The sequence below is a fragment of the Magnolia sinica genome, chromosome 5 (genome assembly GCF_029962835.1).
Source record: "Magnolia sinica isolate HGM2019 chromosome 5, MsV1, whole genome shotgun sequence".
Classification (NCBI taxonomy): Eukaryota; Viridiplantae; Streptophyta; class Magnoliopsida; order Magnoliales; family Magnoliaceae; genus Magnolia; species Magnolia sinica.
In genome coordinates, this window is record NC_080577.1 from 24,045,226 (window position 1) to 24,109,398 (window position 64,173).

Here is a 64,173-nt window from a genome sequence, read left to right on the forward strand (position 1 = left end):
AGTTGAAGACAAATGTAAGGAAGAACTACAGCTATACATGTAAAGACAAAGGCTGTGAATTAGAGTGGGAATCTTGTAAGAGTACCACTCTTATCATGAATTGGTCTTTACTGCACTGAGAGAGCCAGAATGGAAGATTTTCTATGATTGAAGTATTGAGTCCCTTGCAAGAGTTGGTAAGTTGCAGCTTAAGGTAGAGAAGCACCTGAAACCATACCAGATTGAGTGGTTGATGTTGAGGATGAGGAGAGGGAGGGAGGGATTTCAGATTGAAGAACATCCTCAAAAGATCTACTGGTTATATATTCCTTGTAGTTTGTTCAATTACACTTCATATAGGATAGAAATAGAAGCTAACTTAACTACCCTAAATTAACTGGAACTGAAATGAATTACTGCAACAACTTTCGTAAATAAAATCAGCTTCAGTAAGACCTACTATAGCCATTAATTCCAATCCCTTGGTCTCCAAAAAAAAAAACTCCCCATTCAGAATTAGAGTGACTTTTTAGGTGGACCAAGGCAAGATAGTTATCCCCCTACAATGCATTATTTCCTAAGCTGATTCTAATCCCTTTGGGCTTGAAGAAACTACCTACTCAGACTTGACTTTTCTTGGGGACCAGGACAACCAAACCCCCCTCCCCCAGTATTGGTGTGATGCATCATCAGTGGGTAAATGACACTTATATTCTAGTGGATAATCACTGCTTAGTTAACTAATCGATGGGCTGCCAATACATTGAATCTGTTTGGTGTGAGCATTCCAATAAAAGTCGGACATCCTGCTGGGATGCTCTTGGTTGTGTAATCAGAAAGTTGATCACAAGTTCACAATAGATTTAAAACATGTAACATTTATGCACGATGGGATGAAGATCATTCTCATGCCTATAAAGATTATATGCCACAGGAGAAAAATGGGTTAAGAGTTCTTGCCATTGGTCAAATTCAAAGAGAAATGTCAACCAAAAATCACAAAGACAGAGATCTAAAAGAAACTTTCTGCATGCTTCCATTACCATGGCCATTCCAGGAGTGCTATTTTCTAGGCTAATGGATTCTCTTGTTCTTTGGAAGCGTTTCTTTTGTGTAAATGAAAGTAAGGAGCTGATTGCTACTTTTTCTATTTCTTTTAGTCCCTAGAGAGACTATTGTGGCTGATGATCTGGCCAAGAGTGGTGTGGCTAGGCAGTCCGTGCTCGTTGTTGGTTCTTATCCATTATTGGTGGAATCTTTTTTCTTCCCCTTGTTTAATAAACTATTGTTGCATAAAAATAAATAATGAGTTCTTTTTCATAGTTGTCACATGACACGGTTTGCTTGTCGTAGGTGCAAACAGGTACTACTATTTATGTTTGAACGACTTACTGGCACTTGGTGGGGGCGACAGCTTTGCATTATGCTTGGATGGGGATTTGTAAGTTCTTCTCTTTTCTTTCAAAATTGGAAATTTCTACTCTTTCGAAAATGTCTAAAATGCCAAAAATCTGTGGAAATTTAATTCCAGAAGATGTTAAAGGTAGATGATTGGTTTGCCTTCTAATCTAAGTGCTCTCTTTGACAAGGTTGCATGGAACAAGTGGGCCTTGTGAGACTTTTGGGAACTTGTGCTTGGCTCATAATCCGGAGTTCGAGTTGAAGAATGTTGAGGTAACGCTTGGTTAATTACTTGATGTTCAATCACCTTTCAGGTCTTCTAATTCTTTAACGAAGTTTTTGCCTGTTTAATTTTCAAGAGTCACATTTCCTCTTCTTTTGTTGTTTCTTCTAGAAATATTCTGTTTCTCAAGAAAACGTTGATAATGTAGGGCATTGGTAAACTTCTTTGTAAAATTTATAATTATGATGGGATTGTGTTAGTTATCCTTTCTAGCTTGGTATAGCGTACATATTTAAGAAATATGGTTCCTGAGATGGAACCATTACAGGTAGCCTTCTGATCTTTCAATCCATCACAAGACCAATGTTGATTATTGCTTCACTTGGTTCAGATAAACTGTGTCCATCATCATTATAAACCTAATCCCAACCATTTCGAGATGGCTTCATGAATCATGTTTCGCCAATCCTCAATCTCAACTAATGTCTTATGTGCAACCACAGTGACTACGGTTTTTTTTTTTTTTTTTTTTTGAAGGATGACAACTTTATCCAAAAAGCAGTGAAGCCGAAATAATACAAGAAAAGAAAAGCACAAAAGGAACTAAGGAACAAAAACCAGAAACAAAACAGCCCTTATGAGGGCACAGTGACAGCCCACTCAACAACAGAGAATGGCGCTCTCAGGAAGACGCCCCTAGGTGTGCCACACCTGTCTCGAAAACATCAGTTGTTTCTTTCAGCCCACACTGCCCAAAGACCAACCAAAAGGAACAATCTCCATCTCCCTCTACGAGAAGAATCCGGCCCTTCACCATGCCATTGGACGAAGAAATCAGCAATCGAATGCGGCAGCACCCAACACACACTGAAGAGACCAAAAACACTACCACAGCTCCCTAGTAAAAGGGCAGTAAATAAAGAGATGATCCATTAATTCTTCATAGCACCAACATAAGGAACAAGCATTAACTAAAATAAGATCCCTCTTTCTGCAAATTAACGATAGTAAGCACTCTGTTCCAACCCATAAGCCAAGCAAAAGCACCACCTTAGGAGCACCATAGAACCAAATTGGAAAGGTATGGGACCTTGCCACCACCATAAGACCCACCTGAGATCCTATAGAATTAATGCACATATCAAACTTTCTCATGAAATCTGACAGAAAACGACTTTGTGGTGAAGGCTGGGGAAAATGCGCTGCTATCCAGATGGTGAGGAATTATTTTCCTTTTCAGGCAAAGGGAGGTTACAACTAGGGATGGCAATGGGTGGGCCTTGGGTTGGTTTAGGTATGGATTTTGAACTGGTTGGGCCAGGGCTACTAGGCTAGGCCTATTCAAAATATTGATTTTGCCAGGGCCAAGCCCTCCCCATTGCCAGCCCTAGTTACAATGCTATGACTCCTTCCACGGGAAGTTCGAACACCCAAGTGCATGGTTTGAACTTTGAAGTATAGTGAACATTACGTAGCAAATGGTGACAGACCACTTGGTATCAGAGGCCATCTGATGCTAGATTATTAGCTACTGCTATTCATGCTTTTGAGCCGTCTCCTACATCTGGGATTGCTTCCCACTTCAGTCTTCAAAATCTCATATTGGCCTGGACCCAGATCACATCACTGGATGCATTTATTGGTCCAAGCACAAGGGCATATTCCCAAGCACGTCTTTATTCCCTAGGTTCCTATGCAGGGAAAGCTTGCCGCATCAGTCTGACTCAGCGTGGATATAATCCTGTTTGCTCCATACCTAGCTAGCCCAGAATCTCATGGCCATCTATTCATGGGATGCAGGCCTCAACAGATGGATTTGAGGCCATATTCCTTGTAAGTGCAATATTAAGTGGAGATCCAAACACTCCCGATGTGCTTCAAGCTTTTGTTGCTTGATCGTATAGTTGGATTAATCAAACTCCATCTCTGTCGGAAAGTGATTTTGGGAGTTGCCACCCGATTTTTGGCCGTTGGATCTGGAATGCGATAGGCATTGGATGCGCCAGTCTGTCAAATGATGTTTCTTCTTCCTGAATGTCACATGAAAGAAAAGAAAAAAGAAATACAACTTATGATGTGAGAAAGGGTATTATGGGGCCCTTGAATATGGTTCTGGTAGAAGTTGGAAATGGAACTGTGCTCTGTTACACCTACATATGGTGAATTTTGAGAGACTTTGCATGGCGGAAAACGTTTGTACTAAATATAACCTTTCCTGAATGTGCGTTCAATAACCTCCTACTATCACGATGGACGAGTTTGCTCCTCATCCGTGTTAACTTCTCCTCATTAAGCTGCATCAGTACACAAAAACATGACCTAGTTGCTTGCACCGTTTGACTCTTAGTTGTACAAATCTTCCACCAATGTGTGACTACCTCTTGGAACTTATGCCTCACTCACGCACTCCCAGTCACTATTCGTAGACTTTTACGCTTGCTAGCATTTTGACAAAGTTGCTTCCTCCCCATGCCTTCACCTGAATCCCCGCTCACTTCCCATCATGCTCTGTGCAATTAACGTCTGACTACTCTTTGTTCCAGATGGTGTCAATGTACCTCGTGCTTGGGTACGAGTGACCATCATTGGAACAGCTCCCAAGGTCTATAAACTGTCTAACAAGGGCCAGTTGCCTTGACTATCAGCTGTATGGAATCTTTTGGATTAATGGTGTATGCCCATTGTGCTTTGCAAAGCAAGGAAGCCCATGAGATTCTCTTGAGCAGTAGTTAGTGTCATATTTGTGTCATTCAACCTCATTTATATCCAAGGAATTGACCGTCTCACTTGCCTCAGCTTTGTGGTGTAGATGGATGGATGGATGACCTTTCTTTCAAAGAACCAAGTAGAATTTCACTGGCCACAGGTAGTCCTCATTGAGGTCTGTATCAGTAAGCACCGGACTTGGAAACTAAGCAAATAAATAAATAGTAATATTCAGCAAGGTGAAGGAATACCAGTTATCTCAGGAAAATTTATTGTTGCCTTGTGTACTGTTGTTCTGCATTTTGCTATCGACGCCGTCTCTATGGTTCTTCATAACATTACCAATGAGTGGAACAAGATCCAAACCACCCACCACTCAAACTCCTCATCACCAAACTGAAGTCGACCCACCTCTTGTTGCTGTTGATGCTCAAGGAACAAAAACCGGGAAATGGTTGCAAACGCTTCGCTCTGGACAACACGTCTCTAAATTGCATTATTCTAAGTTGTGTTCATTTGTGGTGGAATCTTTCTTGTTTAAAACCTATCACTGTGATGAAGCAGTAACTATTTTGTTTCTTTTACTGAGTTCCTTGCTGCCTTCCTTTCTGCAGTTGTGGGGGTTCACGCACTCAACACGTTACCTTATGTGACCATTGGTGGAGCCGCATTCTGTCTCCTGTTTGTTTACAATAGCATTCTTTGTTGCGATATCATTCTGTTTTTGGTTAATGTCATTATTTATTTATTATTCTTGGCCTTATGCCTGTTATCTGTAACCTTTAACTTTTCTGGTTTTCAAAAGACCAGAGCTAGGAAACAATAGAATCAATAGAATCCTGTATCAACAGTTTTGTTAATGTAATGTTATGCATTATTCATAACCCCTTTTTCTCATCCTTTGGAAATGCGGTGTAATATTCCATGTGGATTATTTGGACAACATTCACGTTTAATAATAACAATAAAACATGCAGATTCTTTCTGTTATGTGATTTCCCGACCTAAGAAATCAGCCTAGGTGAAGCATCAGTCTACAAGTGACATCTATCTGCACATATGAACACCCCCAACACCCAACATGAAAAACCACCATTTTATATAGGGTCGTGCTGCTACAGCCGGTGCTGGCCGAGATATTTTTCCAATCCACTCAACTACACTTCCAGATCCATTTGTTGACACAAGTACACTTTCAGCCATACATCTTGGCCACCTGATATTGATGAGCGGGGCCCAAGACTGTTCTAATATCTTGGCTTTCCATTACACTTCCAAGTTATTTTAAAAAAAGAGAGAAAGAAGAAAGAAAGCTTGTAGTGACCACTGCTTGGATACTTTGTACAATGGTTTTACATATCTGTGCAATGTATAGGGCGGGCTATTTGAATTGAATCAAGTTATTAGAATTATATATGGTTACATTTGAGTTCAGAAAAAAAAGTTCTATAGCTTGACGGGGGGAGATATTGTCAATTACAGCTTTGGACTGCCTACATCAAGGGACTGTTATTGCTTGCATCTTCTCTGGCTTATGCGTTTTAGGAATCCATGATCCGTGCATTGGAGATCAGTGGAAGGAATGCAATGCCTTTTGGATTAGAATTTCAGCTCATTATGCCTTATGGATTGGAATCCATAATCCATGCATTGCAATCTTTTGGTGCCAGAAGGTTTTTTTTTTTTTTCCTTACTTTCAAGTGTTACTTGAGGGTGCCAGTAAGTCCAAATAGACCAATCCTCTCTGTTTTGAATTACATCAATCGCTTGATATGTTTGCATGATTTAATCATCCACATAGACCCAAAGTCGAGTCGGGTGTGTTGAAATATGTTCACATTGGTAACTATATGTACCTGTTCCGATTTCATGGCTCAGTGGTGGACCAGACCGGGTGTGTTTCAACACTGAGATCCATATAGTGTGGGTGTGGGTACAAGAGGGCTCTAACCTTGTCTTAATTTTTAATTATTTTTCAGGGGTAGTCTTGAAATTGATCCTAGTATATATTCAGAATGCAAGTGTGCTGCATGATTTGGCCGTTGATCAGTTATGTGAGATTTGGGCCTCCATACCTGTCTCATGCATGGCTTGGCTGCAAGAGAGCTTTAGAAAAATAAAACTTTTCAACTTAGATAAAAAAAATCCGAATATGATTGGATAGACCCATTTTTGGGGGGCATCCAATCATCATGGTGGGGGGTGGGGGATGCACGAATAGATGGCCTACATTTAAGAAAACAGTGGGATTGAACGCCTACCATTAAAAACTTTTAGGGGATCCCTCAAACTTTGGATCTGACTTATTCTTTGCCTAACGCCCTAAAATGATCTTTCAAAATGGATGAACGGTGTGGATACAGTAAATATATCATGGTGGGGCCCATAGAACTTGATGACATCACTTCAGTAGCCAGGCTTGCTGCTCAACCTGCCAGTAGCTAATCCGCGTCCGGCAAAGACATACAACACATACATTGAGGTGAGCACCATCAAGGTCCCACCAATATCACTGGATCCTGATCACAGCTAAGACGCATCCTTGAATAAGGTGCTGGAAGTAAGCCCAGGGTCAACAACATAACTGGATCCTAGGTCGTGGCTAAGAAGCGTCCTTAGGATAACTGGATCCTAGGTCGTGGCTAAGATGCGTCCTTAGGATAAAGTGCTCGACGGTTTGTGAGAAATCCATCCAGTGCGCTTGGATGCTAGGTGGGGCCCACCGTGATATTCTATATTCAACCGTCACATTTCGAAATCGGGTTGCGTACTGAGTTATTTAGTACGCTCTTATCGTAGTGAGTAAACTCAGTTGGGCCCACCTTGAACGTATGTGGTATATCCACGCCGTACATCCGTTTTTCTATCTAATTTAAGGGGTTGAGCCCAAAATCGAAGCATATCCAAAGATCAATTGGATCACACCACAGGAAACAGTGGGGATAATGATTTTCACGGTTGAAAGCTTGCTAGGACCCACAGTGATGTTTATTTGTCATCCAACCTGTTCATAAGGTCATACAGACATGGATGAACGGAAAATAGACATATAAGCTTGATCCAAAACTTATGTGGCTCCCAAGAAATTTTCAACGGTAGAAGTTAAAGTCAACTGTTTCCTGTGGTGTGGTCCATTTGAACATTTTATATGCTTCGTTCCTTTGTTCAAGACCTAAAATTATTTGGGAAAATGGATGGACGGATCAGATAAAATACATAGATCATGATGGACCATTTCACAGAGTCTACGCAGTATGCTAAGTATACGCAATCCGCTTCCTCACGCCTTCCTATCAACCATCACATTTCCCGCCAGCACTGCGATCGTTTTCTCTCCGCTCTCTCATTCTCTCTTGCCAGAGTTCTCTCTCTCTCTCTCTCTCTCTCTCGTGATCTACACTCCCCGCCCGGCAGTGGGAGGGCAGTGGCGGACGTCCATCGGCTTCAAATTTTCAAACGTAAGTCTCCTCTTCCTCTTATCTGCCTTCTTCTTCTTATTATTATTAGGAATTGACAATTAGGGTTTAATTGATGGAATTGAATTAGAATAACCACCGAACTATTCCGATCTCCCTTTTGTTTCCTCCATTGGATATAAGCTTCGCATGCTTTGGAAAATGACGGTGAGAAGAAACCCTCCAAATCCGTCTGGGATTCTGCCTTCATCCATGTCCTGTTTTTTTACAAATCCAGCTAATGTGGGTGTTTGGACGCTGGCAAGATTTATGGGTCCCACCATGATGTATGGACTATATCCACACCATCCATTCATTTTTCAAGATCATTTTAAAACATCGGCACAAAAATCAGGTAGATCCAAGTCTCAAATGCACCACACCACGAAACGAAGTGGGATTGAATGCCTACTATTGAAAACTTCCTGGAGGCTAGGGAAGTTCCGGATCAAGTTGATATTTGTGTTTTCCCTTCATCCGGGTCTGTCTGACTTTTTGAACAGGTTTGATGGAAAATAAACATTACGGTGGGCCCTAGGAAGGTTTCAACGGTGGGCGTCACTATACCCGTTGATTTCTGTGGTGTGGACCATGTAAACTATGGATCAATCTCATTTTTGGTCCCATCCCATAAAATGATGTCACAAAACTAATGGATGGTGTGGATATAACACATACATCATAATGGGGTCCGCATAACTGGATGACGTCAACGCAACGGGTGGTGGTGTTTTGTCGCAATTCCAAACCGACGCGGTTTGGCTTGTGACGCTGCCATCAACCACGTGGCTAGTGGTCGGTGCTATGTGGCCTCCACCATGATGTATGTGTTTTATCCATGCCGTCCATCCATTTTGAAATATAATTTTATGGCTTGACCCCAAAAATGAAGTATATATAAATCTCCGTAGGACCACAACATGGGAAAACAGTAGTGATTGAATGTCCACCATTAAAAACCTCCTAGGGCCAACTGTAATGGTTATTTGACATCTAACCTGTTGATTAGGTCCTAAAGACTTGGATGAAAGAAAAAAATATATCAGCTATGATCATGTAATCGTGCCTTAACGGTGATCTTAACCTTTGACCATTGGATTTGAATATGAGCCATTCCTAACTTTAGTTTTCAGTGGTTCAAAATATGGACACAAATTCCCAAGTCTAAAAAAATTACAGGGCCCACTATCCACTCTGTCTATCATTTGTGCCCGCTCATTTAAGTGAGCCCCAAAATGAGGCCAGTCCAAAACTCGAGTAGGTTACATCACAGTGAAAAGGATGGATGGTGGACGCCTACCATTGAAAACTTTGTGGGGCCCACTAAAGTCTCGGATCAGGCTCATATATATATATATATATATATATAGAGTACTATCCCATATGTGTCTCCCTTTAGAGTAAAACCGATGTCGTTCTCTAGTTAGAGAGTGAGTATGCTAGAGGAATACTAAGGTACATCATTTAGACTCGGTAGGCACATTAAGAAATACCAAAAAGGATAGAGACCGAACGTCAAAGGACAAAGCTCTATTCAAATGTCGTTTCTCCTGCTGTATGTATTTGGATTCGTGTTACCGAGAACCTCTCATAGCAGGTATTATAGTCTAAATGAGAAATTAATACCTGCTGTATGTATTTGGATTCGTGTTACCGAGAACCTCTCATAGCAGGTATTATAGTCTAAATGAGAAATTAATAGGTCCAGGGTAGAGACATCTAAAACATTCTCATCGCACGGAAATTTAGGCTTAAAGAAATGGCTTTCTGTCGTACCGAGCGGAATGTCTATCTTAACGAAAGGAATGGCAGCCTTAACGAACGGAATGAAAGAAAGAAATGAATTTAAGCATACTGTCCTAGCAATAAGCAGGGAAATCCCAAGTTTTACTCTAATATATATATATATATATTTGGTTCATCCTGTCTGAGTTCACATTATGAATGGATTGGATGGAATGTAAAAAAAAATCACAGTGGACCCCAGATTTTTTTGGCAAAAGTAATCTCGAGCAATTTTAACTTATACATTATTTTGTGTTATTTTCAGCAAAAATGTGTGGGAAAGTAGCGACGAAGTTCATCAAAGACCCGAAATCACGCAACGCCACCTTCAACAAGAGAGAACAAGGGCTGAAGAAGAAGGCATATGAATTGTCGACGCTTTGTGGGATCGATACATGCATGATCTGCTTCAAGGAGGACGACGGCGATGGACCGTCCAAGCCCCTGACATGGCCTGACGAAGCGTCTGAGGTTGAACGTATTATCAAGCGGTACAAAAGAGTCAGTGATGTGAAAGAGAAGCGGAAGGTCGATCTCTCTAGCTTCTTGGAGAAGAAGAAGAAGAAGATGGAAGAAGAGCTTGTTCGCCTATGCCAAGTGAATGAGAAAATGCCAATGAACCCTTGTTGGGAAGATCGGCTAGACGACTGCCCTGAAGATTCGCTGCTGGAGCTTGCAAATCAGCTTGATGCGAAAATGGAGGATGTGAGAAAGAGAATTGCATTGCTTAAGGATAACCAACGCATTCTACAACTCACTGAAGAGGTTGAAGTTTCAAAGCTCGGTGTTCAACTCCAACCGCTCCCTATATCCTCTATAAAACTTCCTGATCAATATTATACGGTGCCAGAATTTCTTCATAATCCAGCAGCTTTTGAGTCCAGTTTCATTCCAAACATGTTGAGTGGTGGACAATTCAACTACAATGCAGACGATTTTCTTCATAATCCAGCAGCTTTTGAGTCCAATTTCATGCCGAACACATCAAGTGGGACAGAATTCAACTACGATGCCGACGAATTTCTTCATAATCCAGCAGCTATTGATGGGATAGAATTCAACTACGATGCCGACGAATTTCTTCATAATCCAGCAGCTATTGATGGGACAGAATTCCACTACGATGCCGACGAATTTCTTCATCATCCAACAGCTATTGATGGGACAGAATTCAACTACACCGACGAATTTCTTCATAATCTAGCAACTATTGAGTCCAATTCCATGCCAAACACATGGACTGGGACAGAATTCAACGATGAATTTCTTCATAATCCATCAGTTTTTAATTCCAATTTCATGCCAAACATGTCTAGTGGTGGAGAATTCGACTGCGGCGCCAACAGCCTACCTTCACTACTATTTTCCAATCTGGATGTTGAGATGCTTATAAATCCAGGATTTGGTCTGCTGCAAAATAACAGTGAGGGTGTTGCATACAATGCATTTCATCAGGAAGGGTGTTTTTATGGGTCCCAGCATTTCAGACCGTCTGATTTCTGGCCATCAAATCAGCTGCCTTATCAGACACCGTTGATGCATCCCTAGACAGATCATGTGTATCATGAATTCGATATTCGGCTCAGGAATGATTGCCTGTGAAAGATGGTGGTTTCAGATGAATGGAGAAACAAACATTGCTATTAGAATAGGATTTATACAGGCCTCTGTTTGGCTCGCATCATTGCAAAATGTGGATAGCATTTGCTGTAAATGGTTAATTTATGATGATTATTATTTTTCTAATGACTATAGATTTATGATGTTTGACAGTTACACTAGGTATTTGTATAAACCCTTGTATATATCGATATCTACTGTTTGGATGTCACAAAATAATATAGATTTTATTTTTTATTTTTATATTATGACGTCATACATTAATCATGCCACATACTTCAACATTGTGTAGCTCCATTCTCTGTTTGTCCAGTGATTTGGATGGTCTGGATTGCCGTGCAACTGTCATGTGTATGGTTGAAACCAACAAGTTACTGTTGGGTTAGTGATTTTTGATTGGAGGGTCTGGATTATCTTGCTATTATGCCATTTCAATTGTTAAAATCAAGTCGCTGGCCATCCTAAGTTGAGTCCATGATTTGGATGGACTGGATTGTTGTACAACTATTTCATGTGTATGGTTGGAACTTACTGGCCCACCATCGATTTAGAGGTTCTGGATTGTGGTATAGAACTATATATGCCAAGTGTAGCCTACCATCGAGAGTTGAGACAGTGATTTGGACGGTCTGGATGAGAAATCAAGGTCTGGTATGCATCATTGACAGTTTTAAAAAAAAAACAAAAAGGATTGTGGGGCCTTACATGATGGACGGTCTAGAAATGTTTAAAACTTTTCTAGCATTCTTCTAGTCTAATCAATACAGACCCAGTCATTTTTGGTAACCACATTAATCAATGGTAAAGATAATCTGATCAAAGTGATTTTTGAGAGAGATGGGCCATTAAAGAGGGACTTGCACATGATTGGTGATCCAAATCAATGATAGGAGTTTTATTAGTGTAATCAATGAGTTTTTTATCGGCGTTATTCTGAGGCTCACTTAAAATAAGCTGTCATGAACGATGGACGGAGTGGATGCACCCATACATTTCTATTGGGAATGATCTGGAGATCTATCTTTTGGGGGCGTCCATCTAGTTGGATCAAACAAATTTAGTTTTTCCTTTATTTATTATTATTAAGGGTCTGGGTTCAACGGTAAAAAAATTAAAAAAATAAAAAAAATAAAAAAAAAAAAGCAAGAAATTGATTGCCAAGATACTTTCATTATCTTCGCGCGCGAATCGTATCGTATGATATCTATGTAATTATTAGACAACATCGCACCTTTACACCGGACGCGGATTTCCTGCGAAGCCTTTCGCGCAGGAAGTTCCTTCGCTGGGAACCATGTGAGACCGACTGTGATGTTTGTAAGAAATCCACCCCATCCAACCGTTTTGTGAATTCATTTTAGAAAATGACACCAAAAATTATCCGGATCCAATACTCAAGTGGGCCGAAAACGTGAGAATTGAACGTACACAGTTTAAATATTCGTTGGGCCACAAAAGTTTTGAATCATGCTAATATTTGTGTTTTCAGTTCATCCCAGTAGGAATGACGTTATAAACGGTATGGATGGCATGTAGACATCACTTTCAAGCCCAGGGAAGTTTCAACTGTAGGAATTTCCATAAACACCTTTTCTTTTAGCACGGCCCACTTGAGTCTCAGATCCTTCTCAATTTTGGTCTCGTATTCTAAAATGAGCTCACAAAAAGGATGGACGGTGTGGATTTATCACAAACATCACAGTAGACCCCACCTAGGTTTACAGCGCAGGAACTTCCTGCGTCCCGCTCCATCGAAGCAGCGACCAAATGTCCCCAAAGTCTACTTGACAGGTCCCCATCGTGTAAGCTGTTGCTCGGAGGTGGTTTTGTTAACATACACTCCGTACAAGTGGGGCCCAATTCTTGAAAAGGACAGTTGGAATTTTGATCGGGTCATCTTCATGGTTTCAACGATATCGACGGTGTGGATGCTGTGCACGTGGTTCGAATGAGGGCATATAGAGAGAGCCACGTGCGGGATTAGCGAATTTCAGTATAGATATACGTAGTTTAGCTGAGTGTGGTAGATCATATGAACGCGCCTCATTGCGACACGTGGCATGCATATACAGTAGTATAGAGTGTGTACCAAACTTTAAGCATTAGATGATCTTATCCATTCAATTGGTTTCTAATAAATGTATGATTACAGATGTCGTTAATATATTTCAATAGGCTAGTGATTAGGATGATCTCTAGCAAATCTCAATCAGGCCTATAATTTTGACGGTGTAGATCTACGCAGAAGAGTAGCACTTGTACAGCGTATGGGAGCATGTAATGTATCATACTCGGCTAGATTACGGTATTTTCTGGAAGCAGATTGGCTGGTGTACCACACGTACCTATACCAGCTATATACCTGGTGTATGGTACATCAGCCAATCCGCTTCCATTTTCTCTTTCTATTTCCGATTTTTTTCAGCTGGCAGAGGATCCGACGTCGAAATTGCCAAAAAAATAAAAAAGATTTTTTTTTTTTTTTTTTAAACCTCAACGGTTAAAAAGTTTCCAATGTGAGAGATATATTGATAGGGTAGGGTGGATTTTCACTTAGGATTGCATCCATATGATGATCCGAACCGTTCAAGATCTCATCATAGCCTTACATAAGCTATGATCATGTAATCGTGCCTTATTGGTGATCTTAACATTTGACTCTTGGATTTGAATATGAGCCATTCCGAACTTTAGTTTTCAACGGCTCAAACTATGGACACCATAGTGTTTGGGCGACATCCACTCTGTCTATCATTTGCGCCCGCTCATTTAAGTGAGCCCAAAAATGAGGCCGGTCCAAAACTCGAGTGGGTTACACCACAGTGAAAAGGAGGGATGGTGGACGCCTACCATTGAAAACCTTCGTGGGGCCCACTAAAGTCTTGAATCAGGCTGATATTGTGTTTTCACCTTCATCCTGTCCAAGCTGACCTTATGAACGGGTTGGATGGAATATAAAAATCACAGTGGACCCCAGGAGGGTTTCAATGGTAGGCATCTCATACTCATTGTTCCCTCTCTTATGGCCCACTAGGATGTTGGATCTGACTGATTTTTGGGACCACATCCGAACATGAGCTGGCGAAAATGATGGGCGGGGTGGATTTCACACAAATATCATAGTGGGCCCACAGAGGCTTTTGTTACACGACCTCCTTATAAGGGGGATTTGAGTACATAAAATAAGGGATACTTGAGTTGTCTATATAAGAGGAATTCGGAAAGAAAAATGGTATGTGATATATACCTCATAATTTTAGAAAAACATTATATGAAATATCTCGAACAAGAAAGCTAGGGCAATTTCTTTCATTGTAAGGTATGTTTCCTAATCCTCTCTCTCTCTCTCTCTCTCTCTCTCTCTCTCTCTCTCTCTCATTCACCTCAGTGCAATGTATATATATATGGAGATCACCATCTTTTCATCTAATGGGCCCTACTAAGAATGACCCATATATGGAAGCCATGCTGGTTGTTCCATCATAGCCGTTGATTCAATTTTTGTTTTTTCCTCTAGAATATAGACCATTGAGCACCATGTTGTTTTTATTTTTGTTTTCCTATCATTTAATGAGTTTCTTCACTTAACATCTTCTATTATGGAGAGTCTAGGGGTTGAAATGCTTGTCCCATGAGGCCCATCAAAGCGGTGGTTGGATCATTAGAACAATTTGGATGTGCCATGGATCATGACACAATCTTGATCGTTGGTTTGTGGAGTTGAATGTGAACCATTGAGAAGTTCTTTCCAGTGGTCCACCTTCAACTTACAACCATCAACCATCCAACAGTTAGTACACAGATCATCTCTCGATGTGGGCCCCAATGTTCATACATGTTTAAATTTTAATTATTTTAATCGAAATTTTCAGCAAAAATGTGTCACCGGAAAGCCGCAACAAAGTTCATCCAAGACCCGAAATCACGCAACGTGATGTTCAACAAAAGAAAACAAGGGCTGAAGAAGAAGGCATACGAATTCTCGACACTTTGTGGGGTCGATACATGTATGATCTGCTTCAAGAAAAACGACGGGGATGGACCGTCCAAGCCGCTGCAATGGCCTGACAAAGAGTCTGAAGTTGAACGTATCATCAAGCGGTATAAAAGAGTCAGTGATGAAGAGAAAGGGAAGCGGAAGGTTGATCTCTCGAGCTACTTGGAGAACAAGAAGAAAAAGATGGAAGAAGAGCTTGTTCGCCTGCACCGGGGGAATGGGAAAATGACAATGTACCCTTGGTGGGACGATCAGCTGGACAACTGGCCTGAAGAGTCACTGAGGGAGCTTGCAAACCAGCTCGATGCGAAAATGGAGGATGTGAGAAAGAGAATTGCATTGCTTAAGGATAACCAACGCTTTCTACAACTAACTGAAGAGGTTGAAGTTTCAAAGCGCAGTGTTCAACTCCAACCACTTCCTATATCCTCTATAAAACTTCCTGATCACGATTATTCGGCGCCGGAATTTCTTCAGAATCAAGCAGTTTTTGAGTCCAGTTTCATTCCAAACATGTTGAGTGGTGGAAAATTCAACTACAATGCACACGATTTTCTTCATAATCCAGCAGCTTTTGAGTCCAATTTCATGCTGAACAAATCGAGTGATAGGGAATTAAACTATGATGCCGACAAATTTCTTCATAATCCAACAGTTCTTAATTCCAGTTTCATGCCAAACGCGTCCAGTGGTGGAAAATTCAACTGTGGCGCCGACAGCCTACCTTCACTACCATTTACCAATCTGGGTGTTAGGATGCTACCATTTATAAATCCAGGATTTGGGATGCTGCAAAATAACAATGAGGTTGTTGCATACAATGCATTTCATCAGGAAGGGTGTTTTCATGGGCCCCAGCATTTCGGACCAACGAATCCGCTGCTTTATCAGACAATGTTGATGCATCCCCAGACAGATCGTCTGTATCATGGGTTCTCTGATTTCCATGAACTTGATGTTCGGCCCACGAATGATTAGCTGTGAAACATGGTGGTTTTGGATTATTCAAGAAAACATTGTTATTAGAGTAGGATATATACAGGCGTCTGTTTGGCGCGTTTCATAGCAAAATGTTATGGATAGCATTTCCTGGATATGGTTATTTTATGATCATTATTATTTTTCTAATGACCATAGATTTATGATGTTTGGCAGTAACACTGTATTCGTATAAGCCCTTGTGGATATCGTTATCAATTGTTTGGGTGACACATTAACATGTCATAGATTTCTTCTTCTTCTTTTTTAGGGGGAGGGGGGGTGTCATAGACTAATCATGCCACATACTCCAACATTGTATGCTTATATAAGATCTGATTTATGTGTCAACTGTAGCTTCATTCTCTGTTGGTACAGTGATTTGGACGGTCTGGATAGCTGTGCAACTGTCATGTGTACGGTTGAAATCTTGTTGCTGGCCATCCTAAGTTGAGTCCATGATTTGGATGGGCTGGATTGTCGTACAACTATGCCATGTGTATGGTTGGAACTAACTGGCCCACCATTGATTTGGACGGTCTGGATTGCCACTATGCCATGTGAGTAGTTGAAATAAAGTGGCCCACCCCACAGTCCAGTGAACAATTTGGATGGCTTGAAAAGGCAGACAATGTAGAATTGAAACCAAGTGGCCTACCATTCCACAGTTGAGTAATTGATTGGTCTGCACTGATATACAACTATGCCATCTGTAAGGTTGGAAGCAAGTGGGCCAATAGGATGCAAAAACATTAATAACAAATGTTCAGTCGTAACAATTTTTTAATTCCTTAATACTAGCGATTCATTTCAGTGCCTTTTCTTCCCCCTTTAGTTTAAGTGGTTTGGGATAAGGATTAGATGATAATGATGACTGTTCATTCATTTTCAGTCCACAAACAAGGCCTCTTTTGGGATAAGGATTAGATGATAATGATGACTGTTCATTCATTTTCAGTCCACAAACAAGGCCTCTTTTCCTAAGTAAAATGACATTTTTAGTTCTTTAGAAAGTAGTTTTTGAGTGGTAATTTGTTGATTTTATTGAAAAATGTTTTTATTTTCAAAGGAGACTTAAATTCTTTTGTCGATTTCTTTTCTCCACTCCATTCTCTCCTTTTTCCATGTGATGTTCATTTGTGGAAGGGATGGGCCATCATATGTTAGCCGCACATGATTGAGCGGACCTTGTTTAGCATTATCAATATGGACCGTCCATTCTCTAAAGTATTAGATGAATACTTGGGATCAACAAATCAGAGTAGGTTTAGGGAGGAATGGGCCATCAAAGGTGGGTCAATGATGAAAATTTACTGGTGCAATCAATATGCTGACCAACAAGTGATTCTTAAGAAAGCTGGGCAATCAAAGGAGGGCCGCATATGATGACTATCCAAATGAATGCTCCAACCTTTCTAGGCGTTTTGCGCAGTGTATTAGAAGGGATTAGGTGGGATAGAATTGCATTTGGTCCCCTGCAATTCCATCCAACATTTGGAGAGGATGGGAAAGGATTAGGCGGGATGGAATTGCATTTAGGGCCCATTTGGACGGGAGTATTAGAGTGTATTCGGTCGTAGTAGGTTGGATATGAGCGTCATATCCAACAGAGTACGGGCGTCTGCCTGTTTGGACAGGAGAGAGATGAGCAGGGCGGCGTCGCCTGCTAGATTGACTGCTGGATTGCATTTCAGCACCGGATACAAACCTCTCTCTCTCTCTCTCTCACTAGATTTCCCTCGGATACACTCCTCCCTCTCTGGATTTGCCTCGAGCCCATCCCAGTCCTTCGTACAAACTGAGGGATGGGATTGAAGGTCACTGGATATGGCGGGAGCGGTGGCGGGAAGGATCATTTCCCCAAAATAATCGTCTTATAAATCTCAAGTATTTTCGTCGACGGTGGCCATCACAGCCATCACCATTGCTACGCGCAGGTACGTCTTCTTCCTCCTATGGCCTGATACGGTGGCATACAGTTGGGAATCTGTCATGCATGTCATCCCACCAATCTGTGAGAAGGTCATTGGTTTCTATGCAATCTGATGTTTTTATGGATTGTGCAATCCAGAAATCGGGGGTTTCGGGTTTTTAGAGTGTGATGGCTTAATCTGAGATGGAATAGAGAATCCAAGAGGATTGTTTGTTCTTCAATCCTTCCGTATTCAATTGATTACTTCTGTAAGACCCGTATCCTAAATCGTACTGTTCCGTCGAATCCCGCGATCCTTCCCGTTGAATCCAACAACCTGCGACCGATAATCGACATTTACGTACGACCCTAAGTCGTATCCTGTAGAATTGAGTCGGCTTAATCCAAGACTTGTACTATTGCGACCGCACCGTCGTCGCAGTTCTGACGCTACTTCTTGCGCACCGATCCGATACCTTGGCCGAGAGATGTGGGACGTCGTTTATTTCGAAGAAAACACCGCGCGTTTGCAATCCCAAGAGAATCTCTATAACATGTCCCATCAATCAATCAATCAATCACTTTATGTCAAGTACAAGAGCAACCCATGCTTTCTTTCTACATAAGTCAAGCAAACCCCAAAGTCAACCAATCTCTCACCTCACCCATCACTCACCTCACATCCATCACCCATCACTCTCTCTCCTTACATCCCATTCTCTCTCTTTCTCTACACCATTTTCCAAGCAACAAATGAGAGAGTGTGTGGACGTCCATGGTTTTTAAAGTGAGTTTGTGTGGCCCACTTCCTCTTCCAAAATCTTTCATCCTAGCCATTCATTTCTCATCTTCCACCATCAAAGTGAGACATAAGGAGACTAGCGTTCCAACGGACCAAGAAGATCGAACGGTGGGTGCTTATTAGGCTAGATTTTTCATATTTTGATGATGGGCCAAGTGAGGCCTACCGATTGATGGTATGGATCTCACTTTGGACCCTTGATGTGGCCGATGGACCACCTTGATCCTCATGTTCATTCCATGATGGGGCCATTTTTCATGGACCCCATCATGATATTTATTTTCCTTACATAAAAAGAGGTCATCTAGACCGTCCATTTTGGGTGGAGAAGGAATCTCCACCGTTAATCTTTGATTTGGTGGGCCCACATGTATTGGGACCCACTTGATGTATGATTGAATGCAAGGGAGGGCTCATAGTAGCGGAGCCCTCCATCAAACGTGTCCCCCTTCTCTCTTTCTCTCTCTCCCTTTTTTATTTTTATTTTTATATATTGTTATTGTGTGTGATGGAGTGGCTGTGTGACCCACTCGGATGGACCCCACCTCGATGTATGCATTACCCACACCATCCAACCATTGGTGGCCCACCTAGGCAGCATGCCTGTAGGTGGGACCCACCTGAAATATGTGTTATATCCAGACCGTCCAGCGTCCAGGGACGCTGGACGTTGCTACAAGGTGAAGGGTGAAGTGTGCACTGACTGTCCAATGCACTGACGGTAAAAACAAAAAGAAAATGTTTATACATTTTCAAGGTTTTGGGGTGGACCCTTATGCAGATCCCACCTTGATGTATAAATTCAATCTACGCCATCTATCCTTTTTCCCAGACCATTTTAGGCGTTGAGCCGAAAAATAGGGTCAATCCAATTTTCTGGCGGGCCATGCCTTTGAAAACAGTGATTTTCACCATTTAAATTCACCTTAATTTTTCTACACGCCGAAAGACGCCCAATATTGGGCTTGATGGATGAGTTATGGACTGCAGATTCCATTGGTCGGGGTGGATTCACCTGATGCGGGCCCCACGTATGAAATACCGCAAAAAAAAAGAGATTTCAAAGTAAAATAATAATAAAATACATGCAGCAGTTGACGCTGCTGCTGTCAGAGGCGCAGGCAGCCCCTGCTGTGCTGGTGGGCGGATGAGCAGGGACCCACGGTCCCAGCCGTGGGCCCCACCATGATGTGTGTTTATGATCCACACCGTCCATTTTGTGGGCCCCTTAGGGCCGAGGGCCATCCGCAAAAATCAGCCATATACATGTCTCAGGTGGCCCACATCATAGGAAACAACGGTGAATGAATGTTTGCCATTGAAACACTTTTTGGGTTCACAGAAGCTTTGGATCAAGATGAATTCCTTTTCATCCAGGTTCGTGTGACCTTACCAACGGGTTGGATTGCAAATAAGCATTATGGTGGGCCACACGTGGGACCCACAGTGATGTATGTGTTTCATTCACACCATCCATTGACCGTGGACGGTGGAACCCACCATGATTTATGTGTTCTATCCGCACCGTCCACACTGAACGGTGGGACCCACCCCACGTGTGGGACTGCAGTGTGTGTGTGCGTGCGTGCGTGTGTGTGTGTGTGTGTTTATATTATATTATATTATATTATATTGTATATATTATATATATTATATTATATATAATATATACATGATGGTGGGCCTTCATGTGGACCCCCACCATGATGCATGTGTTGCATCCAATCTGTTCAACCATTTTGAAAGCTTGTTTTAGGGCTTGAGGCTAAAAAATAAGACAGATCTATAGTTCAAGTGGACCCCACCTTGGTATATGTATGAGGCCCATTTTGATTTATTTGTGGCCATCCATTGAGGCCCACCTTGGTATATATATAAGGCCCAAGTGATTAGGCCCATCTTGTCATATTTATGGCCCTTTGTTGAGGCCCACCGTGATGTGTATGAGGCCCGTTGTTGAGGCCCACCTTGACATATATGATGACAATATGATGAGGCCCATTTGATGTATTCGAGGCCCAAATGTGTGGCTCATTTGATGCATATAAAGGCCCATGTGTAGGGCCCACTTATTGCGTATTTATGGCCCATTTAGGAGGCCCATTGTGATGTATTCAAGGCCCATGGGTTATGGCCCATTGCAATGTACACAAGGCCCATTGGTGCAGCCCACTTGATCAATATAAGGCCCATGATATGAGGCCCATTTGATGTATCTAAGGCCCATGGGTCGAGGCCCAACGGGATGTCCTTAGGGTCCATTGCAATGTGTAATTTCTCCATGGTTTATGTAATGATGTTTTATGGCGGGCCATGCCTTGGGAGCAATGTTGGTTTGACGTCCACATTGTAAGAATAATGTTGGTTAAATGTCCGCATTATAACTCTCCCTAGGGCCCATCGATAGGCTCATACTTGTTGTGTGTGGGCCATCAAGGCCCATCTTCGTTGTGAGGATAGTTCGTTACTTTATAACATGCTTAGTATAACTCCATGATTCATGCCCATACGCATCATCTGTATGTCTGATATGAGGAATGTTTGATCATAGCATACGCCATTGGGCAGACTATTTACGGGGCTCCTTATGAGACGGAGTGCCCACATTATCGCGCCGTATGCGCAGGATTGCTGCATGACTGGATAGTGTGACTCATGCATCTCGCATATATGTGACTTGATCATTGTATGCCCTAGCGACATCAGAGTCGTGGCCTCCACAGGCACATCGTGGATGGCTAAATGGGACACCGAAAATACTTGGTTCTATTACTGTGGGCACTTAGGATGTCCTTGGGTAAAAGTCTCAGAATCTCCAAGGCCAGGAGGTGCCCCAACGTCGAGACAGAGTAGAACATGAGCGCCGGAGTGCCGAATACCAGTAGGCCGCGTCTCCCACTGTGTCATGATCGGTTGGGAGGGGGTGTGGCCTTATCCACCCGAGTGAGGGGGCTATAAGCTAGGCTGAGTATGATCAGCTCGTAAATGGGTCCGCTATCGACGAGCCGGGTAGGTATTGACAGACTACTGGTCAGGCGGATGTGAGGTCTATTCTGCTCGCTGGGCTGTGCAGCTAGAGAGGAGGCAGTCGGTGTTGAGTGTAATAGACCTCGGTGATTTTCCCAGAGAGCAACCGTACTGATATGTGGACTTATTGAGCAGGAATTGCATATCCATTCATTTATTCATTCACTATCCACTCGGGCTGGTGGTGCGTAACTATTTATTACATGTACCATCGCATGATCAGGATTTCGGTTGGGCGCACGACTAACCTGAGATCGGGAGTTTACCACATTGAGTCTGACTATCCAAATTTAAGTATGGGACTGGTTTGGATAGAAGTCCCCTGTGGTGGACCCCATAGCTTGCGATACTACGTACTATCATCCCGACTTCACATTCCAGCATGGTCATTGCATTCGCACTGCATATTACATTGCATCCACAATACTTAGCATTTTGGGTTATTATGTTTTTACACTTACGTGGCCTAAACGGACTTAGCAGGATTTGCATATTGCATTGCATCATCGACATCTGATATTTGGCTTCTACATTTGCATAGCCGATCCGCATTGCGTATTCTGTTATTGTATGATTCATGGACCTACCAGTATATTTTCGCTTACTCTGATATCGTATGATTCCTGATCTTGTCAGTATTTCTGTTTATCCCGATGATGTATGACTTATGGGCTTTATTGTATACTTAGCACTTACCTTACACACACTTTTACCACCCTCTAAGCTTTCCATAAAGCTTATGCATGATAGATGCGTGCAGGTAACGTTAGGTTGCAGCAGCGTTGAGCTTGGAGCGTGCAGCTGTCTTATGGAGCTTTGATATATGTATTTTCCTTTCAGCATTATATTCAATTGATTATATTAGTGGATATGTGATGATGATGTTGCCTTTATGAATTGGGTATACTCGTGGTTTTGCTCCATTACAAAAAAAATAAAAAATTCTTTCTGAAAATCCTCCTTGTAGGATCCAAGGATTGGAATCTAGTGCGTGCTGCGCTGAGAGCCGAGAATGGGGTACTACGGAGGCTGTCGGCACCGGATTCGGCGATCGAAAATTTTGTGAGCCCGGTTTCCAAGTTTGGGGCGTGACAGCTTCCATTTTCAAAAACCTTTTTGCTTATGTTTTCTGGATATTGGGGGTTTTATGAAATCAGATTTTTTTTCGATGTTGTCTCCTCCAGATAACCCCCATGCAAGCAAATTGTGGCCATTGTGGCTTATTCTGATTTGGATTTTCTTAAATTGGATAACTGATTCTTCTTCAAACAGTCTGTATTCAGTCCTATTGTTGATTTTCGGAAACCATTTTGATCATAGTATCTGGAAATTGGGGGTTTGGTGAAATCTTACTACTCTTCAATCTCACTCCAGATAACCCCCAATTTTTAGATTTTGGGCATTTTCGCGAAATCTGACATGGATTTCCGCATCCAAAAAGACTGATTCTGCTTGAAACAATCTGTATTAAACTGATGGATTTCAATTTTCGAAACATGTTTGCTCATGGTTTCTGGATATTGGGGGTTTTGTGAAATCTTAATTCTACTGTTGAGAGGGTTCTCCAGAAAATTGAGGTTTCAGGATTTTCGGTTTTCAATTAATCTAAAATCTAACAGTCTTCATATCCAACTGCTGATTTACTTCCATTTCCAACTCAGTGTTCTTTGATCTCCGCCATTGGCTTAGATAAAGATCTCTGGTATGCTCCATATTATTTTTCTTACTTTTCTCCTCTCTCATTCTTAGCATTTTCTGCCTCCATAGCTAAAAGTGATGAAATATTACTGTAGATCACTCTTTACTATGTTTCACAGTTTGATAGACAGTGCAATATCCCTGGAATTATGATATATGTTATCCACTCTGCTATCTTCAGGGAGAAATAATTTTTATTTTTCCTCTTAAGGAAAAGCTTATTATGAAACAAGTTACTCTGTCCATTTCTGTTTGAGACCCAGTTGTTGAGGCACATCGATCTAGTCATTATATGCAAATGGTGAACCATTTGATTGGACAGGTCTCACTAATCATGAGTGTGATGGTGAATGCTTACCAAATCTGGTTTACCCTTGTTGCATCAGTGATTCAGATTCTGAGATTCGAGGGTGCTATTAGTAATTTGAGGCTGGACACCTTAATCTCATATTTTTCTGTTAACAACATGACCTTATGTGCATGTGTCATGTCCTTCAAAACCTGCATACACAGACAGAGGAAGCTTACTTATTTATCATATGTCACTGATCATTTAAATGAGTTTTGGATAGTTGATTCGTGATTTCTTCTTGTTTAACATATCACACCTTGTTGCCCAAATGCATACATTCACACCTCTTTTATATAACTCTCCAACTGTAAAATTTGGATGATTTTTGAGCAAGTTCACATGCTTGAAATTATGTTTCAAGAGAGATTGCAGGAAGACCTCTACAGGGAACAATGTTAAACACAGGTCCTTTGAGAGTATATTGAAATTTGGACATTTCGAACTCCTTAAATATTGGGTTTTACTTTATCCATGTTTTTTTCAAGCTAATGGCATACCTAAAGTACTGCAATAGGAATATCCAACTCATTGTTATGCATCGCAACCTCTATCCCTTGACCTGTGTTTTAGGTTTCTGGTGGCAATAGTGAAGTTGTCTTTTTTCTTTTTGTTCTTTGTCTTTACACAAATGAGGTATTTGCTTTTTTGGATAGTTTTTATCAATTTCTTTTCATTATTTTTGGGTAGTTCCTGTTTGGAATATGATTTCATTTCTTTCAATGACAACTTTTTTATTTGTGGCCAACTATTGGGGGAATTTGAAGCTAGGGGTCTCTGATGTAAGCTGCCAAATATTGGGTTCTCTAGTTGTTTACTTTTCACCTGTTCTCTACATATTGCTTGATATGAATGTTTTAATTACTCTCAGTATCTTGCAATTTTTTGCTACTCTAGACTTGTTGGTTTTTCAATTCAGGTTATTTACGGGAATGCGCCTATATGTCCTATTTAATTCAAAATTTCTTCTTTTTAGCATACAATAATTTAATGACTAAAAAAAAAAAAAATCTTTTTTCAACTCTTCATCTGATTATGTAGGAAAAACACTCAAAAGAGTCATATAATTTGGCTTGCATTCTCACTCTTCCCCCAAACCAGATAAAAGGATACGAAAAGTTTCTAATTGCATTTTGTAAGCTCTCTCCCATTCTTCATCTCTTCTTTTTTTTCCTGTATGGGTAACTGATAAAGAATATTTAGGGCCTGTTTGCACAGGAGAAATCTTTTCATTGTGTACAAGCAGGGCCCATGGTTCAATTATCTACACTGTTAATATGGCAGCCATTAGCGAGGATGACCCATGCACCAAGTCTCCAGAATGAAAGATTCCAGACCATTGTAGTTGAAAATGAAGCACTCCTATGTTTTCCTCTCTTGACCGTTTCCGTTTATTTGTTGACCACTATTGAATCGTTACCAATTTTTACCAATTTTCCAATCTGGAGGATTATTTAGTGCTTGGGCCATCCACAATGGAGGCCATCGTATCAACTATTCAATCACTGAATCATGGGGACCACTTCCCCCTACTTTTACAAGCTATGTAGTTAGAAATCCTGGGTTTTTTTGTTAAGCACTCAACTTAACTCTCTTTATACGGTCTTAGAATGATATTTCTAGACCATATGTATGAAACACTGGTATGCTTTTCTGTTTGAGGAGAAAATGCTATATTTTTGAGTTCTCGAATGTGGGCTCATTCTTTAGTGGTTCTTTTCAACCCTAGTGGCAACACTCCCCTAAAGTCCACATTTATTAAGTATGTTTCACATTCCTCTCTTTGTTTTATCTGTTTCCTGCTGCAATCCTCATACTCTACGTTTGGTGTATTGAGAAGTTTTAGTAATCAAGAGTTCTTATATTCTGTTGTTAGAGGAATTCTACAATAAGTCTGAATCTCTTTCCCTACAGAATTCATCATGAAGTTCATTTTTTCATATTGATTTCTGCCAGGATGAAAGCTTTTATCCATGCTGTTATCCATGTTGTACACGATGATGTTATCCATGTTGTTATCCATGTTGTTATCCTTGCGGTTATCTATGCTGTTATGAATGGAGTTATCCTGTAATTTGCTACACCGTTATACTGTGTATCATCAAAAGCCTGATTAGAATGGCCCATTGAACTGCTTTAATCTTGTGTCCATGCTATGAATGGAATTGTTGTTGTACATGTTGCTCATGTCCAAGGAATGGTTGTGTTGTTATATAATCTTCAGTTGCCGAGAGACTGCTATTGCAGCTGTGCACTTTTCATCCACTTGATAAGGTATTGTTGTTGTATAATATGTTCATCATATATTTACATCCATTGTTATCGGTATCGCTAATATGTGAATACAGATAATGTCGGAGATATTTCAAAAATATCGGAGATCATTCGAACTGGAATGTTCGTTATGGGATAGTAGGCATTGCTGTTGTTGACAGTTTTCTATGCATGCCATTAATGGTTGCTCTACACTCAGCTAGGACTCACAGATAAGCATTATAGCTTTTCTTTCGTGGGTAAGTGGAACTTGATGCGTTTTCTTTTTCCTAAGTTGTGTGTGCGCGCTACTGAACTTCATATTACTTATTTATATTGCTCTGTATAACTACTTATCTTGCTCATCATATATTTACATCCATAATTTGATCCACACCTATCAGCCTTTTTAAAGTCCATTTGATGGTAATGGAACTGTAATTTGGAGCTCAACAAGCCACATGACTGCTAAGGAAGGAAATTTGAATCTAGTTATTCCCAATTCATTGGAGTGATTATTGAAATTCAATGTGATAGTCTATCCAAACACACCCGTCTAATTGAAAATTCATCATTGCAATTTGGACTCGATTTTGAGCTACTCATTATATCCATGATCTAATCCAAACCTATCAGCATGGGTTTTTCTTTGCTTTGGGGTGTAAGTCCATCAATGGTCCTATCTCAATTAACGGCCAACAGTTCATTGTGGACAACATTGTTCATTGCCTGTCTGAAAGATATAATTGTGCCCTGCATTGTTTCTTATAAGGCCCTGCATTGTTGTGGACAATGGAATACTCTGCGTGCTGCTGTCAATTTGGTCATTTGTTTTGAAATGAAGACAATTTTCATAATTTTGCTGCATCTGTCATGAATCTATATGGGGCTGAACAAGTGGATAAGTACTTTTTGAATATGATCATTTCAATTACTAAGACATGCCAATCAGATACCTGGGTTTATCTATGAACATTTTCATTAGTAGATTCCCAGAGTGCTATAAATCCTCATGTTTGCTGTTGTTTCTTATCAAGCTTATTTGTGGACCAAATGATAGGTATTTACTTATACAGTGGGGACACTATTCAAAGCTTCTATCAGGTAGAAACACTATAGATTGATCTTATACTGCATTCTCTATTTCTTTTGACAGCTCCTGATGACATATCTAATTAGACCATCTTTGTTGTATATAAAATATAACCTTCACCAGATGAGTACAATAAAACATCTCTGACCACAAAAGTAACCCTTGCCTGATGATTCACGCGCTGGCTTCCATTTCTCATTGTTTAAGTTTTTCATCATACAAGTCCCCCTATTGGGAAAATAAAATGAATGGTTTAATACACCTCAGGAATCCCGCTTCTATGTACTTATATATGAGTTCTGCCTTTAGCTTACTTTCAAAAAAGAGATGAACATTGTATATCAGTTAGCTATCTTCCTCTTTATTTGCCTCTTCAGTAGAAGATAAGAGGGTAAAAAACAACATTCATATATAATTCCATATTGATCTTTTAGTGAAGAGAAAGATGTGATCTTTGGGAAGGGTTGAGGCCTCCCATGGAGGTCTAAGTAGTCATATACTATATATAAATATATAGATACCTTCGTCCAACATTTATATTTGTATCCACTGTTGTTTGCAATGTATATTTATGAGAAATCCACACATGAGAGTATAAGTTATCAGTTGACGATGGATTCTTCAGATGAGGAATTGCCGGATAGTATAATTGTGTTTCAAGCGGTGGCAGCTTGTGTACAGCTGTTGGGGAATATTGTCGTACATACATGTTCAAGCAACTGGCGCGTCATGGAGATGATGAGCGAGCAAGGTTCATCAATTCTATTATTCGGGCTAGCGACGAAGATTGTATAGATCAGCTTAGGATGAATCGAGATTCATTTTTTGAACTATGTACGCTGCTACGCGAGAAGACACGACTCCGTGATACGCGTAATGTTAGTCTTGAAGAACAAGTAGTTATTTTTCTTCACACATTGGGGCACAATGTTCGTAACCGGGTCATAAGTCATAGATTTATTCAATCGGATGAGACAGTCAGTCAACACTTTTACCATGTCCTAGAGGCAATTATATCAATGTACCCTGATTTAGTTAAACCGGCCGGCACAGAGATGCCATCAGAGATCCAAACAAGTCTAAATTGGTCTGCATACTTTCCGATATATTTGCAATAGGTGTGTTTTCTAGTCTGTATTTTTTACTTCCCTCCAATGTACGGTCGCTTCATGGTTGTTGATTCTTCACATTTAGGATTGCGTCGGTGCAATTGATGGTACACACATTCCAGCGCATGTGTTGGCGGTTGACCACTCGAGCTGCTACAATCTCAAAAGGGTGTTCTCCCAAAATGTACTGGCAGCGTGTTCTTTCGATATGAAATTTACATATATATTGGCCGGTTAGGAGGGTTCTGCTTCGGATGCGAGAGTACTACACAACACATTGACCTGATCAGATGATCTCTTGCTTGTCTCAAACGGTACTGTTTATCTGTTATAAAAGTGTCAATCTAATTATTAACTATGACTGTATCCATTTTTTCAGTTAATACAACGTTGATTCGAATGTATCGGAAAATATTATGTTGTCGACACTGGATACGCTCATTCACTTGGATTTATGGCTCCATACTGGAGCGTTCGGTATCGCTTACAAGAATATCGAACCGGGAGAGCTCCTGCGACCATGAAGGAGCTGTTTAATTACCGACATGCACAATTGCGCAATGTAATCGAGCGATGTTTCAGTTTATTGAAAGGCAGATTTCTCATCTTGAAGAGTGCTATGTAGTACGAATTTCAAACACAAGTCAGATTGTGATAGCCCGCTGTGTCCTACACAATTATATACGTGGCCAAAATGAGTCTCTATAGGACAGTGATTTCGCTGGTATATTTGCTGCCGATGTGGAGGGTATCCCAAAGCCACAAGAGCTATCAAGTAATGACGAGCGGCAATGGTTGCTTCGAATAACGCAGCATGAAAAAGATGCTTGGAATCGAATGCGCATTGACATTGTAGCCAGAATGTGGGCAGATCAGTAGAATAGTAGGAGTAGATGACGATACTTTCTATTTAATTTTCATACATCGTTGGTGATGTTATATTTAAGGTTTATTTAACTTAGAAAAACAGGAATTATGATCACCGAGTTACACACTTGGTGGTTTGTTGGATACTTATAAGGACCAGTGAATTTATGTTATATAAATTTATCTTAATATTTGTTGTTTTAATGATTATAGTTGTCATTTGTAAAAAAAAAAAAATCATACATACTTCATATTCAGGTAAAATGGCACTCCTTTAACGAAACATCCACACCGACCCAGTCACCGGTAAAAACACTGTCGGTAGCCACCCAATGTTCACCACGTGCAAAAGCCATGAAATCTCTCGCGGAGCCTTCATCTAGAGCGCCGAAGATCAAACGGACAAGTGTTATGGACCAGATACTGTTCGACACATTCCTCGAGCAGGTCGCACTAGGCCGTAAGGCTAATAACGGATTCAAGCGGGTGGCATACCAGATTGCGACCGACGAAGTTACAAAGCACACTGAGGTAATTGTTACATGGCAAAACATGTCCAATCGGTTGAGATATTACAAGCGAGAGTATACTGCAGTGAAGGACATGCTGGCAGCGAGTGGCTTTGGTTGGGACTCTAAGAGGATGGTTGTGACAGCTCCTGATGAAGTCTGGGAGCAATATCTTAGGGTACGTTTTACTGGTTTTGAATTTCCTATCATTCATCTCTATGTAATATTTACCAATTATTACATATTTCTTATTCCTCTGGCAGTCTCACCCAAATGCTGTAAGACTCCGCGATAAACGAATCGACAGGATGGATGACCTCACAGTCATATGTGGATCCGACCAGGCCACGAGCCACTACATACGAGGCAGCATGAGTATGGCCGCATCAGCATCTTCTTCTTGTCTGCAGTGAGACCTTAATGAAGCATGGAATTCTGTTGATGACGATATGGATGATACGATAGATCTATCAGAGGATTACGTAACAGACTCCACTGGGACCATTCCATTACCGTCGGACAGTCCTGCGATGGAACATCACGGGTCCCGTGGCACTCCCACTCACACTCTGATTCCGATGGTAGTCGTGGAGGGATAGTAACAAGGAAATGATCGTGCCCACCTCATCCATGTGATGTTCTCGGGGCCTCATTAGATACCGTTGTTGAGTCAATGATGAAATTTGGGCTCGGCAAACAAGTTAATCGTACTAACAAAGTACTTGATGTGCTCGAAGAGGTGAAAGGTCCGACCACCAAAGAATTTATCGATATTAGTGAGATCCTGAGTAAGGACAAGTTGTTGGCGTCGTTCTTTGTTAGTCTTCAACCCAAGCGCCGAGTGGAGTGGTTAAAGGAAAAACTCCGTGATCACTTTGGTGATGGAGGTGATGGTTCTGTCTGACAGGGTGTGGTCAATGGGTTTGTTATGCTGGTTTCTATTATGGACGTATAATAACTTATATTGGTATGATGTTTGTTTCCATATACCTAATTATTATTATTTTCATAATTTTGGATTTTGCTGTGCTGGTATATATGCCTAATGTATACCATTGTGACTGCTATTTTAATGACTAAATATGTTTTGGAAGCAATTCGATATATCTACTCACATGCTTGTATTACGCACATTAACTCGAATTGGATTAGTCAATTGATATAATGCAGGAAGGGTACGTACATATAACTTTCATATTCTAATCAAGGATTAGTATGGGATATTTAAATTGCAGATGTTCAATTTTTGATATATCACAAAAATAACCCTTGCATCTCATTGCAGATGGGTAAAGAAAAGTTCTACGTTGTCCTCGTTGGACATCGCCCTGGGATATATGACACTTGAGACGAGGCACGAGTAGAAGTTGAGGGATACAGTGGCGGCAGGCACCGCGCGTTTTGGAATTGGAAGGAGGTCGTAGCATGCTCGGACAATTTTTTCCGTAAGGCTTGTGAGTCATCCAGATCACTGCCAGAGTCTCCATGTCTTCAGGTTGCCGCTGCATCTGCTGAGATGAAGATCCATCACGCTACGACTTCATCTACCCATCAGTCCACCCAGACGAGACAGGAGGTGGTGAAGAGGGCCACATCGACTGATGATCTTACTCCATCGGATAGCAAGAAAGTCGTCACGATTTTCGTGGGCGTCCTGGTTCTTTTTTTTTCTGCATTACTTATTATTATTAAATTTTAAATATTATTGTTGTAACTTTGATTAAATTTTCGACTTCCGTTTATGGTTTTTGTGGACTATAACCGTGTGATGGTTTAGTATATTATAGTCTGCGTGTAGGTTGAATGGATTTTCTTTGTGCTTTTGATATCTCTCGACATCTCTAGTTTTAATTTGACATGGATCTCCCAATTCTATCTGTTACCACAATGAACGCAATGGATGGAACAAATCCATGAATGTGCGGCCCATATTTGAAATGGACAGTCCCATACGGGTTATGTGAAATCGGTTTGCGTACTGAGATACACTCTACAACTCCAGCGTTTACACAGTGGGCCCCACTATAATGTATGTCTTTCATCCTTTCTATTCATCAACTTATACTGAACTTGTTATGACTTCATCCCAAAAATTAGAGGTATATAAATCTCAGGTGAACCACACAAGCTGAAAACAATAGTGATTGGATATCCATCATTATAACCGTCCAATCTAACACTCTCATCCACGACTTCATATCCAATATGTTGATTTTGTAGACTATGATTTTGTAGACTTCAGATCCATTTTTCATTGTTTAAGTTTTTGTACTGACCATCTGATAGGTCAATATATATATGGACGGCGTAGATGAGACACAGGTTTGGACAGTACCCATTAAACGGCGTGGATGAGACATAGGCATCATGGTGCCCTGTGGAGTACCCAATCCGGTCCATGGCACCCTTTCAAATACAGTGGTGACCGTCAGTTGCAAATTCTACAACATCCAAACACTCTCACTCTTGGATTGCATGGGATTACTGTTGGATTGCATGGGATTGTAATCCCATGCCCGGCCAAACATCCACCGCATCTGCCAACCATGGATGATGTGAACCGTCCAAACGTGCACACCAAGTGGACGCTGGATCTACTCCAATTGGATTGGAGACAATCCACTGACGGGCAATAAAGGTCTTCATTTTCTATGCACTCCACCCCATTACAACCTACTCCACTTGAATACATCTGTCCAAATGGGCCCTTACTCACGTAGAATTGCATTTGGTCCCATGCAGGATTTGCATGGATTTTAAAATCCACTGCGCATGTGGGCCCTACATTGATGCATCCATTTATCCATGCCATACATCTATATATACTGTTTACAGGTGACATTCTGGTTAAATATGTGTACGAGTGAATGACATCTATTGTGAATTTGGTCTGTTGATTACAATTCCATGGTCTACCAAACATGATTTTGCTTAATCCAATGTTTCTTGTGGCAAAATTTTTTATCCCAAACATGGGATTGGATGGCTACAATACCATGGTATTTCCACACATGTAATCATTGTGCAATAATGATGTTAATCTCATCTAATACAATTCAATACCATTCAATTCCACGGACAAAGCACGCGTGGATCTCTTTCCCAAAACACCAATCAGAAGCATAGAATCATCCAACCAAAATGATTTATGCACAAGTCAATTATCGAACCTTCTAACATAATCAATATGAGCCATTCATTCTCCTAACCATGAATCAAATTGTTAGGATTATTTGAAGGAACTTTCAAAAAGATGGGCCATCAAAGTCAATTAGTAGGCCTTCTCTTGTAATCAACATAAACCATCCGCTCCCCCAACCACCAATCAGATGGTAAGGATTATCTAATCAATGTGCTTTTTGAAAAAAAGGGGGTCACCAAAGGGGGTTGCCCACAACAATGAGCAATCTGAATCAATGAGTCGGACCTTTTCTAGCCTAAAGAATATGGACCATCCATTCTCTTCGTTACCTGTTAGATGTTTGGAATCATCCACCAAAGTTATTTTTTGAAGACATGGGCTATGAAAAGTAATCACTGCCCTACGGCTAAGAAAATGAAGGTCCTCTCATCAGGTGGGCATACATTGAATATTGGCCACTGGTTATCTTTCCTGTAACTATCCATGAACCTGTGCCTACCTGATGAGCAGAGCCTAGTCTTTGGCGCCACATCTTCATGGAGCGTCCCACGACCCAAGTGGCCCAGATCATGCTAAACCATAAAACTGCAGTTGGTTCCTGAAATCAGTGAAACAACTTTAAAAAAACACACTAAAGCATTAAGTATTTCTCCAAAACTTAGCATCTGCTTTTACAAAGCTTCCCCTTCGTATGGAGGATTGACATCTGTTTTCAAGGATGATCCCCAAGAATCAGGGAAAGCATGAATAACATATTAGATATGAACGAAACAAAGGCTCTCAGTCTTGTCGTCACTTTTTACCCCCAAAAAGACGTGCTGCCACTGCAGAATCCGAGAGGAGTTGATGATGCTCTAAGATTCTTCTGATCCACCTCCTGGTAAGCCAAATATGCGAAGGTTCCGATCCATTGAACCTACTGCCATGTATTTTGCATCTGGACCGAATTTCACACAAGTAGCTTTTCCTGCACTCAACATGGGAATAAAAGTCACAGCTGAGAGAGAGAGAGAGAGAGAGAGAGAGAGAGAGAGAGAGAGAGAGCGGCTGATAAAATCAACAATAAGCAAGAAAGGAATAATCAGCTCTGCAAAACTGTCAATGTCCATTCTGCCTTGAGATGACATGATAGTGCAGGATGTTGATGCAGGATAGAGGAGAGGAGGGGGGAGCGAGCGAGAGGAACCTGTTCCTGATAAATCTGGGAATGTCTTGATCAAATTCCATTCCATCTTAACATTGGCTACTTGGTAAAGCCTGCAGCAATGCACACGTTACTGAAGAAGGGCCCAGGGAGAAAGAAAAAAATAACAGAGATCGAAATGTCACAAGGCTTAGCAAGAGAAACTAAGTGCAACTAGAAATCTCAAAACATCTGTGAGAAAATGCAACACAAGACTGTCATGCTGAGTTCTAACTAAATTCACAAGTGCATTAGATCAAAATCAAATCACTTCCAATTACAAGCAATGGAATTCAAGAAAAGGCAAATAAGAATTGGACAATCTGAACGTGTTTGCTGATAAACAGAAGCCAGAACTGCTTGAACTTTCACAACATTGTAAATACAGAACCAGTTGTGTACTTCCAAAGCAAACTACAAGTATTTATTGAATTAGAAGAAGAAGAAAAGGACTAACCTGATATCAGAACCTGCAATTGCAAGGTAACTTCCACTATGGTCGAACTCCACTGCAAAAACAGGCATTCGGGTGTCAAATATTTTACTATATATATGAGAGTACGAACAGAACAGGTGTGGCGCTACTTCACTTCTCTCTTTTTTTTTCTCTCTTCATCACAGCCTTCTTAATACAAAGTATTTACTTGATAGTAATACAGTCAAAGTTCAGTACAAGGAAGAAGAGCTAATAACTAGAAAGAGTAAGCAGAAGTGAATTGCACCAAAGCTCCATCTCTCTCTGTTTCTATCAGTAGTTTAATTTTCAAACAGAACAGATGCAAATACAAGTTTGGTGCGACTAAGAAAGAATAAATGCCTCCTGGATCTAAAAACTAGAACTTTGATTCGATCATTTAAAGTTCTTAACAATATGCAAAAGAGAAAACCAGACAATCATATGGAAGATCTACATACCAGCATTTGTTGGTGTACTTGAATCATAGGGAGCAAAGGATCGGAAGTTCCTCAACTTGCGAAGATCCCACAGTTTAACACCATCACGAGCTGCAGTCTGATCAATTGAAGAAACATCAGAAAGGGAACATTGTTATCTCTATTTCAGTTTCAGTAGAAGCACACGCACCGCAAGGAAGTATCCATTTTCTGAGAAAGAGATGGCAGTTACTGGCCCTTCATGCCCATCAAACTTTGCAACATTTGACTGCGAATGGATATCTTTGTTAGTACGAAGCAATGTTAGGTGAGGATATGGGAAGACATTGGAACAAGGTGCTTATTTGCATACAATGTGCACTATGGAACTACATACCTGAGTTTTGACATCCCAAATTCTAACAAGTGCTTCTGAAGTGCCAGTTCCAAGGATGAGACCATCAGGATGAAAAGCAGCTGATGTATAGCCCTCTTCACCTGAAGGTTCACCAACCTGCACAATTATCATATTCATCAATTCACAGACCACAAAGCATTGTGTGTGTGTGTGTGTGTGTGAGAGAGAGAGAGAGAGAGAGAGTGAGAGAGAGAGAGCGCGCGCATGAGAGACAGTACACGTGTTATGTGCTTGAGTTTGTGGGAGAGGGAGGGGAGAAGTGAGAGACCTGAGTGAGGCATAATCCAGAAGATAGATCATAGAAGCACCATGTATTATCTAAAGCAGCAGTTACAAAGTAGTTATTGGTCGCATGGATAGAGACTGCTTGCACCTGGCAGTACAGTTGATATGTTACTTTCACATAAATGAAATAAAAGGGAAAAGATCAGAAATCAGTCCAAGACGATAAAAAAAGTAGGAAATAAAGCAGGAAACGGAAGATACAATGCTGGAAGTTGAAGTATGCAACGAAGAAATCTATGGGTTGTGGATTCATGCAGGACACATGTAGCTTATGGAAATAAAGAATAATAGTTAATAAGAATGACATGTGCAAGCATTATTGAGATGACATTTATGCTTAAAAAGATCCTACACAGCTTATCCTCACAATCCTTCTGAAGAAATAGAATCATCACAATTCATGTGGGCACCAGCAGCAATCTAATCAACCTCATAATGGTGAAAATTTTAGGAACTTGAAAGCCAACTAAATAAGCTACTTGATACAGCTGCTAACTGTAGCATGGTGGCCAAATGATGTAAGTTCCACTAATGGCAATGCGCGTATCAATACTCTATTTTCTGTTCCTACCTATTCAACTTGGTGGTATGGGAGTAATATTAGTACAGTTCAGACATCTTTGCCCAAAGGAAGAAAGAAAAGAAAGGAAACGGATTACTGCCATCTGAAATAACAAATTGCTTCTATCCCCTCAAAAGTTGGGGATTTCATTTATTTCTGTTAAGTGCCCTTCATGCATGCCCACGGGGAGAATGAACTTCAGTACTTTAATAGGCAGGTTCCAGATCGAGAGAAAGATGATGGTGAACAGGGAATTCAATTCTGATGTGTTCAACCAAATTTGAAATAAATTAGAAAAGAAAAGTGAGCAATAATATCCATTGTTGACGATAAAAGTTGAACTAATAGTTTTTTTTTTTAATGAAATTCTATTTAGTCCAGAAGCCAAAAGAAGGCAACAACAACAGAAGGCCCATTCACCTAATCCTCCTCCTCACCATCATGTAAGCCTTATCCCAGCTAAATGGGGTTGGCTACAGGAATCCTTTTCCGCCATCCCACTCTATCAAGGGCCAAAACCTTTTGAACTATTCCACCCAATCCTAACACCTAGTCCTAGGTAAAACAATTCCCCCAACCATTTAGAAAATGTGATTTTCTGCCTAATTATTTTCGACCTTTGTCACTTGGAAATTGGCAAGCATGTCAGTGTCAGACATGGATACAAGGTGTCAGACAGTGGCTTCTAAAGGCCCCATTCTTCAAAACATCCATACCAATAATTTAAAGCATAGAATATAATTTTAGTTGTTAATTGCAATAAGCTGTGCAAAAGAGCCCAAAAATGGAAGTAATAAAGCTTACAGTGGGTAGTCTGCTACTCTAACTTGCTCAAAAGCAATTTCACCAATAGGTTCTCCTGAGTGATTCACACTGGTAATTCTGTTTTCTCCCTTCTTGTGGATGGCTATCTTGAACGATGGTTGGGTTAAAGCGGATCGAAAGGGGAAGACAATCAAGTAGCGGATCTTTGTCTCTGGAGGTGCAGGCAGTCCATGAGCATCTCCTTCATGTAAAGGCCCCCTACCAGTTTTGTCCATAACATTCTGTTCTCCAAAAGTCGCTGAGTCCCAGCAGCACGTATTTGATGCTTTTGGATAAATCACAGATGTACATTCCTATGTATAGGACAACTAGTAGGGAAAGGGGCTTTGCTTTTGTAAGAATTTTCTACATTGACAATGCAAGGAAAGCCAGTAAAACCCTCGACGGAGAAGCTTGAAGGGTAGAGTAATCCAGGTCTGCAAATCGAAGGATGAAGACACAATCTGGAGAGAGGACCTGTGCTCGTCTACGAAGGACCCTTGGCATCCTGGCTGACCTCGCCCTTCAGGTGATGGATGTGTTGAAGGTTAGGGGTGAATCTTTTAGAAAGGTGCTCTGCGGGCCAAAATCAACAGGAACCCTCTCAGATGCTCAGGCGGATGAACGGTTCACAATTCCATTGTTGAAAGAAGATGATGAGAGCTTGCTCACAGTCTCATCAATATGGAGAATAGAAGTAAGATATCTATTGTTGATCTCAATGAGGGTCCCCAGTCATACCCTTTTCTCCATATTAAGGTTGCAGTTGCAAGGTTTTTTTTTTTTTTTTGAAAGATCACGATTTATATTAAAAAGGAAAGAGTACAGGGAAAAAACAGCCGCTGAGATAGCGGGCAAAGTACACTCCTAAAAACTGCAGATTACAGCCCTTTAAATTATCTGCATTAGAAGCCCACTCAACTAACAATCTCCTCACTCTAAAAGCTATGGAATCCAACGGATTAGAAACACCATTGAAGCATCTTCCATTTCTTTCTTCCCGCACTGACCACCAGATAGCGAGAAGGGCCATTCTCCATAGATAGGTCCTCTCCTCTGAAATCCCAGTCTTGGACCATGCCACGCCTTAAGGAGATTACCAGAAGAATTTGGAAAGGCCCAACCGATATGAAATTGGGGAAGGAAATCTGACCAGATCCACGTGATAAAGGGACAGTGGACAAAGAGATGGTCCACCGATTCTTCGTTTGCCATGCAGCATAGGCAAACATTAGTGATAATCATGCCCCTTTTTCCTCAAGTTATCCGCTGTAAGGACTTTCTTTTTACCAACCAGCCAGCCAAATGCCACAATCTTAGGAGGAGCTTTGTATTTCCAAACATGATTAGTATGGGTCTCTTCTCCTCTTGAGGGATCCCCCTCCATACTCCTATAAAAAGATTTGACTGAGAATACTCTAGATTTGTCGCTTTTCCACACAATTATGTCCACACTTGACTGGTCCAACTTGACGTCCTGGATGCAATTAAGAAGGGCTGCATATTTCTCAACCTCGTAATCGTGGAGATTTCTTCTACATTTTGGACCCCACACAATATCCTACCCATGAATGGAGTAGCAATCAACAGCCAAACTAGTCCAATTAGAGGCAATACGGAAAATGTGGGGAAATTCATCTTTCAATGAAGTATCACCCACCCAGCTGTCATACGAGAATCAAGTATTATCCCCTTTCCCTATAGCAATACCTATCCTTTTCAAAACCTCCTCCTTCATGGATAACACCCCTTTCCATATCGATGAAGCTTTGTAGTTTGAGGAATCCTTTGTCCACCAACCATCCTCTGATCTCCCATATTTTTTCTTGACTAAGGTATTCCATAAAGACCCGTCTTCGGTCCCTAGTCTCCGAGTCCATTTGCCTAAGAGGGCCCGATTCATGCTCTTTAGGTTTTTTATACCAGTCCCGCTTTCTTGAATATGCTTACACACCTCTTTCCACTAGACCAAGTTGTAGTTGCAAGGTTACCCCTGATTAGCTCCCTATTGTCCTTCTGGCGAAGATTCCTCAGAGATATTCACCAATTGAGGAAACTAGATCTAGATTTTTGGGGTTCCAGCACTAGCATGGTCAGAATCAGTTCTATTCAATATCGAATCCTGTTTTGGCAAAGGTGCAAGATATAGATGAAGATGCATCAGTCTAGCGTTTCCTAATTTTCTCCGGGGTCAGGGTCATGGATGCACCAGTAAATCTGGAGCAGGTGCTAGACATTGAGGTTGGTGGTCTGTTCTTCCCCTTTTTGGTCGTCACCAACGTTGTTAAATGCGACCGCATATTCGTATATCCGATCACATATGCGAATTCCCATATGCATATCGCATATGCCATTGCAGTGCATATGCGATCGCATATGCCAGATGTGCGAGGATATGCGATCGCATACAACATATGCGATCGCATATCACATTATTTTGTTTGTTTATTTTTTATTTTTGCAAAAAAAAAATAATAATAATAATTAAAAATAAAATAAAAAATCAAACTTTCCTAAGTAGCGTAACTTTGTAACTATAAGTTGTGTAAGTATATTGTTGAATGTAACTTAGTGTTAGTGTAACTAGGTTGTAACTTATTGTAACTAAGTTGTAAATTGTAACTTGTAAGTAGTGTTAGTGTTATAATGTATAAATAATAAACATTAAGATGTAACTTCAAAATTGTATTTGTACAATAAATAGTTTATTGATTGTTTTGTTACTTAACTATATTGTTGAATGTTGAATTTGATGTACTTCATTCATTTTTCTAACAAGTCACATACTAACTTTATATATGTAAAATTACTATATTACTTATCTATTGACTTAGGGAAGCTTCTCCCAAGTTCTTATATTTTTCTACATTTTTTTTCAATTTTTTTCCTTGTTTTTTTGTTTTTTTTTCAAAAAAAATAAATAAATAAATTATGCGATCACATATGCGCACAAGCATATCCGATCACACAGAACCGCATATGCGGTTTGACAACATTGGTCGTCACTAAAGTTCGAGCAGTGCCTTTGATGTAGGACAATTAACCACTTGTTCTAAAAGCTCAAACTGTTAGAGTATGGCGAATTAATCCATTTATCTCATAGCCCAGGCCCCGCATCGCATGGCTTAGGACCTCGGCCAAACCCCCTTCGTGGGCCCCAAATCACATGGGCTGCTCACCCCGAGCATGTCCCGGCATCCCACGGGCTACCCCACTCGAGCCCAGTGTGAAAATGCCCCTGCGTTAATCACCCCCGGTGAGGAGTCTCGAGCACGAGACTTGCTCTGAAACCAATTTGATGTAGGACAATTAACCACTTGCTCTAAAAGCTCGAACTGTTAGAGTATGGCAAATTAATCCCTTTATCTCATAGCCCAGGCCCCACATCACATGGGTTAGGACTTCGGCCGAACCCCCTTCTTGGGCTCCAAATCACATGGACCGCCCACCCCGAGCGTGTCCCTGCATCCCACGGGCTACCCCACTCAAGCCCGGTCTGAAATGCGCATTAATCACCCCTGGTGAGGAGTCTCAAACACAAGACCTCCTCCCGTGGGCCCCAAATCGCATAGGTCACCCACCCCGAGTGTGCCCCTGCATCTCACAGGCGACCCGACTCGAGCCCAGTGTGAAAATGCCCCTGTATTAGCCTCAACCAAAGAAAGCCAATCATCCAATCTGTGATGAGCAAGGGTTTATCACTGGTGATCTGTTCAACAATACAGAGAAGGAGCTTTTCTCCAAAGGGTTGTTTTCAAGCAATCAAATCTAGACATAATGGGTCAGGACTCAGGAGCTAGAGGCAGAGGCCAAGTCCACTATGGTGTTTATTGTTGAATCTCAATCCTACCCCTTTCAAATGTTGGCAATACTTCTCCATGGCCTTAAAAGATGGAAAAGAGCAAGGTTGGTAGGGATAAGTTTTTTTTTTTTTTGGAAAGATAATGCAAAATTACTACGGCCAACAGCCAGAAAAACAAAACAAGAACTACGAAGGAAAAAAAAAAAAAAAAGACAACAGCCTGAACCCTAAACAAAGACAAGGAAGAAGACTAAACAAGAAACACAAAATAAACAACAGCCCAAACCCACAATCAAGGCACCCACTCCCTAATATAAACAAATGGACCCGATCCCTTATATACAAATGGACCCGACTAAGGAGGGCACCCACTCCCTTATATACAAATGGACCCGATTAAGGACCCTCTCTACAGACCCGCTGAGATTCCAAAAGCACCGGCTATTTCTTTCACTCTGCAAGGACCAAGGGATAGCAAGCCATGACAGGGAAGAGGAAACCTCCAAGTTATTCTCAAAAATAAAAGCGAAAGAGATCAAATCATTCAGCCTAGGGATTGGGAAAATGGCTTCCAAGAAAAAACAAAAGGAGGTTGAGGGAACTGTATAATCTGGTTTTGTCTTCTTCTTCTTCTTCTTTTTGAAAGACAACAAATTTTATTTGAACGAGCACCAAGATGGCGGTAAAAGCTTACAGCCCACTCAAAGAAAAGAAAAATTACAATCTTTTAAAGTGTCTAATGTCTATGCATGAAATCCAACCTGCCAAACAAAACTTTGGCCTATGAACCACTTGAGACACCAAGGAACTCAAATTGTTGAAGCATCTCATGTTTCTTTCCCCCCAAAGGGTCCATAGGCCAGCCAACAACGATAACCTCCAAGCTGCCCTCTCTTGCTTCTTAAGGCCCATCCTATGCCAAGATGAAAAAAACACCCCCATAGAACCCGGCAACAACCACGACAGGCTAACTGGTCTGAAAAAACTGGACCAGACTACTTGACCAAACGGACAATGAATAAACAAATGATTTACCGATTTTGCGCCCCCACAAACATTTGGAATGGCCATTGCCTTTTTTTTTAGGTTGTCAACTGTCAGCACCCGCTTCCTCCCTACAAAACACACAAAGGCTGCCACTTCCCAAGGAGCTCCATAGTTTCACATGAAAGAGGTTTGTCAATAAATTATCATAATCGAAGAGCTCGAAAAAGGTCCAGAAGGAAGAGACATCTTTAGCTATTCTTCCAAGATGATTTCAGTTGCGTCATGCGTGGAATGCTCAACGGATGGGCAGTGATTCACATATCAGCAATCAAGGAGAATTTGAACAGCAACAAAGCCACAAGGGGGATGTCCCGATGCTTCAGGGAAGAAGAAGGGGAAGGAATCTATCAACGGAACTGAGATTTCTTCTATTTGGGGAGATGATCTTTGTGAATGGGAACGTGTTAATTCTATCTGGATTATGGAAGTCAGGGAGGATTTTAGTTGTGTGGAACCCGACTATGCTTGAGAAGGTAAATAATGCTGCTGGTCAGTGGTCTCTATCTAATTTTGTTCAAAGATGGTTAGAGGTGGTCTCTGCTGGTGTCTGTCCAGGTGTATGGCCCAAATGACCCGAGTCTTAGACCTGCGTTTCTGGTCGGAATTGGAAATCATGTAAATGTGGAATATAACATGCTACTTAGGCAGTGATTGTAGTGTAATTCGTTTTACTCATGAGAAGAAGGAAAGCTTGTAGACTCGATGGTGTATGAGGGGATTCCCGGATTCTTTAGATAGATGGAAGCTAATCAGAGTCCCTCTAGAAGGTGCCACATTCACCTGATCAAATGACCAGAATAACCCAGTGATGAGTAGAGTAGACAGATTTCTAATCAATGCTAGCTGGGAGGATGCATTCCCTGAACTCAACTAGAAAGTGCTGCCATGGCCTATCTCAGGTCACAAACCAATCTGTCTAAAGATGTCACATTAGAATCTTGGGGTCTGCAGACATTCGGTTTTTTAAATATGCGGCTGAAGCATCTAGATTTTCTTCAATTGACTTAGTGGTTTTCATATCAACCAGAGTGCAGAGGTGGCAAAATATTCACCATAAAACTCAAATTTCTCAAAGGAAAACTGAAAAGTTCGAACAACGAGACTTTTGGGGACATCAACATTGTTGAAGCTTTGTTAAAGGAAGAAATTTCTGCACTTGACATTTTATTTTATTTTTTGAAAGATCACTAGATTTATATTAATATGATAAGAAAGGAAAACAAACAGAGAGCAGGACCGCTAAGGAAGCGGACCACCTAGGCTCCAAGAAAGAGAAAATCACAGCCCTTAAGATTATCTACATTTGAAGCCCACTCTACCATTAGACGTTTTACTCTAGAAACTATAGACTCCACAGAATTGGAAACATCCCTGAAGCATCTCCCGTTCTTTCTTCCCAAACAGACCACCAAACGGCCAGAAGAGCCATTCTCCATAACAAAGTCCTTTGCTTGCCTAGTCCGACACCTGCCAAATCAGGAAAAGACCAACTGATGGTAAAGCAACTTAACAATTCTGACCAGATTTGGTTGATAAAGGAACAGTGAACAAGAAGACGATCAACCGATTCTTTGTCCCGCCATGCAACATAGACACGCATTAACTATAATCAGCCCCCTTTTTCTCAAATTCTTGACCGTGAGTATCTTCTTCTTTCCGACCAACCATTCGAAGGATGCAATCTTAGGAGGGACCAGATATTTCCAAATCTGATTTGTCAAGGATTCTTTTTCGAAGGAAGAATCGATGTCCAAAAGGTTGTTTAGAGACTTAACCGAGAATGTACTGGATTTGTCGAGCCTCCAGATTAATCTGTCTGCACTGAGTTGATCTAGCTTGGCTCTGTAAATGCGATCAAGGAGGGTCACATACTCATCGATCTCTCAATCATGTAAATTTCTTCTACACAACATGTTCCACTCTGTTTTACAGCCGAGGACAGTATAGCAGCTAGCTACTGGAATAGCTTGATTAGGCGCGAGATGGAATCTATTCGGAAAATCTTCTTTTAAGGCCACATCTCCCACCCAAATATCTTCCCAAAACCGAATGTCATCTCCCTTCCCTATATCGAACCCGATACCTTTGAGAACCTCCTTTTTCATGAATAACACACCCCTCCAAAGGGCCGAAGCCCCATAAGATGATGAATCCTTGGTCCACCAACCACCCTCTGAACTGCCATATTTGCTTTTGATTAACTTATTCCAAAGACTCCCACTTTCAATCCCTAGTCTCCAGATCCACTTCCCTAAGAGGGCTCGATTCATTTTCTTGAGATCTTTTACCCCGGCTCCACCTTCTTGAACATGCTTGCACACCTCTTTCCATTCGACCAGATGAAATTTCTTTTTCTCCTCCTTCCCATGCCATAGAAAGTCCCGTCTTAACTTTTCTAGAATAGCCAAAACTGAGGCCGGATATATGAATAAAGACATGAAATACAATGGAAGATTCGATAGAGCAGCCTTTATGAGAGTGAGACGACCGCCCAAAGATAAATATCTACATTTCCATCTTGCGAGATACTTCTCAAACATGTCTATGACCTTGTCCCATAGGGACATAGGAGGCCTTCCTATACTCAGAGGGAGGCCAATAAAGGTTGAGCAAGCCGTTGAACAGTCGAAGAGTTAAGCATATTTTCTAATATCTTCTTCCTCCATGTCGACCCCAAACATCTTGGATTTTGCCATATTAACTCTCAACCCCGAGACAACCTCAAAACACTGAATTGTTGTATGCAAGTTACTCACCTTCTCTTGGTCCGCTTTGCTAAATAACAATGTATCATCCGCGAACTGAATGTGAGAGATCAAAGTGGCCATTCCTTCCACTCTAATTCCGCTTAGGATGCCTACTTCTTGACCTTTATGTAGCATTCTAGATAAGGCCTTCCCGACTATAAGAAAAAGAAACGGAGACAATGGATCGTCTTAATGCAACCCCCTGGGGAGCTTTTGAAGAAACCTTTTGGGGATCCATTAAGTAATATAGAGTAGGCCGAATCGACACATTCCCCCATCCACCCTATCCATTTCTCTCCAAAGCCCATTCGCATTAACATATACTGAAGGAAACCACAATCCACATGATCGCATGCCTTCTCAAGGTCAAGCTTGCATAGGAGACCATTTGATCTGGATTTATGACTGGAGTCCAAACATTCATACGCTATGAGAGCGCTATCAATTATTTGTCTTCACTTTGATTTCCAGAAATTATCTTCCCTATCACCTTTTTCAGCCGAGACGCCATTACTTTTGCCAGGATTTTGTATGGCCCTCCTAGTAAGCTAATCAGTCTGAAATCTTTGAAACTAGCCGCACCCAGGGTCTTCGGGATTAACGCTATAAAAAAGGCCCCAAGACCTTTTGAAAGACGCCCTCGTTCATAGAATTCATTAAAGAAATCCATAACGTCACCCTGAAGAAGTCCCCAAAAAGTTTGAAAGAGGAGAATCGGAAAACCATCTGGCCCGGGAGTCTTATCTCCTCCCAAAGATTCCACTGCAACCTTCACTTCTTCCAGTGTAAATGGTGACTCGAGACCTTTAGCATCATTTTCAGACAATCTGTCCACATGGAGATGATCCAACTTTGGCCTATCCCAACCTTCTCCTTGAAGCGAAGTGCTGAAAAACGTAATTGCCTCTTCAAAAAATATACATATAAGAGACCCCCCTTCTCCTGATGATAAATCCATGAGTGAATAGCTTACAGGTGATTTGGAGTAGATCTTCAAAAGGGAAGAGATTTGTTGGAGACCGATATCCCGAGCTAAATCAATCAAAGAAGGCGACAAATATACAGCCTACTTTCACGGGATGACAGTTGCTGGAAAACCGGCAAATCATATTTCGAGTACTCGAGAAGATAGAATTGCTTATTCTAGAAAAGTAGTCTGTTGATGCACCATTAATCATTTCAAAGGGATTGTTCTGAAGATTTTAGCAGCAGGCCAACCATTGGTGGATTGCATTTCAACTCCTTTTCGCCTGAGGATGTGGGCAAAATGCAAGAAAGCTTCATGCTTGACAATTACGCAAACAGTTGTTGACGCTAAAGGGGCCCAGACACCTAGGCCAGCTGGTTTTTCTCTAGTTTTTTATCAAGCATGTTGAGATTTCATACAGTACAATGTTGTAGTTGTGTTCGAGGAATTTCACAATAGAGCCATTATCAACAGGGAGATGAATACTTCCCCAAAAGGAGGGTGCCAAGGAAGTCAGCAATTACAGGCCAATCAACTTGTGGGAAGCCTCTCCAAAATCATTGCTAAAGTTCTTGCATTGAATCATTGCTCAAGTTCTTGCATTGAGACTTCAAAGATGCGTGGAAGCATCATCTCTCCTTCTCGCAATGCTCTTGTGGCAGGAAGAAATATTATGGAAGGCCATTTTATAGTGCACAAAGTGGCAACTGCGTTAATTTGAAGTTCTTCAACTATATCATGGGTTGAATGGGGTTCATCAACAGATGAAGGTCATGGATAAATAAATGCTTGCTTTTTTACAGTATGGTGCTCAATAACTGTTTATGGAACTCCAGTGGGATTCTTCAAATCTAGCTGTGATATTTGGCAGGGGGACCCATAGTTCCCATTCCTTTTTCTCTATTGTCACTCAATCCTTGGGTAGAATGATGAATCAAGAACAGCAGGTTATTCCCATTTGAGGAATGGGGGAGGACAGAAGATTGCCCATGTTCAATACACCGATGACACTCTATTCTTTGGGGACATTCTCTCAGAAAGTGTGGGTCTCAATGATACACTTCGATGATACAATTTTTTTCCTTCAGATTATTGGTTGCATGGTAGGAGATTTTCCTATTAATCTCTTGGGCATGCCTCTGTGTGCAAGCACCTATCAAGCTTGGGAAGACATTACCAAAAGGTTTCACTGGAAGCTAGCAGCATGGAAATACAAATTTTTATCATTAGGTGGGAGAAAAACATAGATCAAGGCAGATTTATCAGAGGCATGCTGTATCTTGTCTCCATTTTTAAATGTCCAGGCAAGTTTGTTGAAAAGCTATAATCAATCCAAAAAAAGCTATCCGTTCGAACATGGTTTAGAGCAAGGAGATACCACTTGGTTGCATGGGAGAATGTTTGCAGGCCGAAAGAGCAAGGAGATACCATAGTTAAGAAAAGCATAGATACCACTTGGTTGCATGGGAGAATGTTTGCAGGCCGAAAGAGCAAGGAGACTTGGGGATCAGGCCTTTTGAGGCGTATTGACTCTCATTACAAAGTACGGTTTATTGGATAATTGCTGGGATATTCATGTCATGAATTGCAGAAATGGGTCCCATATTTGGAGAACAAAATCGACAGTCTATAACAGGTTCAACGCTCAAATGAAAACATTAATGCCACTTTGCATTAAAAGAAATGCTCCAATGCTCTCGGAGCACTATAAGTTATAGACTTATAGTGCTCCTAGTTTCATTAAGAGAAACGCAAAATGTCACTTTGCATTAAGAGAAATTCCAATCGGTTGATCTAGACTGTTCACTGGGTCCAATGGACATTTCATGGGCAAATATGAATGGTCAAGATCATTTACACAAAAACAGGTCTAATCAACAATGTGATCCGTCTAATTGTTAGAGACCACCATGGATTGCTTGTGATTCTAAAGAATCACTTTGGTTAGGCAACCATAGCCATCCCAACCATGGCTTGTTAAATGGATGGCTAAAGAAAATAAGGCCAAACCAAGGACAGATTGGATCATCAAATTAGGACAATCTTTGCATGGAAGCCTTAGAAATGTGTTTTGGACTTAATGAACAGTTCATATCAATTAATTGGAGTGTTTGAGCTGATGCAAGTGCAACTACGAGCACTGGAGCATTTTTATCTTGCATTAAATATAGATATGTACGCAATAGCTTCAAATAAAGGGGTGTCAGTTCAGGCAGCTTTCCTTCAGAGACTTGTGGGAAAATAATTTGGACTCTGGAATTCCTTCGTAACCTTTGCGAAGATGAGATTTTATTGCTGACAGACATGCTATTCAGTGAGATAAAGTATATATACCACGATCCGGTGAGGACAAAGGACCATGGACTCTGGAATCGAGCAGCCGCTGCTCGGTTCGCTCATTCTTAAAAAGCAACTGAACATGAGTATTCAGCTCATCGTATGGTCATGGGTTTGTCATCCAAGTTACAGGGTACTGTTGTCCTGCTGAAATTCAACGTGTTTTGTTGAGCTGTGTTGCTGGACAAAATTCTCACAATTGATCATTTAAAGAAAAGAGGCCGTGTAATTCCAAATAGCTGCTTGATATGCTGTGTCAGATGAATCAATGTCTCATCTCTTCATACAATGCAGCTACACTAGGAAAGTATGCAGCTGCCTATTAGATTGTTTTGGTGGTGGGTGACGCCAGACAATGTTTTATGCAGCTGTATCGCGCCCTTGCGATAAGGAAACATATCAGCATCGCATGGGAAATATTGCATGTATCACGAATGTGTCATGGTTTAAGGGAAACATTTGGGAAACATATAATGGAGAAATGATGAGACTTTCCAAGATAACTTCAAGAGATGTTAAGAGAGACATGATTACACACTTAGAATGCAAAACATTACAAAAAAAAAAAAAAGGTATGCAAAATACATTCAACTGTGTATTGGCCCAAACTATGCATTGTTAGACAAAATGATAATTACATAGAAAATGAGTTAATATCATTCAAATCCCATACAAAACAAGCAATAAAACACAAACAATGCATGCAAAGACCAAAAAGAAACAAAAAATATACCTTGGACTCAATATCCAGATGGAGTTACAAGGCATGTGGAGTTCAACCTCTTGACTCGCGTCCACTTGGAGTTAGTACAAAATTATTTAATGCACTAAAGTTTTCAAAAATAACTCGTTGATTGCAACCAACTTGTTGACTGTAATCAACCCATGCAATAGACAGTTAGATGGCACTTGATTGTAATCAACCTATGTTTATGTGGGAGTTTTATGCTCTCATTGTCACTCCCCAGCCCAGATAAAGGAGGAGATTTGTGACAGGTTGGCAGCTGGCGTCAAAATTATGCCATAACTTCCAACATGAATTCGAACGGAAAAGGATTCATGTAGCCAACCCCAATTAGTTGGGATAAGGCTTAGATGATGTTGATGATGAAATTCTTCAGAAATCATGCAATAATTCAACGCATATAATGCACTGATTTATACAGTTAAGATCTGTATTTCATTGCATTTTCTAAAAAATATATATGTTTTTAAAACCACTCTTACCATTTTTGCCTTTTTGTGGCTAATCTACAGATCGACCTACACTCAGCAACATATCTATAGATCAACCAATTTTGGTTGCGGAACATATTTTTAAATGTATTTTATTCATTTTCAATATTTTTAATTAAAAATATTTTTTTTCAAAAGGTTGCTGGTCAAAAAAATATTTTTCCAAAAAAAAAAAATTTGTGGCCAATGTATAATTTTCCATTCTGCTTGCACTTTAAATGTGCGAAAATGTAAGAGATTTCCCCAATTTCTTCCATTTTCCACCTATAAATTTGAAGAAACTTGTCTCAAATCCATGTTAATGCATGAAAATTGCACACAGATATTGATTTTTAACTTGTTTCTTCATAATCTATAGAAAAGAACATACAAGAAGAAAGCACCTGGTTCACTATAATGACCCCCAAAAAAAAAAAAAAAAAATTATTATTATTATTGACGATGAATATTGCACGTATCGTCGATAGGAGGTAGCTTTATAAAGGGCTCTGTGAGACACTTTGCTATATATCGTGACACCTGCAACATATTGTTTGACACAGGAAATTTTCAATTACCCTTGTATCTCATATTGGTCACCTGCAATATTGATAATATCAGCCACATATCAGCCGATACCATCAATACATGGAACATTGAATTGCCAGAGACAGGAGAAGGCTCTATATCTGGGTGGAATAATTCGTCTGTTGGAACAATTGGCTGAGTAACATGGAAAGCATCGCTTCGGGCGACACTAAAGTGTGTGGTTGGAGAGAGAATAGAATTTTCCATGGCAAATCTGTTTCAGTTGATTCTAAAATGACTAAGATTACTAGGTTAATTACAGACTGGAACAGAAGTAATTTAAGGCATATCTAAGCACCTTATAGTCTCAAACTGATTTAAGGCATATCTAAACACTTTATAGTCTCAAACTGAGCCGAGATAATCAAATATGGTGGGGAGCTGCCCAAACCCAAAGTTGATGATGCCCTCCCGAGGAATGGTTCAAATGTAATGTATTTGATGGATGCTCCTATGGAAACCTGGGGCTAGCCAGAGTAGGGGGACTAATCAGGAATTGCCTGGGTGATTGTTTGTTTGAATTTAGCAGTCTGTTAGGTATAGGCAACTCTAAGCTGTGACTTTACTGCAAGCAAATTAAATTAGCGGTCAGCCATAACTTCAATAGGATCATTATTGAAGGGATTCCAGTAATGCCATTGGCTGGGCAAAATCGAGAGATGCCTGTGGGAGCTTGCTGTTTTTATCAAGGCTAGATATCTATTTGAGGGTATTGAGGTTTCTTTCTCTCACATCCGAAGGGAAGCTGATTCTTTAGCAGATTCGTTGGCTAGAAGAAGGTGCATCAAGAACATCTACCTACATCGATGCCACGAGAGAAGCTGTCTTCTTTTTATTCTTGCTGTCGTATTCATTGCTAGTTTGTGTTCCTATGTTTGCCCTGTTTTTCTAATTGCATCTTCTTTTGGTTTTTCAATAAAATCGAGCGTTATCCATAAAAAAAAATAACAACAAACTTCAAAATCAATTACTTGACTCTAAGTGTCCAAAAATTAAATTGCAATTAAAAATAAAAAGATTTTCAATAATAAATTAATAATTAAACATACTTTTTAAGAGAGTTGTCCAGATGTGCCGGGCAACAGACACAGATATGTATCGACATGGCTGAGTTTCAAAAGGTGGTATCCTTGTTATGTAGCTTCAACCATATTCATGGTGAAGCATTACAGGATGCAGATAATTTAGCCAGAAGTGAAGTGAGCAGCATCTGTGTAGCAGTCAAAGATTCAACAAAATGAGATTGTCCATCTCCATGTCCAACTGGCTGCATCCAGAGTTACTGGACACATGTGTCAAAGTGTCCTGAAGTGTCCAGCACGTCAAATTCCAGAAATCTGGGCAAGGGAACACTTCTGTACACAGAAAAGTAATACTTTTTTTTGGAAAATAAAAGATAATATAAAATGATGAAAACACTAGAACAAAGGAAATGAAGAAAGAGTTAAAAGAATTATAAATGAATTTTCGCAAACTCCCAAGAAAAACCAATTGCTAGTAATCTAAACTAGCAAGTAATTGATAAACAAATATTGAAAACTATTTATAATCACCTCAAAAAATGGTAGTTTGTATAAAAATTACTTGCTATCTTAAAAGATTAGAAAACCAAAACAGAAAGAAAGTCAAAACAAAGAACTAGGCCTGTGCTTTCTTTTTTCTTTTTCTTTTTTCTTTTTTTTCTTTTTTTGTTTTTGTTATATGGCTCATGGTTCCTATGGTGAAAAACAAACTAAAATATAGGGTGAGAGCAAGTTTTTGTGAGTAGTTTCTTCAAGTAATTGATAAACAGATATTGAAAATGATTTATAACCACCTCAAAAAATGGTAGAAAATTACTCGCCCTCTTAAAAAATTAAACTACCACAACAGATGGACTGAAGAGCAAAATGAAGAAGGAAGCTTGTGCTTTTTTTGGTTACATCGCTCATGGTACCTACAGCGAAAGATGAACTAAAATATAGACTGTGAAAGGAAGTTTTTGTGAGTAGTTTTTTCTCAACAACAAGGAATGGAGGCAAGCTCGAGGGCTAGGGACGAGACATCTTGTGACTTGACATAAGAAATTCCCGTTAAAAAAATCAAGAACAACAAATGAAAGCTTTGTGAAAGATATGTTGGACACTTCACTCAAAGTGTTTGACACATAACTTTTAGATAACATCACTACGACACTTCTTGAAATGTTGTACCATGTCCAAGAGTGTCCAAGTGTCCCCAAGTGTCAGCACAGCAAAAACCCAAACAGTAGAAGTGTCTAGATAACACTGATGGAATCACAAGTTTCCTAACAAGCGGCATACAATTGCCAGCTCATACAGAAGCATGACAAGCATAAAGTAATGTCCAAGACTAACTTTTATTTAGCCAAATTACTTTCATATTTTAAAGCGAAATTAGCAGAAGAAGGCAAAAACAGAGAGAAGAGAGATGAGGGAATTGGTACATAGCCAAACTAGCACTAAAAAATTGACATGTCAAAAACCACAAAAGCGTGATTCATGTAGATATGCTCAAAACTTTTGCAATAACTTTGAGGCTTAAGAGATTACCTCTGCAGTATGATCCTTAAGCACGTGTAAACAATTATAGTTCCCATTTTCAGACCCTTGCCACAAACGAACTGTCTGCAGCAGAATAAAAGTAAATCAATAAAGACTGCTACATAGGACTTATGCAAAATGTCCCAGATAGAAACGTGTGCTTATGTAAAAGTAAACATTGTTGTACTTACGATGATACATAGGACTAATGCAAAATGTCCCAGATAGAAGCCTGTGCTTATGTAAAAGTAAATATCGTTATACTTCTGATGATGCAAGATTTCTATCCCAGAAAACAGCTTAAGACTGGTAGGAAAAAGCTATCTAAATGTATGTATTCTTGTTGAGCTTCTGAACTTCAGCACCAGACAAATATTTACTCCAATGAAGCCAAGTGAGTGGTCGGAAAGGAATTCACTTATAGTGGTGACCAGGCAGAACAGAACCATTGCTCCTCTAGCAATAGACAGCAAAATTTTGGCAATGCAGTCATTGTATTCTATTTCAACATGATCAAGCAGCATTGACCAAGATCCAATCTCTCAGTTGCATAATCAAAACAACCAATGCAGTACCTAGTTGAGAAAGCTCAAAACCTTTACTTCAGCCATATGATCAGGGAAGATCAGCATTTGAGAGCTGTGACCTATGAAAATCTGATTCCTGTCTTCACATGTCAAGACACTTTATCTCATACACATCATTCTCCAGGAATGAGATAACTTGGTATCAATTTGAATCAGTGAATGGACCTCCCATCCATTCCGCTCACCAGTCTATGCCGCAACAACAAACTATACCACATGAAGCACATGCACACTATAAAGGTGCAGCTTACCTTCATACAGCCTGCGGATGAAGCTCATATTTTTTGATAGGTAAAGCTGGGCTTGAGCCCGAGACATCAATGTTGAAACACCTGTCTACCATTGAGCTACAGGCTTGAACCCATGAAACTCCTATTCATGACGAGAAAATTAAACAGGCAACATGCAAGTGCAGGCAATAGTTGGCTTGGCCCATATTGTGCATGTCAGCTCTACCCTAAGCACGGACAGTTCACATGCTGTGCAGCTTGAAGTTTTCTATTCCCGTTTGGGAATTACCAGACGTGGTCTCATTATGGATATGCCCATCTCTTTACATGATAAATAAAGGTTTACTCAGGCATATGCCTCCCCAGCCTGTATTGAGCTTCTAGAGTTTCTAAATGGAACTTGGTCCAATGAAGATACTGTTTCCTTAATGATCGGTGGTTATTTCAGCATATGATTAAAGTTAAGGGTTGTCATATTTCTTCAGAATATTCCACAGTAGGAACACATAACAGTCTATCAAGGAAAGAATTCAAATACTGGAAGATCTAATCTTTTCCTGTGTATATCAAGAAATGCAACTCCGTTGGAAATCCTTCTTTGACAATGACTTGTATTTCTTTGCAACTTTAAGTTGTTGTTTTTTTTTTTTTTTTACAGCTTAGCAGTTAAAAACCACACGATACTTCATTTGCATTTCAGAACATGGCAACTTCTTAGCACCCAAGATTTCCATAATGCATAAAGATTAAAGACTAAATCGATATCTATAAAGTATGGCTATGGCTCACCTTATCTCCTGAGCCCGTTACGAACAGCTCATCCCGAGCTACAAACTTGACACTGGTAACCTATAAAAGCATTGAAGCCTCTTCAGCCAAGACATTTTATTTAACAAAACCATGAAAGATATATCGCTACTTGTCAAAAGAACCAGAGGAAGTGCAGCAATCACAACACAACATAAAAGAAAGCAAAGGGAGAAAGGGACAAAACCTTCTTGGAGTGACCACTGAGTGTACATAAGATCTGCCCGGATGTTCGGTCGAAAACAACGGCATTTGTGTCAACCCCTCCGGTCGCAATCACATCCTATCAATCAACCAAGGACATACTGCACATGAGTTGTCTGAAACTGAATATAAATTTAAAAAAATAAAAATAAAAATAAAGGTGAACTACTTGCAACATTTGTGTAGCCGATCCCAATTAGTTGGGGTAAGGGCGCTTAGCTGATGACTTGAAACAAGCATAATCATTACAGATTGAAAATTGAAAAATTGCCTCAGGCATAAAAATACATATTTTCCCTAAGCAAAAGGAAGAAGGTACAAAATGGTTAGAAAACCAATACATTCACAGGTAGATCATGTGTTTGTGTCTATGAGGGTGCATGCATGAACACAAACATCATATGTTTGTTTATGTACATTACATTCATCTATATATCATTTTATGTACATTTTCAATAATATCCATATATATCTAGATGTCACTTTCATATCGGCTCAGAAACATGCATAAAGAGAGACTTATGCATGCACCCAGCTATCTACTAGACATGTATATTAGCTATTCTTCTGCATAGATAAGAATCCCACAGACAAATGCAGCTAATTACTTGAATTCGTACCTTTGAAGGATGGATGTCAGCAGATAAAATGCCCGGCTTGCTAGTTTTGTGCAGGGGGTGACTGGAGAGCTGAGTGTACCTCTCCAAGGCATCAACAGGTGCCAAAGTTGGTGGGATCTAGTGATGCACAAAAATTATCCCAAATCAATGACTAAATATATGTATGTGTGTGTGTAAGTAAAGTTAAGTGCAAAACAAAAACATAGATTTTTCCAAATTTTAAGCTAAGATTGTGATAACTGAAAAGCCATTTTTTATACAACAGAGGACAGTACCTGTCGTTTCTTACGCTGTCCCGAAAGTATAGCATTGCAATCCGTGAGTTCTGCAATGATTTCAGCTGAGATACCAGGACGGATTCTCTTCCCACCAGGGCCCAAATCCTCATCCTCGGCAGCTGTAAGTACAAGACTATGCATATATCATGGCATGGATTTAATTATAATGTAATTAAACCATTCATATTAAACATAAACATAAGAACCTCTTTTTCCGTTGCTAACAACCATAGCATTTGCTGCTGCTGCTGCTGCAGATGACGCTGACAAAGGAATCTGTCTTTCTGCCTGAGCTAATAATGTCCTTGCTTCATCCCTTTCCTTTTTTAGTCTTGCTATAACGCGGCAAGCAGCATCATGCTGCCAAATCCAAGACTTGTATTAATGTGCCAATGATTGGAATGACGAAATTCAAAAATAGTAAAGAATGACAGGCAAATTCACAGATTCAATTTGCAATGAAGTTAATGGAGGATGAAATGGAGCTACATCTCAAACAATCTCTACCAGAAAATGGAATGAATGACAGGATAGGCTCCAAATTTCAGCGACAGTGCACCAATTATCAGTACCTGGTACAAAGCATGACTTAGCTCTTGCCTTGCTGTATTTAATTGCTGCTCCAGTGCAAAATTTGATAACATCAGTGCATCCCATTCCTGTTGAGAAATAGAAAAAACATGAAGGGATTTAGAAAAAGTACCAAGAAGGTTCAACAATCAAGTCCCTCCAGTCTCAATTGACACCACTGAATCAATTAACTCTTGACCATAAGGTTGCACCGGAATCAATCTAAAAGTATTGGCAAAGATTATACATTAATATTTTTGAAGAAATTAAATAACAAAGATTACATTGTTACACAACAAGAACTCCGAATAAATGGACATTTATAATTAAATGCAGATGAAATGGAATAACCAACCAGTTATGAGCCCACTTGGATGGACCATGGATAGTGGAGCAGGCGGTTTGTTGGGTTGTTTTTCAGCCAAATGACTCAAATCCTTATTCGAGCAGGACATTAAAATTAATTAATTAATTAAAATTAAAAGGATATGGGGTGTAAAGGTTGGAAACACCATTAGTGCCTCTCCTGTTTCTAATCCACCTCAAACGCCTAACCAAAAGGAACCCACTTGGTTTCTCTACATGTCTGCCTTGCTTCCTGGTTTGAGGAACATCCGAAAGCACCATAAAAGCAAGTTTCACCGAACATGGAAACCCGATTGGGTAGTAAAGCTCCAGTGGAAGTATGAAGCTTGATGCATGACAAAGATTTCAGTGACTTGGAGTTCCAATGTTTCAAGAACTGTGGAAAGAAATGCATCATGCACTGAGCTCAATAACGTACAAACCCCACGGGGATGATTAGCATGTCATGGAAGACAAATTTTCAGCCTCTTACCATGACATTTTAGACTAAACTAGTGTTGTCATGTGCAATCTCACAATCGCATACATTGGCTCAGATCGCATATGCCATGCAGGAAGTATGCCATGGCATACTAAATTATGCGATGGTTATACCATGGGATACTCTAGATGCAATGGCATAATGGCCAACGGTCAAATTTCTTGTAGATTATAGCAAGTTGTAACTTGTAACACGTATTGTATGCATCAACTCATCAAGATTCAAGTTATCAATACAATTTCTATGTTTATAGTTTTCCATAATTAACTCTTTCTTAGTGTAACTTGTTGATTGTTTAAATTTGTTTTGTTATATATAATATAATATAACTCAACGTATAAATAGTCTAATAGTCAAAATACAATGAAATAGGTAAATAAACCCAATCCAATCACTTGTAATCATAAGACAATTTTTCTTAATTTTTTAGATTTTTTATGATTTTATTCCATTTTCTATCATTTTTTCTTACTTTTCAGTAAAAAAAAAAAGTCATCAGCCTGAGCAATCACTTATGCGTTTATGTGATGGCATAAGCAATTAGCCCAGGCTGATGGCTTATGCAATTTTACGCTATTCGACAACAATGGAATGACTAAACCAACTTTAGTTTTTAAGAAATAATAATAATAATAGCAGAATTTCTCATGTACTTTGTTCCCACTACTCAAAGGCAGAGCGGATAAGAAAAATGACACTTTTAACCAAACTAAGTTCCAAAAAAGGTCAGAATTTTATTAATTGGAAGGATTCTGTGAAACAGTAACCAACCCAAGTGGCGTGTGGAAAAGTAGAAAAGATAACAAACGAGAGGGGGGGCAAAACACAACATACATTCTGGAACATTCCAAGTAAACCGGGGATGCTTGCAGCCTGTAATGGCCTCGGTTTGACAGCCTGCACAACATGGAGATGCCAATGAGAAGCTTGACAAATAGCAGTAATACTAACAACAATGACATCAAAGTAATAAGACTAGGCACCTTATTAGTCTTCACTGATACAATATCATCCATTGTATGTGGCTCACCAGTAACAGGACACTTCCCATAATCCTATTTAGAGAAAATTAAAGAAACACGATTCCGCAATCATGAATTTTTCTAATCAGATAAACGAAAATAAACATACCAAAATCGATACAAAAATACATAGAAATGAAATCCTATCAGCTCTAAAACCCTAAAAAAACCTCGAGATATGTGGATGGAGAATAAATCAGCATACCGTTACATGCCGCTCAATCAATCGCTTCTCGAACAGAAGCCCTGATTTCTTCGAAACCACCGGCTCTTCCGGAGCTTCGCCGGATACTGTATTTAAAAGAAACAAACACATGCACACATGAATCGACCCGCATGTGAGAATCAAGAAACGAAACCCTAGATATCTGATGGAATGAGTGGAAGGGAATGTACGTACTTGCACAGATCATGGCAGTTGGAAGCTAGGGTTTCTGGGAGGTGATTTTCCCCGAGGATGGAGAGATTGGAGATGGTGAATGTCTGAGAGAGGGAGGTAGAGATTCTGCGCCGGCTGAAGAGCGGATCGAGAAGGAGTGGCGCTTTTGATGGCTGGGAAGCTTTTCAAGTAGAGTGAAATGGCGGTAATGATAGAAAGGAGGGGTTTTAGGGGTTCTGCCGCTCTCCTTCTCGGGGGAGTGGGAGATGGACAGCAATCGCCTACAACGCTTGTTTTCCGCGGTGCATAAAACACCCTCCCTCTGTGGGGTCTACTACACTGTATGTAAAATCCACTCCGTCCATCAGTTGATGACCAATATTTGGACCGTAAATACAGAGTATGATGAGCTCTATTAAACTCATGTGGGCCACACCCGTTGGAACAATCTAAAATTGCTCCTAGAACCACGATGTTCACATGGGAGCTTTTGAGTTTTGTGGGGCCCACCTTGATATGGGTCGGGCATCCACACCATCAATGAGAGGCACTCTTAGATATCAGGACAATTCATGACTTAAGTGGGCCACACCAGGGACAACAGTTGAGAATAGATTTCCACCCGTAGAAACATTCTTGATTATTCACAGGGCCCGCTGATAGGTGGTTCTGACATTCAGCCCATGCATTGTGTGTGTCCCACTCCCACTTGGATGAGGAGTCACACAAAATTTCAGGCCTTTTTGGGATAATGACCACTGTAGACAAAACCTTTTACCCAGCGGTTTTTATGAAAGAATACAAACTTAAGTGACCAACTTAGACTAGCACGTGCGGACAGCGACTTTGAGGACGAAACTACCCCTCCTTTTCACTGCGAAGACGAGCGCTGACGCTCCTCCAGCTGACAGTTGTACGAACGGCTTAAAAGAGATCAAAGTTACATGGCCCACAGCTATGTATTTATTATATCCACAACGTTCATCCATATTTCGAGATCATTTCGGAGCATTATCCAAAAAAAAGAAAATCATATCCAATGATCAACTGGGCCACACCACACAGAGCAGCGGAAAATTGATTTTCATCGTTAAAACTTTTGTAGGGCCCACCATAACATTTATTTTCCATCCAATCTATTCATAAGGCCACAAAGACCTGGATGAAGAGGAAAAACGATTTTCGTAATGATCCAAAACTTGTGGGGCCCCTAAAGGGTTTCAACGGTAGACGTTCAAGTAGAATGGTAATGGTGTGGGGACAGGGATACGGATATAGCTACGGTTATAATCCGTAGCTATATCAGTAAGTCGGCGATCAACCATGGATTCCATGATTCCACCGCAAGTTGCTGTCCCTATCGGCGATTAATCGTGAACCTCGCAATTCCACCCCCGATCTATGGTTACGGATTATAACTGTAGATATTACCGTAGCTATAGCCGTATCCCAACACGGCGATTAATCGTGAACCTTGCGATTCCACCCCCGATCTATGGCTACGGATTATAACCGTAGCTATAGCCATATCCCAACACACTTTCTTTTTCTTTTTTTTTTCTTTTTTTTTTTAACATGGAGAATTTTATTCTACCTACATTTTTTTTCTAACACATATTTATATAAATATGTAAATATAAGCATATAAAAAAAATCTCTTTTTTTTCATTTCTTTCTTTATTCATATAATAAGAATATTTTCTAAACCAAAATTAGTTACTGACGTACCATATATAATTTTAGGGCTGAAAGTTGGGCGGGCTCAACCCGACCAACCTGTGACCGACCCGACATTGGGTTGGGCTTGGTCAAGATGTATCGAGTTTGGTCTTGGGGTTGGGCCATACAAACAGCAACTCAATAAAACTTGGGTTGGGCTTGGGTTGAAGTCTTGGGAATTGCCAGGAAATGCATGGAAATGACCGTGAAATGAAGGAAAATGACCATGAAATGCATGTAAATGACTATGAAATGTATGGAAATGACCGTGAAATGAAATGGAATCGCTAGGATTGACCGTGAAATGCATGGAAATGACCATGAAGTGAAAGGAAATGACCGTGAAATGCATGAAAATGACCGTAAAATGAAACGGAATCGCCGGGATTGATCGTGAAATGCATGGAAATGACTGTGAAATGAAACGAAATCGCGGGATTGACCGTGAAATGCATGGAAATGACCGTGAAATGAAACGGAATCGCCGGGATTGCCCGTGAAATGCATGGAAATGACCATGAAGTGAAGGAAATTGACCGTGAAATGCATGGAAATGACCATGAATCAAAACGGAATCGCCAGGATTGACCGTGAAATGCATGGAAATGACCGTGAAGTGAAGGAAATTGACCGTGAAATGCATGGAAATGACCGTGAATCAAAACGGAATCGCCAAGATTGACCGTGAAATGAAATGGAATCGTCGGGATTGATCGTGAAATGCATGGAAATGATCGTGAAGTGAAGGGAAATGACCATGAAATGCATGGAAATGACCGTGAAATGAAACGGAATCGCCGGGATTGACCATGAAATGCATGGAAATGACCATGAAATGAAACGGAATCGCCGGGATTGCCCGTGAAATGCATGAAAATGACCATGAAGTAACAAACTGGAACTGGAAATTGAGCGGCCAAACATGGAAATGAGCAGGACAAATTAGAATTTCAGCGGGCCAAACTGGAAATTGAGCGGGCAAACATGGAAATAAGCAGGATAAACTGAAAATTGAGCGGGACAAACTAGAAATTGAGCGGGCCAAACTGGAAATTGAGCGGGCCAAACTGAAATTTGAGCGGAACAAACTGGAAATTGAGCGGGATAAACTAGAAATTGAGCAGGCCAAACTGAAAATTGAGCTGGACAAACTGGAAAATGAGGGGGCCAAACTGGAAAATGAGCGGGACAAACTGAAAATTGAGCGGGCAAACATGGAAATGAGCGGGACAAACTAGAATTTCAGCGGGCCAAACTGGAAATCGAGCGGGCAGACATGGAAATGAGCGGGACAAACTGAAAATTGAGCGGGACAAACTGAAATTTGAGCGGGCCAAACTGAAATTTGAGCAGGACAAATTGAAAATTGAGCAGGACAAACTGGAAATTGAGCGGGCCAAACTAGAAATTGAGTGGGATAAACTGAAAATTGAGCGAGACAAACTGGAAACTGAGCAGGCAAACATGGAAATGAGCGGGACAAACTAAAAATTGAGCGGGACAAACTGGAAATTGAGCGGGCCAAACTGGAAATTGAACGAGACAAACTGAAAAATGAGTGGGCCATCCACCTCCAGAGCCATGAACAGACCTGAACAATGAGAGAAGACTTCGTGCCACGAGCGGGACCACAAACAGGTGAGATCCAACCCTCGACCCAAAAACCTAGACTATTGAAACCCTTTTTTCACAATTGCTAATAGAATACGTCTATTGTAGAGATCCTTACGCCCTGCGTCGAACTCCTACTTCGAAACCGCCGACAAGTTTGAACCCTATGTTACCGTTTTATCGGCCCCTGAGGGCCCAGATAATGATCACGGGTTGCGATCTACGCTTAAGAACTTGTTGTGCTGTTTATTTGAAATGATTTTCAAATGATATGTTTTATGAAATGCATTGTAGTCCATGTGTTCGATGAAATGCCTGATTCATTCTTGCTCATTTCTGCTCACTAATGCCTATAGTTCCTATTTCACATGCTATGTGTTCACTCAATCATTTATGCAATCCAAGTTGCTCAATCTAGAAGCTGGTATTTGAAATTGCAAAACTATTGTCATAGATTTGTAAACGATGAAATTTTCCATGAATATAGATTTGTAAACGATGAAACATGCCAATCCATTCGTATCAGCTTCTTTCCTGAAAAATGCCCCCTTTAAGTTTCCTTACCTAGACTGGCAACAAATTTTCCATGAATATAGATTTGTAAACGATGAAATTTTTTCAAGAAAATCTTGCTGAAAGACAATCATGGGAAACAAATTTTCATTTCTTATTGTTTTCAAGATATAGAGTTTCTCAAAAAACTCCATTTTCTTCAAAAATAAAAAATAAAAAATCCACAAATCCAAATAGTCCTTAAAGTAGGCTTGAGGAGATTGCTCAATTCATTGATAGCCAGTCAAATCAGATAAAAGAGTTTGAAGCAGAGAGAGAGAGAGAGAGAGAGAGAGAGAGAGAGAGAGAGAAGCTGATACGATTGCATGAAGATGAGAAGACTGAGCTGAAGTGGAGGTATTTGGAAGAAGAGGTGGAACTGAAGAAGGAATTTGATGCTAAGCTGACCCAACTGATGGGCAAGTGACTATTGTAAATAGGTCCAATCTTTATCTTTTTTCTATCAAATTTTGATTTTTGTTTCAGCTTTTTCTTAATCGTCTGTTTGCAAACCATCAGTTAAGAAAATAGTTGGTCAGTAAAAAGATGCAAAAGCAGTCCATGGTTTGGTGAGCTAGGCTATTGATCTGAGCCAGCTACGGATGTGCTAGCTGCATATAGATCATTAAGAAAATGCAGCAACAATATTAAATCTCCCATTTTTTTTTGTTCCTATTAGTTTTGTCCAGAAATTGATCGATTTCACTTTTAGCACAATATTGAATTTGATATGTACTTCTGGGCCTTGGTTCTTGGATGCTCTCTAGGTTAAATGAGTTCAAGTCATGAGACAAATTCATTCATGTTTGTGGGCTTGTTTTCTTTGTTTAGGCTAGTATATATGAGGAGGAGGAGAATCTCATAGACTGAATCAGTTTGATAATGCACTAACCTTTGCTCTATCATTTGGTAGTGCTTATTTCCTTTGCTTCTATTATAAATTTTGTTTATTCTTTTTATCATTACACTGATTGTTTCAAAGATTTTATTTGGAACGGAGCTTCGATATGAGGAACATTGTGTGATGTAGGTTGTAGGAATGAAACTATAATAGTTATCAGTTGCATCTGGTTTATCTAAACTACTGGTTGCATCGTGGTCATATAATCTTGGTGAGGTTTGGTAGTTTTCAAAGGCAGATCTTAGTTTTGAAGGAATGGTCATGCAAATCAGCGGGCAATCTGAGAGTTGGCTGTACATGTATCTATCTCCTGGTAGAACTAACAAGCCATTTTAAAATGCAAACTTTCAGAAATGATTGATCATAAATCTCTCTCTACAATGACTAATTTACCATTTCACTCTCATTTGGGCTCTGAAATCATCTTTATTAATGTTGTGGGATCCCGTTCAATCTGACTGGATTACAGAAAGTTAAATAAACTGAATCTTGTATGTTTTAAGTATTGTAACAATGAGTTCCACTTTTATTGAAGTGTTTATATATAAATGAGACTCACCTGCCTTGTTGGAGTCTCACCGGTCTGAAACACCATATTGTTTCTCCCTAGTCACTTCTCATAACATCAACTAATTTTTTTTGTCCATGTTGTCGCTGTTCAAGCTCTTTCCATACAGATGCCAAAGTGACACAAAACCCATTTTCACTAAATTTAACCAACTGATAAAAAATTCTTGATCATGTCTCTCATTCACTTCTAATGATACTCTGTTTTCAAAGAATTTCTTATTCCTTTCCTTCCAGATCTACCAGATTATGTCAAATGAAAGCATCCTCAAAATTCTCCCTACTTGATTAAACAACAATTTCATCCTCCCACCTACGACCAAGGCCACTTTTTTGGAGAACCCAACAAATTAAAAAGCGTTTGAAGAAGTTCCATATCCCTAGGCATTCCGCAAACAAGATATAGGTGATTGAATGATTATTCTATTTCTCTACACAAGTGGCACATTTCTTGCTTGCTGAAGTCATATCATCTTTGCTGAAATCTCATACTCTAGAAGATCCTAGCCTTTTTTTGCTGTTGTGGCCTGAAAATATCTTTGGAAGCTTCCTATCTCTTCATGGCACCCTACAATGTAATAATGACATTAAGTAAACATGAATTAGAAAACATTGGTTTAATGAGAGTAATTCAGCCTCCAGACAAATTGAATATTTTTTTTAAAAGACAAATTCATTACCAAAAGGTCTTTGCATTCAAATACGCACATTCATTTGTTGCCTACTGGTCACATGTAGGACTGTCAATGAGCCAGGCCCAGGCCAAGTGAAAACAAATTTTTAGTCTGAAAATTTATTTCATAGCATGTTTGGATGAATGTCCTTTCGGAAAATTTGTTTGTGGGAACACTGTTTGGTGCATTAATTCAGTTTACATAAGAGGAATTTAATGTTTTCCTTGCATTTAGTTTTCATCCTTTTTCATTTTATTCCACCAACACATAGTTATAATCAATATGTATATATAAGCATATAAACAAAATTTTATCTCTTTTTTCTCCAT

General features: G+C 40.2%; 3 protein-coding genes across 4 annotated transcripts in view; 2 read left to right on the forward strand and 1 right to left on the reverse strand.

The window, feature by feature from the left end:
• LOC131246990 (uncharacterized) overlaps nucleotides 1-5,193 on the forward strand; it is an 18,939-nt gene extending 13,746 nt beyond the window's left edge. Inside the window, exons 7-9 of the mRNA XM_058247439.1 lie at nucleotides 1,333-1,420; nucleotides 1,569-1,653; nucleotides 4,924-5,193. Of these exons, the coding sequence (XP_058103422.1) occupies nucleotides 1,333-1,420; nucleotides 1,569-1,653; nucleotides 4,924-4,962 (212 nt within the window). The 3' untranslated portion in view covers nucleotides 4,963-5,193. The remainder of the gene's footprint in view (nucleotides 1-1,332; nucleotides 1,421-1,568; nucleotides 1,654-4,923) is intronic.
• Nucleotides 5,194-29,542: 24,349 nt separating this feature from the next.
• LOC131247257 (uncharacterized) lies at nucleotides 29,543-30,324 on the forward strand. Its single transcript, XM_058247662.1, has 2 exons — nucleotides 29,543-29,941; nucleotides 30,027-30,324. Exons 1-2 carry the CDS (start codon nucleotides 29,609-29,611, stop codon nucleotides 30,174-30,176), a joined length of 483 nt encoding a protein of 160 aa, XP_058103645.1. The 5' UTR covers nucleotides 29,543-29,608; the 3' UTR covers nucleotides 30,177-30,324.
• Nucleotides 30,325-33,522: 3,198 nt separating this feature from the next.
• On the reverse strand, nucleotides 33,523-58,094 carry LOC131245781 (pre-mRNA-processing factor 19-like). Of its 2 annotated transcripts, XM_058245470.1 has the most exons (18): nucleotides 57,842-58,094; nucleotides 57,647-57,732; nucleotides 57,403-57,474; nucleotides 57,254-57,316; nucleotides 55,575-55,661; nucleotides 55,209-55,362; nucleotides 55,000-55,121; nucleotides 54,725-54,841; nucleotides 54,088-54,183; nucleotides 53,883-53,942; nucleotides 52,286-52,360; nucleotides 35,648-35,752; nucleotides 35,359-35,475; nucleotides 35,173-35,250; nucleotides 35,004-35,100; nucleotides 34,546-34,597; nucleotides 34,092-34,162; nucleotides 33,523-33,872 (listed from the first exon to the last, which is right to left on the reverse strand). In XM_058245470.1, the coding sequence occupies exons 1-18, from the start codon at nucleotides 57,852-57,854 to the stop codon at nucleotides 33,760-33,762; spliced, it is 1,578 nt and encodes a 525-aa protein (XP_058101453.1). In that variant the 5' UTR covers nucleotides 57,855-58,094; the 3' UTR covers nucleotides 33,523-33,759. The 2 variants fall into 2 exon arrangements, with proteins under 2 accessions (XP_058101453.1, XP_058101454.1); XM_058245471.1 differs by lacking the exons at nucleotides 57,647-57,732; nucleotides 57,842-58,094 and having other exon boundaries at nucleotides 55,510-55,661; nucleotides 57,403-57,475.
• Between the last annotated feature and the right edge of the window lie 6,079 nt (nucleotides 58,095-64,173).

Coding starts and splice junctions, on each gene's coding strand:
- LOC131247257 (XM_058247662.1), top strand. CDS start 29,609: ATGAAATCTCTCGCGGAGCCTTCATCTAGAGCGCCGAAGATCAAACGG. Junction 29,942..30,026: donor TCTGGGAGCAATATCTTAGG/GTACGTTTTACT, acceptor TTCCTCTGGCAG/TCTCACCCAAATGCTGTAAG.
- LOC131245781 (XM_058245470.1), bottom strand. Junction 35,251..35,358: donor TTTGGGATGTCAAAACTCAG/GTATGTAGTTCC, acceptor ATCCATTCGCAG/TCAAATGTTGCAAAGTTTGA. Junction 34,163..34,545: donor ATTGCAGGTTCTGATATCAG/GTTAGTCCTTTT, acceptor GCATTGCTGCAG/GCTTTACCAAGTAGCCAATG.